At 40.9% G+C, this 72,089-nt stretch overlaps 1 protein-coding gene across 1 annotated transcript; it reads right to left on the bottom strand.

The window, feature by feature from the left end:
• Window positions 1-29,235: 29,235 nt before the first annotated feature.
• LOC147617285 (5-formyltetrahydrofolate cyclo-ligase, mitochondrial-like) lies at window positions 29,236-47,990 on the bottom strand. The gene is made up of 8 exons (XM_086776917.1): window positions 47,734-47,990; window positions 47,454-47,594; window positions 46,712-46,864; window positions 46,560-46,601; window positions 46,392-46,437; window positions 46,201-46,271; window positions 29,598-29,762; window positions 29,236-29,468 (listed from the first exon to the last, which is right to left on the bottom strand). The coding sequence occupies exons 1-7, from the start codon at window positions 47,822-47,824 to the stop codon at window positions 29,629-29,631; spliced, it is 678 nt and encodes a 225-aa protein (XP_086633043.1). The 5' UTR covers window positions 47,825-47,990; the 3' UTR covers window positions 29,236-29,468; window positions 29,598-29,628.
• Window positions 47,991-72,089: the final 24,099 nt, after the last annotated feature.

Genomic DNA, 72,089 nt, shown 5'->3' with positions numbered 1-72,089 from the left:
CAAAATATGATAGTTGAAGAGCACGAGGGCTATAGAAGGCCAACAGAGAACAAAGCATTCAACAGTGTAGAGATAAAGAACTAGCCAAAGCGGCAGCTCCGATATCTCTGTAATCCTAATTGATGGGCCACGTATTGCAAAATATGATAGTTGAAGAGCATGGGGGCTATAGAAGGCCAATAGAGAACAAAGCATTCAACAGTGTAGAGATAAAGAACTAAAGCGGCAGCTCCGATATCTCTGTAATCCTAATTGATGGGCCATGTATTGCACTACATCAGTGAACTAAAGAAGTAATCCCATGTACATGACATTATGTAGGTGCATACGCGATGGAAGGAGTAAAAAGCAAGGAAGAAGAACGATCCTCTACTCCTCAACTTTTTAAAGTTTGGCATGCTTTCGATAGAGGAATAGATGTGTGGGTCTAGTCATAGCCTCTTATCAAGATGCCTCGAATGTTGCTATCCAAGCTTCCATTAAATTCCTCGACATTATCAGATTCATGGTGCATGCACATTTTGTAATACTCGAGTTTTGGTGAGTGTTATGTGGTTGGCAAATCGTTTAGGGATAGATCACCTAATGTTGCCAGTGATATTACCTCTTTTAAGTGTAATAGTGATATTACCTCACAAAACCATTTAAATGTTTTGTGTATTATTGCTTTTTATTAGTTTTGTTAATTATTACGGGATTGATTACTGGTTTCTATGGACAGGTGGGGGGTTTATGGGCGGGGGTTGCTCATCAAAGTATGTCCGGTTACACACGAGAGCACAAGTAAGGGTTGGGATCACTCGAATGCTAGGGTTAGGGTTGAGCGTATCTAGCTGCTCCTTTTAACTGGGTTTGAACACCATTCCTCACATGGGTTGTTTCTTGTCCAGGACGAGGATGAGCAATCGATCATCTGTCTAAATGGCGAACACGCCATGACGACAATCCTACAGATCACCACCCATAGCCTGAGTCCTGATTTGCTTCTCGTGTGGAGTAGGGAACAGTGATGATGTATTTTTTATGGTCTCGTTCGGCTGAAAATTGCTCTTCGGAGCTTTGCTGAAAGCCTAACCATGGCTGAGTTCCCCTTCTCGGCTCCTCCTTTTCTATGCTGATCCTATGCGTAGCCGTAGCTCGGCTCTCCATCTTCTCAGCCGCCCATCCGGTAAGACGCTTTGTGCTACTAGTCACAGTGCTATTTTGGGTTGCAAGTCATGGGAGCCGTCCATGGATGTCTGTAGATCTTTACGGTAGTACTACATTTTATTCCCTTGAAATAGAATTCTTGGGAGCTCTCCCTTTTCTCTGTTAGAAATTTATGGTAGCCTTTCATCAAGGCAATATATTGATGTCGGGCGCTTTCTTTCATTGGGGTTTTTCTATCGCCATTCATGAATGAACGAACACCCTAAGTTTAGTTAGTATATAAGTAACCACATCCAACCAGTGTACAGGGTTTAGTATACGACATTCATTGTTTAGGGTTTAGTATATGAACTCATTGTTTAGGGTTTAGTATATAATGACATTCATTGTTTAGGGTTGTGATATATTTTGTCTTTATTTTTTTGTTTTTTGTACCCGCGGAGAGCTTCATCTTGCTTTTTCCCTGTAACCCACCCTTGCTTTTCTTCAACAATGAAGGCAGGCGTCTCCCTTCCATTTTCACTGCACACCTGGAATTTGAATGTTTGGAACTTAATCTTTACTCGTCATACGTATTGGTCAAGCAAAATTTGGTTAAGTTTCACATTGGAGAGAAGATTCCATGTGTGTTCATCCATATCTATGCCAATATAAACATACACCTTGCCCTTTCATGCAATTAGGCAAGTATGGTAATGCTGTTACAGTTCTCGTAATGAAATGCGGTTGTTCCTGATCGCTACACGTACCTCTCCTTCATCCTTAAGTATGATGGCTAATGTATGCAAGGATTTGGTCTAGTCCATTGGGCGTGCCAGAGAGAACTATACCTACACTTTCCTTGACCCATTGTTCCAAATGCAGCTTTGTCCTAATAGAATCCAGATCTAATTCTATATGCTGATCATGTTACGCGTAAACCCTTGCTTAGACTCCACCCAGTTCCCTAGTGGCTCGTTATTATTTGGTCTTACATAAGAGCCTCACAGGTAGAAATTTCCAGTCGTGACGGAAGTGTAAGTGTTCTCTAGGAGATAAAGGTATTTGCTTGAAGTTTTATTGCTTAACCGTAAGTGAAAGTTGCCAAGAACCTTATGTAAGGTTTGAATCTCGTCATTACTTGCTTAACCTTAAGTGAAAGTTGCCAAGAACCTTACGTTAAGGTTTGAATCTTGTCATTACACCATTGTTTTCCTTGAAATTGTTTAACTTAAAGAAAATTGTGGTAAGTTCAAACTCTTCTCACTACACTACTGTTATGTACCTTATAACAAAATTGTCCACATGAACTTACACTAATTATTCTTCAAATTCTTTTGATTTCATTTTTGTAATGATGGAGAGATTGCACTCTTAATTGAGTACCATCATGCACTCAGAATGAAAGACCAAATGTACTCAAGGGAGTACCACCATAGCATAGAGCTCTAAGAACTATGATTTCATTACTCAAAAAGTGAGTTGCATCATTAGTTACTATATTCACTTCTATTATTTCATTAGTCAAAAAGTGAAAAAGTGATTGTACCTTTAGTTACAATATTCACTTCTACACTTGTGCTGTTTACTGTTTCACTACGGAAGTACATTTGTTGCAACTCTAATATAAGTGTCTCACAAGAGAACTTAACATAGAGCTATGTACTTATTTGACGTATATATGGATTGTTTCCTACGATGGTCATAAGCTCACGGAGTCTTGTTGAGTTTGATGAGAGGTGAAAAGTACACCAATGGCCATGGTTGTCCATATAGTAAATGTGTAGCAATGACATTTTTATGCCATCATTCCATTGCATGTATATAGCTATCCAAAGACACCATACAACTATGCTCATTTCATGGAGACTCAAGCATAAGGGAGACTCAATCATAAGGAAGTACATGACCCATACCAAATCTCTCAATAAGGTTGATCTAGAAATGATCGATTCAAAAGGAAACCCATGTGTCCCAGTGGCAAAGCATAGTATCTACCTGATTATATGGAAATGAATCTACACTAAACAAATTTCCAGGTATAGTGGCATCAAATAGATATAAAATAACATAATTGAAAATGTCATCACAAATCAATGATCGCTTTCAAAGTCCACCCATGAATCATTTTCATAACCCAAAGCATAATCATCATCGTTACCTAGAGCATTTTCTCATAGATGTTATCATATGGATCGTAATCAATCACATTATTGCTTTCATTTATTTACATCATGTGTCACATCTGTATGGTCAGTAACCATAAATTTCTCATGCAATGTAACACTGTGGTGGTCTTTGTAAGAGTTGTCTCCTTCATTAGGAAGAGTCTCATTGCATTCATCTTAATCCATACAATTCTTTCCAAGAAGAGATGTATGCTCATTATCTTTTCCTTGCATCTTTATGGTTGTCCACTTGTTCATTTTTAGCCATGCATACATGCATTGTAGCTAGTTGACATAAATCATTAGCATCGTCTTCATCACCTAAAGTGTTACCATAGCAATGGCTTCCAATTAGGAATGTAGGTTGATGTGACATTCTAGATGAAGCGAAGATATAGATTTTTGAGGCTTGTAGAAGAGCTCCACTGACGACGTGATCTCATTTAGAGCAACGTCATTGTTTATATCCATGATGAATAAGATCACTTGCATGAACTCCATGCATAATTTTTGTACAAATCCACCTATCATTTCCTTCTCCTCAATGTTAGGCACAAAGAAGGAAAAGTACCAATAGTTCTTTGCATACTTAGACAATGAATTTACATGTAATAATGGCATGTATTTTTTCCTAAAGCTTCATTGCTCTTGAGCCGTCTTAAAGTTTTGTATCATTTCTAGGCTACATTTGCCCAATTCCATTTGTTCTCATGCATTACTTGCAACCACCATTGTCTAGCATTACCTTCAAATTTGCATGTCACTTGCTTCACTTTGTCCCCTTCATTGCATAGGATTGCACAAAAGTAGGCATTCCAATTTCGAGCTCATTCCTTGAGTTGTATGCAAGTGACTCTTTTCCATCAAAAGAGAGCAAAGCTTTTACAAATGTTACACCATGCTTGAATCATAAGCTTCCAATAGGAGTAGAAATCATATGATCCACAAATTCATCCTTTGTCAAGGACTTTGGTAACTTAGTGTATGATCTCATGATACAATTGTGCACACCTATCGTTGTCGTCAGCATTAGAAATTATGGCTATTTTTTGTTGTTGTGACTTCATCAAATCTTGCCTATCATTGTCTTCCTTTTCACAAGGCTTTGACATTGGTAATTTAACAACAAAAATATCTTTTGGTTTCTCTTGAAGTGTGGTTTTCGTTTAAAGTTTCCACCTCAATTTCAATGTCGACTAAGCTTACAAGATGATGTATTTGTAAAGAGTTTGTGGTTGTGATCAGTCTCTTGTCCTATCAAGAGAAGTGTCAATCTTTTTTATACACCTTTGTACTTCATTTATTCCATCACCAAGCTTCTTGAAGTTTTCATTAATGGCATTGAACATTTGTTCAATGAGAACATTGGTTTGTTGCATATGCTCATTATTTTGGAAGTAAATATTCCTTTGTGCATCCTTCATAGCTATCAGTGATAGTAACCTTTAACATATTCAAAGTAATGTGTTTTAAAGAAACTTGTGCACTTCCACTTGTGTACCCTCTCATCTTGTCATGTCCTCATTCACCATGTGATCATTCCTCATGTAAAGGTATTTTCTCTTATTCACGATCACCCATGGTACCAAATTAGGGTTTTTGATACTATCTATGTGAAATTGAATGATCCAAGGCTTGCCACGTTCCTCTCGATGAGAGGAACACTTCTATCACCTTGGACCACCACTTTGCACACCCTTATATCTTTGTTTTGACTTTTAGCTTAAAGTCAACTATGAGAGGTTGACCATTCAAACGGCCATGAAATTGGGCACTTGTTGGCTCATTGGAAAGCTCTTTAGTATGTTCTTAAGCTATGTAAACACCTTTACAGTTCACCTTTTTGATTGGATTAGGGTTTTCAGCTTGACAGAGCTGTCCACTTTGCACCTTGAGATGATGTTCGAATAATCAACCACTTGATGGCTAGTTAGGATCGCTTCAAGATATCCTTTTAAGGTTGCACTTGAAGAGATCTTGAAGGTATTGGAACTGAAGTGCACTTTTGTACCCACTACAGAGAGTGTAGGAAAATCACAAAAAATTTACCAAAGTCTTCTCGTAATTTGGTCCAAATCTCAATCACAATCCTTAAGCATTTGTTCAATATCCAATCATAATATGATGTCCCAAATGATCATCAACAAAAGCATATACTTGCTCATGCAACTCTTATGCTTCAACCACTATCAAGTATCCATGGCATGCCCAATCAAATGATAATTGGCTTCCATAGTCTCGGCATGCTTGTAATCTAGTTGAGTGTGTTAAAGAAGCGTTTTATGTTTGCCAATCTTTCGGCCAAGTCTTCCCACCCTCGTATCTAGTCCGATTTGAGGCACAAGTTAGGGCCAAGTCTTCACATCCAAGTACTTAATCCCCCTCCTTGCCGCTTTACCAAAAGCACTACAACAAGAAGAGTTCATGCCATGTTGCCTCCGGTCCGGGTCTCTCCTCTTATGCCCGAGGTGCCCTCACAAGCACACTAGATACTATGAATTGAAGTGGGATACAAGTGAAGTGTATATGGATGTAGCTTCAAAAGAATAAGGTAGGAGTATTTATAATGTTTTTAGCATGACTCATGCTATTTTATTTCATCATTACAAAGAGCATGTGCTCATGCTTTCCCAAATCATCCAAAGTAAATCCGTCACACCAATCACCACACAAAAACAACATCCACATAGCAGCTAACATTATGTGATTCACTAGCACAACTCATTGATTTGCATCACTTCAACCTCTGTCTTTACTTCTCCATAGCCCTCATCACTGAACAAAACAATCAACCAAATGGCAAGTAGACTCCAATTGGTTCAATGAACACTAAAAGAGTGATGCTTGCTTATGCTTAAGTAAAGCAAGAGCTCATGTGATGCATTTCAAAGTCCCTTCAATGGTGGATATATTGGCTATGCAAAAGTTTTCACATGTCATGAGAATGCCACCATTGCAATTAGCATGCAAGTGTTTGAAGCATTGACAATAAAAGACATCAATCCATGGTTTCAAATAGCTTGAAGAGAGGTTTTCAAAAAGCTTGAAACCATACTTATCAAAAGTTGAAAATGCCTTCATGTAATGCTTCTATTAATGGTATTCAAATGAAGAGAGGTTTTCAAAAAGCTTGAAGCCATAGTAATCAAAAAGCTGAAAATGCCTTCATGCGATGCTTCCATCAATGGTGTTTAAAGGCATAAGCAAAATCTTACTTCTTGCATAGTTGTTGAAGATTTGAAGAATTAAGGACTTGAGAAGGCTTGAGATGGTTGAAAGCTTGAAAACTTGAGGAAGATGATTAAAGTCATGCTCATACGCAGCTTGTAGCGTGCGTACCCTTCACAGCATCTCTCACGACCATGCGTAGCTCGAAGTAGAAAACGTAGTCGTTTGAACGCTTGTTGCAAAGCTAAATGGAACCTGGATCGTAGCAAAACGGTTGTCTCAGATCTTCAAAAAATAGTGCGCATCTGTCACAATTTAATAGCTCAATTGAAAGATCTTGCAATGCTTTATCAAAACCCTAAGAAGATGTTGATCAATGGCAACAAGATGAACTCTATTTTTTCTTAGAATCTAGCATGTGGAGAAGAAACATAAACGTTTGGATTAAGGTCACTAATCAAGATGAATTCAATTTTTTTAATAATTTGGTCCTGTCCCTCAAATTTTGGAGCGATTGTCCTAATTTTTGGTCCACAGTGATCCGTAGCCCCTCAAAACATTAATCAAATAAAAAATCCAAGAGAATTTCAGCATCCCACAGATTCCATGTCCCATTTCTTGATTAAGAAATCCATCCAAATCAAGAAATCAAGAAAATTTTCAAGAAAATCAAGAAAATGCAAAAAGTTTGAAAATTTTCAAAAATCTTGGATCAAAGCCAAGACTCTGATACCACTGTAATGATAGTGAGATAAAGAGAGAAAGATTGCACTCATAATAGAGTACCACATGCACTCAGGAGTACCACATGCACTCAAGGGAGTACCACCATAGCCATAGAAGCATGGAGCTCCAAGAAGATTTCATTAGTCTAAAAGTGAGTTATGTTTCTAGTTACAATATTCACTTATATACTTGCCCACCTTTTCACACTCATTAATGTTGGGCCTCCATACTTGCCCTGCCATATCCATGCCCATGGGCTCCCTTTGAGTCTAATTCCAAGTCCCCTTCATTACAATTTCTCTTGCATGCACTTTTTTCTTGCCAATCTCTAGCTACGTGCACTCACTATTCAACGTGCACAAATGCTTCTTCAAACATAGGCAATCATTACTATTGAGCTAACTCCCACCAAGAACCACAGTTTGTAGAGCTCTTAAGTGGGCCTTCATTTGAATCATGTATGTTATTTGTTTATCATTGCAAGTAAAGCTTGTGTGTGTGTGTGTGTGTGTGTGTGTGTGTGTGTGTGTGAGAGAGAGAGAGAGAGAGAGAGAGAGAGAGAGAGAGGCTTCGTGTGTGTGTGTGTGTGTGTGTACATGTGGATTATAACTTTTCTTTTCTCTATTCTTGTTCAAGTTCTTATCTCTCGGCTACCATGTGAACTTTTCTTACACACAAAGCACAGTTGAACCACGTGAACTAAAGTGATTTTGCCCAAATAAAAAATCCATGTGAAGTATGGCCTAAGTATGGTTAGGGCGAGCTCTTTTTTACATGTGAAGTATGGTTAGGACGAGCCCTTTTTTACATGTGCATGCAAAACATAAAGAAGAGATAGAGACAATACAAAGAGATAGCTGTGAGAAGAGAGAGAAATAGAAGTGTATATAGTATATTTATAATAACCTAACAAAGTTACAATGTATGTGGTATTAGGTCTCCTCAAAAGGGGGTGACAAAGGCCTATTGTAGACCTATCCTAAAGTGAGTAGTCAGATGATTGGAAAGCTCCTTGCCCAAAGCCTTAAGTAGACCTATAAGAATTTTCCAACTAGTTGACCTACTGTTTGCCACCAGTACAAGAGACACTTAAATATCCTCTTGTTGACTACCTTGTAGAACCTCTAATACTTGGTTGACTTGTCTTCTAGGATCCTTTCATGTCCTACTCATGTCTTAAGTCTTTTGTTTATGTGTTGTCTTTCAAAGATTAGCATGTCCAAAGATTTTCAGAAGGTGCATTCGAAATAAATTATAATTCGTTCAAAACGTCTTATCCTGGGGGTCCAAATTTTTAAAAAATTTTAAATTAAGGTTTTGAGGGGTCAATCTGATTCATCCAAATGTGTGGAGGAGATAAATTGAAGAAATAAAGAAAATATCTCTAAAAATGAGTAAATACTCACATAAGATGAAGAGTTGACTAAGGACAAGGATATTAGTTAAAAAAGAAGAGATATTTAGTGAAATGATGAATTTTTGACACCTCAAGATGAGAATTCTCCCTCATGAAGGAGGCGCCTACTTCACATGTGTGGTGGAGTTTAAAATTATCAAAAATTGAGATATTTAATCTTTCCTCTCTCCAAATTTAAGTCTAGTTTCAAAAAGTAAGCTAAATTGACCTAAAAATGGTCAAAAATTGACCAAACTGATCTGGAAAATTCTAGAATCAGTTTGCTTGGTTAGAGACTCACTTTTTCCTATAAATAGAAGTCTCCTCCTTTGTTGAAGCTTAATAGTGTTTTTTGTACTGTTATCCTGCTTCTCCCAAGAGTCAAAAACTATGAATTTACTCATAATTCATTAGTTTTTGACCTTCCCTCTTCTAAAGATTGGTGACCACTCTTGTTTCAAACAAGAGTAGATCTCTCAAACCTTCATGCCAAAGGAAAGCTCTCAAATTCCTTCGTAAGTTAGAAATTCTCTCTTTTTTTTGTTCATTTTATGATTTTTATGATTTTTGTCTTCTCTAAAATGAATATGATGTTATGCCTCATTGAAAAAAGGCATTCTCCTCTTCTTTAGTAAATCAAACCATTCTTTATCCTAGATGAATGATAAATGGATAAAATTAAGTTTTTTATAATGTTTCTCTTAAATGAGTAGAAAATGTTTACATTAGAATGATTTAAATACTCTTGGTGAAATTCTAATTAATTTTAGAGAGCTAAGAATTGAAAAATGGTCAGCCATACAAAGGAGGTTATAGCGAAATTTTCTAAAATTGTGTAAAATAAGTTTTACTTTTTTTAATTCAAAAAGAGTAATTCCCATCGTATATGTATTCCTAAAGTGTTATATTTTCATTCTAGGTATAGAAAAATGCATACTGAAAATATTATAGTAAAAAGGTGTTACTTTCTTTAGAATTAAATTCTATGTATAGAAGGAAGCATATTGAAATTGTTATTTTGATTATAAAAGTGTTATTTTCATCATAAATGATTTTCATGCATAAATGGATGCATAAAGAAATTTTGATTTTTATCATAAATAATTTGTATGCATAAAAGATTTTTTATATTAAAAGTTTGATTTTTATAAATAGATTTTATGCATAAAGTAGATGCATAAAAGAAATTATTTTATTATAAAAGTGTGACTTTCATCAAAATTGAATTTATGCATAAATAGATACATAAAAGAAAGTTTTTATTTTAAAAGAGTTATTTTTCATTGGATTTAGTTTTTACGCATGGGAAGATGCATAAGAGAAATTCTTTTATTCTAAAAGTGTAATTCCTACTAAATTAGATTTATGCATAAATAGATGCATAAAGAATTTTATTTTTATTCTAAAAGAGTTATTCTTATCAATTTTGATTTTATCCATAGAAAGATGCATAAAGAATTTTTTTTAAATTCAAAAGAGTTATTTTTATCAATTTTGATTTTATGCATAAATAGATGCATAATGAATTTTACTTAAATGGATGCATAATGAATTTTACTTTTAATCCAAAAGAGTTATTCTCATCAATTTTGATTTTATGCATAGAAAGATGCATAAAGAAATCTATTTTTATTTCAAAAGAGTTTTTTTCATCAATTTTGATTTTATGCATAAATATATGCATAAAGAATTTTATTTTTATTCCAAAAGAGTTATTCTTATCAATTTTGATTTTATGCATAGAAAGATGCATAAAGAATTTTATTTTTAATTCAAAAGAGTTATTTTCATCAATTTTAATTTTATGCATAAATAGATGCATAAAGAATTTTATTTTTATTCCAAAAGAGTTATTCTTATCAATTTTGATTTTATGCATAAAAAGATGCATAAAGAATTTATTTTTAATTCAAAAGAGTTATTTTTATCAATTTTGATTTTATGCATAAATAGATGCATAAAGAATTTTATTTTTATTCCAAAAGAGTTATTCTTATCAATTTTGATTTTATGCATAGAAAGATGCATAAAGAATTTTATTTTTAATTCAAAAGAGTTATTTTTATCAATTTTGATTTTATGCATAAATAGATGCATAATGAATTTTACTTTTAATCCAAAAGAGTTATTCTTATCAATTTTGATTTTATGCATAGAAAGATGCATAAAATATTTATTTTTATTTCGAAAGTATTATTTTCATTGAAATTGAAATTATGCATAGATAAATGCATATAAGATTTATTTTTATTTTGAAAGTGTTATTCTCATTAAAATAAAATTTATGCATAGTAAAATGTATAAAAGGTTTATTTTAATTCGAAAGTGTTATTTTTCTTAAAACTGAATTTATGCCTAAATAGATGCATAAAAGGATTTTTATAAAAGTGTTATTTCTATTAAAGTTGTCTTTATGCCTAATTAGATGCGTAAAAAATCTTTATATCAAAAAAATTAGAATTCTCTTACATTCTATAAATAGATGTGATGAGATGTGATAGGAATCAGATAGATGTAAATGGATGGATGAAAGTGATATGAATCAGATAAATAAAAATAGATGAATGGATGTGATGTTCTGTGAATTAGGATGTGAATGAATGGTATAGGATGTGAAGGAATATGATGGCATGTGAATCGTGATATGAATGAATGATAAGGGATGTGAATGAATGACGGCATGTGAATCAGATGTATGGATGATATGGTTTGATGTGTGAATGATGTGGTTTGATGTGTGAATGATGTAGATTAATGTAGATTGATGTATGAATGATGTGGTTTGATGTGTGAATGATGTAGATTAATGTAGATTGATGTATAGATGATGTGGTTTGATGTGAATGATGTGGATTGATGTAGATGGATGAATGGATGATGTGGTTTGATGTGTGAATGATGTAGATTGATGTATGGATGATGTTGTTTGATGTGTGAATGATGTAGATGTGGATGTGGATGTATGAATGTGGATGTGGATGTATGGATGTGGATATGAATGTGTACGTATGAATGCGGATGTGGAAGTGGATGTATGAATGTGGATGTGAAAATGGATGTGTGGATGTATGAAGGTAGATGTAGATGTGGATGTATGAATGTGAATGTGGATGTGGATATATGAATGTGAATGGGGATGTGGATGTGGATGTGGAAATGGATATATGGATGTGGATGTGGATGTATGAATGTGGATGTGTATGTATGAATGCGGATGTGGAAGTGGATGTATGGATGTGGATGTGTATGTGGAATAATGAATGCGAATGTGTATGTGAAATGATGTGACGTCGATATGAGTGAATGGATGAGATGTGATGACATGTGAATTGGGATGTGAATAAATAATATGTAATGTGAATGGATTTGATGTGATGAGATGAAAAATGATGTGATTGGATGAGAATGAGTACACATATGAATGGAATGTGGAATAAGTACTGTGGACTGATGAGGGATAATGTGAAATGACGAGAGTTCATTATAGAAACTGTATTTGTGACCTGTTTGTAAATGACTGTTTTATGTCAAGAATGTTGGGGAAGCATTTTGACTGTCTTGTGATTAAGGTCGTGGAGACCTAACTGATAAAGTTGCAACAGCTGACAGAGAGTCAATGGAGGATGTCTCGCGTAGCATGGTCGGCCGAGGTCTTGACCAACCTCGGTTCGATTTAAATGGTGAGCTTCCGGTACCGTGGATGAGGGACCAAGGAAGCGGCCTATGAGTGAAGCGCTAGGTGACCTGCGAAAGATCCTAGAGGGTGCTGACCATACGGTGCTCGGGCTCTGGGTCGCTGAAGACACCCACACGTGCGTCGTGAAAGATATTGAAACAAGGAGTAAGAGTTGTTTTCTGAAACTGGGCATGGATCTGGTTGATTGACCTTGCTGGTCCTCAACGGATGAGTCCATGGCTCTTTTATATGGATATGTTGGTTGATCTTGCTGATCTTCAACGGAGATTCCATCTTGATTTTTATAAGTGATTATATTGCCGGGTACTATGAGCTAGGAGCTAGGAACTATTGAAAAAGGCCCCTGAGTGGACAGGTGGTGAGCGTTCTAGTTGCCAATGATGCCATAGATACTCCGATGAACGAATGATTGGAAATAAGGATTCAACCAGAGATTTTGAGGATTGTGATCAGTGATACAATGGTTTCATTATAGGATTGTTTTAAAGATAGCTGATGCTGAAAAAGACAATTTCATATTGGGTGTGTAAGTGGTGTGACTAGTTTTATGTTTGCATGAATATCTGGCTAGGGGGCCTGGGAACTCTTTTCCCTGGTACTCGGGACAAAACCTAACCAAATTCCTAATTGGATCCCATCACTACAGTGGTTGGGCGGTTGGCTAACCCATGGAACTGGATGGGGTTAGGCTTGACTGATGGATCCGTGAATTGAGACTCAATTTCTGTTTAGTTCGATAGATGAAGTAAATCCCGGACAAAAATTGTTCTATGGAAAAGAATCAATGGCTGTGCCTCTCAATGAGGAAAAAAGTGTTGGTCTCTATGATCCAAGTACAGTCTTTTTCCCTGATCTGACTATGGGACTTACGGGTTCGGTCAGATGAGCTCAGTTAGTTAAGACTTTTGACTATGTTAGGGAAAAGTTATCCTGGTGGAATCGCCCGTGCTTTCCGGGAAAAGGAAGTTTTTTCGAGTTTGGTTTTGGAAAAACCGATGGATTAGTCTCTTGTCCGGATATCCGTGGACGAGGCCCCGAGTTTGGGACCCTGCCCCGTGCAAGAAGTGCTACTTCCGCTGCTAGCATCCCTGAATTTGTTGCGCGGTGGGGACATGGATCTTACAAGAGTGCCTTTGATAAGCTGAAGACAGTCTTAGTAACCAACCTTTGATAAGCCGAAGACAGCCTTAGTAACCAACCCTGTCCTAAAGTTGCTAGATCTTACCAAACCCTTTGAGGTAGTTACTGATGCAAGTGGGTTTGCCTTAGGTAGTGCTCTTATGCAGGAAGGTCATGCAGTGGCCTATGAATCCAGAAAACTCAGAACACATGAGAGAAATTATGCCGTCCATGACTTGGAGTTACTCTCAGTAGTTTATGCTCTGAAGTTGTGGAGACATTATCTTTTGGGACAAAGGTTCACCTTGATGTGACAGATCATCAAAGTCTGAAGTGGATCTTCATCCAAACGGATCTTAACATGCGTCAAAGGAGACGGATGCAGACCCTGTAGGAATTCAATTTTGAAATTAAGTATCGACCGGGGAAAGGAAATGTGGTGGTAGATGCGCTCAGCAGAAAAGCCTCCTTGCTTGCAATTACAGTGGTGTCAAATCCATTGATCAATGAAGCAAAGGAGAAAATCATGCAGGATAAATTCTTTGCCCCTATTGCTACCCTTCTAATACAGGAAAGAAAGACTCCTCAGGAAATGAGTCAAGTTCTTGGGTACAAATCGGCGGATGAAGGATGCATGTATTATAATAATCGGATATGTATCCCCAATGATGAGGGAATAAAGGGAAGAATTCTGAGAGAAGCCCATGATAGCCTAATATCTGGACATCCAGGGTTTATAAAAACCTATATGTCTGTGAAGAAAATCTTCTTCTGGTGGCCAGGACTCAAAAAGGATGTACTTGATCATGTGCGGAAATGCTTAATGTGTCAGAGAGTCAAGGTAGAGAGAGTCAAGATGCCAGGGAAACTGCAGCCTCTAGACATTCCACAGATGAAGTGGGAATGTATCCGTGTGGGCCTTGTCACTAGATTACCTTCAATGCAATTAGGTTACAACTCCATTTTTGTGGTAGTTGATAGGCTAACCAAAGTTGCCCATCTGATTCCAGTGAAAGAAACATACACTGCAGTGGATGTTGCCAGAGTTTTCCTTAAAGAGATCTTCAGATTGCATGGCTTACCCAAGAGGATAGTAAGTGACAGAGCTCCCAAATTCACATCGAAATTTTGGATTGCATTCTTCGAAGCAGTAGGAACTTTCCTGGATCGCAGCACAGCCTTTCACCCCAAAACAGATGGCCATACTGAAAGAGTGAATCAGGTAATAGAAGATATCCTTCGGTCATGCTGCGGCAAGGAACCCAAGAAGTGGTTAAGCCATTTACATCTGGTCGAATTTGCTTACAATGCTTCTTATCATCAAAGTATTGCGATGAGTCCTTTCAAAGTTTTGTATGGACAAGATTGCCTTACACTGTTGACTTAGTCTCACCCATTGATCAGAGTCGAGATGTCTAGACAAATGCTTGATGACATGGACCAGCAGATGCAATCATCCGTAAAGATATAAAGGCAGCCCAAGATAGGCAAGAGAAATATGCAGATAAAAAGAGATGAGAGAGAGAGAGTTTGAAGAATCAGATATGGTCTTCATTTCTTCATTTGAGTACGACCAAAAAGAAGTTCCTTATCCTTAGGGAAGTACAAGAAGCTCTCTCCCAGATACTGTGGGCCATATGCTATTATAAAGAAAGTGGGCAATCGATCCTACAAACTTCTTCTGCCTCCCCATCTCAAGGTACATAATGTATTTCATGTCAATTTGCTTAAGAAATATGTACCCACGAGTCACATGCTTGATGATGAACAATTGATCTCTCCTGACTCAAGGCCAGATGGTACTCCAACCTGAGAAAATCCTTGACGTTCGTCGAGAGAAGATTTTCAGGAGCAGAGTCCTCAGAGAATTTTTAGTAAAGTGGAAGTTCTTCCCTCTAGAAGACGCATGGGAGAAAGAAGAAGAGTTGGTGAAAGATTACCCCCACTTTGCGACGAGAGGAGAACATCTCGCGTTTTTCAAGTGGGAGAGGATGTAAGATTCCTCCTAAGCCTGAATAACGAATAGGCTCTACTTCAATCCCTTGTAACTTTACCCTATTTCTGAATACAAGAAAATAAAATTTTTTCCTTGTTTTTGCCTAGTGAGATAAAAAATTCTAGAGAGTGATAATTCAATATTGAGATATTTTTGGATAAACAAATTCTCCTGATATCAAAAATATGTTTCCTTGAACTGAAAATCAAAATAGGTTTTTCAAGGTGCATTAGAAATCAATTAAAAATGATTTAAAAGACCTTAGCCTAAGGGTCAAGATTTTTTGAAAATTTTTTATTATGGTCCAATTAAGGTTCCTATGGATCAATAAGATTAATCCAAGTGTTGGGATGAGATAAATCCAATGAATAAAAAAAAATATCCAAAAATAAATAAATACCCACATAAGATGAAGAGTTGACTGAGTACAAGGTTTATTAGTTAAAAACTATGAGATATTACTAAAAATTTAAGATATTTTGGAGTAATCATACAATTTTGACACCTTGGTAAGGAAAGGGGGAGACTTCAAGGAGGTGCCTATTTCACTCATGGGAATGAGTTTTAAATTCAAAAATATTAAGATATTTTTATCTCTCCTCTCCTAGATCAAACTGGATCAAAAAGGGAGCTAAACTGGTCCAAATCTTGTCCAAATTCAACCAAATTGAAGCTGGAAAATTCTAAAACTTAGTTAGACTCAGTTAGTGGCCTCCCTCACCTATAAAACGACCCTTATTCTTTTGTATTCTCATCTCTGAAGTAGACCATGCCAGTATTACATTAGAATAAGCATATTTTCTACTATCCCCTAAAAATCCTCTACATTTTGGAGAGATTGGAGCTTCTCTCTCTCTTCAACCTTCCTTGGAGCTTTTCTCCCAACATACTAACCAATTGATTGGTTGGGGGCTTCTTCTGAGAATAGAGAAGCAAGCAAAACAAGAGGTAAGATGCGACTTTATGGTTTTTTCTTTAGTATTCTAAATGTTTTTCACTTCTCAAGCTTGAGAAGTATTCAAATGAATGGTTTTTTCAATGCAAATGAAGCTCTCTAATGAATTCTAATGATTAATCATCACAAAAAGTTTACATTTATGCTTAAGTAGGATATTTTTTAAGTATATATCTCTCTCCCCCAAAGAATGGTCATTCCTATGACCAATTCTATATTCAAATGATGCTTCTCATGGAGCAATTCTCAATTCTAAAATCAAACTCTATGCTAGTCAAGCTAGAGGAAAAAAATGGCTTTTTAATGCTTTTATGTTACATAAATTATGATACAATTATGATTTAGATCCATAAATTGGATATAGATCTATTGATAGTTAATCTATCATAAGTGTATTACTAAGTCTTATGCTTTTCAAAATTATTAAAAATTATCAGTAATAGTAGCGGAGCTATGACAAAATTTTTAAAAATTCACACAAATCATTTTTATGCATAATGTGAAAAGAGGACTTCCTACCATATTCTATGATTAGTCATCCTATGTTAAATGAATAATTCTCATCATATCCATGCAAAATCAGTTTTTAATGTTTATACATAAATAATTAATTAGAGAAAAAGAGAAATTTTTATTAATTTTATTTTTATAAAATAAAAGAGGAATTCCCATGATAATGGAGATCCATGTATTCCATTGGAGAAAGAGAAAATTTGGAATACTAAAATAATGGATATTTTATTTAAAATTAAAGAAAAACTTTAGATAAATTATTTTATGCATGAATAAATTTAAATGATGAAAGAGAAATTCAATCATTTAAATGGAAAAAGTGGAATTCTTGTCATATTAGGATTAATGGAGATTTTTATTTAATTTTTAAGAGAAATTTTAGTTAAAATTATTTTATACATGAATAAATTTAAATGATGAAAGAGGAATTCCCATCATATTTGGAATTCAATCATTTAAATGGTAAAAGTGGAATTCTTAGTATATTTGAAATATTGAGAATTTTTATTTAATTTAGAGAGCTATTTAGATAGGTTTATTTTATGATAAAAGAGGAATTCTGATGACATTTGGATTGTACTTATTAAATGAGAAAAAGAGAAATCTTAAGGTTATTTTAAAAAATGGATAATTATATTTAATTAAAATAATAATTTTTATGATATTTATGTAGAGAAAGATTTGAATTGGATAGATAGTATCCCTTACTCGACTGGTCCTTAGCTTAGTTTCATGAAGTTGTTTGGTACTCTTCGACTAAGGCCTAGGCATCTTCGAGCTTTCTTATTTCCTCGTTGGCACTGGGATATTCACCAACCCCCTTAGGAGTTGCTGGTTGTTCTCCTTGCTTTCCCTAGTCTAATCCTCCAAGATTGATCCCTTGACCCCCCTCTTCCTTTGATTGGGTGGATCCGATATCAATTGTATCTGCTTCAGATCTGTCTTGGATTGTAACCCGTGTGTCCCCCTTTCCTACTTTCTTCACTCTTCTCCTGGCGGCCAAATGTGGAAATAGTCACATCTGCTTGGTTTCTTCCTTTTTCTCCCAATTGAGCTTGAGCTCGTGTTAGGAAATTGAGCGGTGTGATATTCCCAGATTGTACACTAATGGTCCGGATGGTGGCCTGATTAGCGGTAGAAGCAGAGCCACTTGCTCGGTAGGGACAATCTTTGATCAAGTGATCAATTCCACATTTAGTGCAGGTGAGCAGCACTGGCATGTCATTGGGCGTAGCCGTCACTTGTTGTGGTTGGTGTGTATGATTCATATTCTTGTTTGGGCACTTGGCTACTCGATGTGGCCCATCGCAGCCATAGCATTGTAAAGTTCCTCTTCTCAAATTTGAGTTTATTTCCTTGCCCTTCCACTATATCGTGGTTTGAAACACATGTACTGGCATGTTATTCTATAGGACGTAGTATTCTGGTGTAACCTCAGCCGTGTCCTTGTAGTATTCCCCGCTAAGTTCTATTTCCCACACCATGTCAACATCTTCTGATGGCTCTTCAATCACTACTTGATTGATCTTCGCCTGTGGTGGTTGTGGCGTTAGAACTGGTGGTGGCAAGGGCGAATTGTCTTGTACCACAAACATCCCCCTAGGTAAGTAGGAAGAGTTGGGTTGTCCAGCAGTGGCAGTGATCTGCATAGGTGGTGCTGGCAAAGCCAATGGGGCTCTAATTGCGGGTAGCTGTGCCACATTTTGAAACCTTGGATATCTACACATTGAAGTGTCATGATTTCCCAATTTTACACAGTGAACACAATAAAGTAATGGCCTTGCTCTTAATTGTGGACATTCCGTGGTGGTATGATTTAATCTGTACATACAACACCACACCAATTCCCTGCGAGGGTAAAGGTAGTTATGCCCATGCCCATATGTCTCTCTTCCCTCCCTGACTTTTAATTTTTCTAAGATGGCATTGTTGAGCTCATCCACAATCATGTTTCCATCTTGCCTACTTCGAGCTCCAATTTCTTGGTGACTTAAGACACGTGAAGTCGTGGTTGCTGCAGATGTTTTAACATCTTCGGGTTGCGGCAATTCTAACATATTATCTTCATATTCGATTGCCAATTTGCAGCATGCATCAAGAGTAGCTAGCCGGGCTAGTACCAGGTAATCATGCATTTTATGGTCTCTCTAAACCCTCTCTGGAAACAAGGCAACAATTGATCATCTGTCAACCTTTCCCGGAGTTTGCACCTTGAATTTAAGTGCTTCTGACGAGAGACATAGTCTCTCATCGACTCATCTTCCTTTTGTTTGATGTTATGTAAGTGTGCCACAGGGCTCCATCTGTTACCACTGCGGGAAAAACTGGGCACAAAAATATTCTTTAACCTTGTGAAGTTAACCTTATTCTCAGGCTTAAGGGTTTGCAACCACTGATGAGCTTTTTCCTCTAAGGTCAGCAAGAAGGCATGTATCATTGTACTGACCAGTCCGCAGGTTTCACATGTGGATTCAAAAATCTCTACATGTTGGATAGGATCCCCATACCCAGAGAACTTTTGGAAAAGTTTTGAAATGATATGGGGTTTCATCTGGGAAGGTCGGGGGTTCTAGAGTAGAGCCTAGTTCCCTGACCATCCCCTGGCCCATCTCTACTACCATATTTAACAAGTCTGCCCTTGTGGCCACATTAAGGTCCATGGTTGGATCATTTCTAGGCCTTTGGGGAATTTCTCCCCCCTTCCTAGACCTTGTCCTCTGCTTGTATTGGTTCTTCTAGGTATCTCGGGTTCATGGAATGGTCCAGTTGTTGTACCTTGGTGGGATTCCCCATTAGTCACCTCTGTGCGTCTTTGTGTAATTAAGAGCTCCATGTCTTGTAAAGAATGTAGGGTTATTGATCATTAGCTCAATACCATTTTTGGTATAGAGTTGGTCCTCTACTTCTACAGCCATGTTAGCTAGGTTACCCTCTTCTTCTCTAGTTGTAAACCCTTCCTCCATTCTATAGTCCTTGATAGGTTCCAAGTTTGGAATTTCTCCCTCACTTCTACCTGTAGCAAATTCAGGTTCTTTTCCTTGTGATTGGAGTGGGTTAACGCTTCCTGTCTCCTTTCTCTTAGCTCTTGTCCTACGAGTATATATCAAGCTCTTGTTTCCTTAAGCTCAATTCTCGGAGTTGTCGTTCTTCCTCACTTCGTTGGAGGTCTAATTCCACTTCCTCGGTGGTGGGAAAGAATATTTGACCCATCCTAGCCGCACTTTCCACATTTTGTCTAATTTGAGGGGTGCCAGTATATTGGACAACCTAGAATTCAACGTTTGGAATGGCACTTCTTGTCTTGGACCAAGTCCAGCGCTAGTTGACAAACCCATGCCCGTAGATTGCGCTTCTTCATCATGACTGGTTTTTGGAGACCAAAAAATCCCCGTGCGATATCAATGATCCCACTAAACTTGGTTGGGGAGTGTGGTTTATCCTCTTCCCCAAACCCAGTGTACCTCAGCCCATCTTCCATGGATTCTTCGCTACTAGTTTCAGGGACGATAAGGTTTCTCAAAACACTCAAGTGTGTGCTTGGCGGAATGTCCTGATCCCACACTTCGTTGGTAGGAAGTTCCTAGATGATCTGATGCACTATCGTCAGGCATAAGATCGTCTCCAATGAGTTTTCCATATCTTAAATGCATGTATGTACGATTTGATAAGCTATTAATCAACCCAATTGATTTCACTTTTGCTTCTATCGCTTTGTTCAAGAGTCGTGTGAAAGAGCAGAGAATGTTTCATGTCGTGAAATTGCAGGATTTGTTTCACGTCGTGAAACTGCAGGAAATGGTTCACGGCATGAACTGTTTTCTTGCACTTTCACGTGCTTAAAAATTTTCCACCTTAGGGTTAAATTCCTTCTTTTAGTTAAAATCACTTTCCTTAATCGACCCTCGCAGCCTTGGTATTGTCTATCCGTTGGTTTGGCCTACACGTGAATCTGAGGAAATTTTTCACGTCGTGAAACTGTAAGTGTCACGCCATGAACTGCTTCAAAATGGTTCACGCCGCGAACGGTTTACTGAACTTTCACGTGCTCAAAATTTTGACGGATTGCACCATGTGTCAGAGGTGTCAGGATAAGGGTTTCTATTTTTGAAGGTAATCTCGTGATTTTTGACGATAATCCCGACAATGATTACGTGAGTGATTCGCGACATGAAATTGTAGAAAAATGGTTCACGACGTGAGAACGACTTTGCTACACTTTCACGTGGAACTTCCCGCGTCGGCAATCTATGTGCATAATACTTATCCAAATGATGACAATTAGATTGTGCCACTCCTAAGGAATGAAATGCAAGTTCCTAGCTCAATCAATGGTACTTTATGTTTTTGATTTTTATGAAAAAAGAAGAAAACAATACACAACCTACTCCTTCTCACGTTGGTGTTTTTGGTGATGCAAAATTCAAAATTATCAAAAATAACCAATGAATCCTTTCCTAAACTACTCCACCATAATATTCATAGCATCAAAACCATATCTTTTTTTTTTCTACCACACATACCTTATCCCTTCATTTTCCACACAATGTACTACCAGAATGCAAAGGCAATAATGAATCCTATGCAATGGGAGCTGAAACTCAAAGAGGATGGAAGAAACAAAGGCGTTTCCTTGGTAGCGGCGCCAAAAATGTTATGGGCTACCACACCTCCAAGAGGGAACTCTACACATTCACCTAATGGATGAGCAATAAATCACAACCGTCGTGGGGTACTTACCAATGCTTCGATCTCGAGTCCCTTGAGGCCTCCACATTTGCTTGTCAAGCTTCAAACTCCAAGCTCCACCTCCACACTATCACCGCGGAGTCGCTCACACCATCACATAGACCAATCACACTCTCTCTCACTCTCTCATACAAGCATAAGTACACAAGCATGAAAGAGGCACAATGCTAGAATGCTCTCACTCCTCACTCTCTCTCATATCACAAGGGGAGAGCTCTCAATAGCACAAAGGGGATTGTGTCTTTTCATTATGAGAAAATGCCTTATATACGATTAGCCCATATTCACACTTGGGCACCCAAAACTTACTTACTAGGCCTTGGGTGGCCAATATCTCATAATGTACAATCTTTATGGTTCCTTTTCATGACACTTATTAATGTCCTCAATTGAGGATCATATTGTTAATCCAAAATGGGATTAACAATAGCTACTTTAGCTATAAATTTCATCTTTAGTGCATCATATGACCTCAGAGGCTGATTATAACACTTCTTGTAGAGATAAGAGGGGTGGAAAACACCATGGTTCTTTCTCTAGAAGAGTCCTTCTTTTATCTTCATTTGTAGCATCTTTGACCTTGATGTAGTTTGCTTGATTCTTTTTATGGTAGCAATCTTCTTCTAAGGTGACCAACTTTTTCACAGAAATCACACACAAGCTTTGGTTTGTGTTTGTTGAAACATTCATTCTTTTTGGGACTAAGTTTTCCACAATGATAGCATCTTAGAAGTGAAGATGTTGATTGATTATTCCTTCATTTTTTCCCACTTTTTGCATAGAGTACTTGTGCACTTGACTGTGAGGCGAATGTTTTTTTGTCCTTTCTTATTTTGTGTCCACCTTTTGGTGTTGTCTTCTTCATTGTGCCTTTGGTGTAGACCTTCCTCTTGATGTCACTTGTGCTTGATGCTTTTGCTTAGTGCTTTGCTTCTTCTTCTCTAAGTGACTTTGCATCTTCATGTGTAAGTGCCATGCTTTGCAATGTGGTCACCTCATGCTTGTGTGTTTTAGGCATACTTGGGAGAATTTTTAATGCATCTTTGCAATGATTTTGATGTGTATGCACATGTGTGTACCCATGCATGTCTACCCAAGGATATACCCCTTCGCCACCATATAATGTCATAAGATGCAAAATCCTTACCACTTGAGAAGTTATTACCAATAATCTTGCGTTTTTCTCTCATACAAGATTGGCAATAAGCTTTGATTTTTCATGTAATTATTTTCAACTTATACAAGTGATTAAGATGCAAACTATGTGCTAAAAATACTGGGATGAAAAGGTACTCAAATTGAGCAATGCGAATGGGTGAGATGGATTTTGATGCAAGAGAGAGCTTCCCATAGTAGATTGTTAATCCAATTGATGCAAGAGAGAGCTTCCCATAGTAGATTGTTAATCCAATTATCCAATTTTAACATTAATTTGTCCCAATTTATGCTAATTAGGCTTTAATGATAATGATTAAAGACTTAATCTTATGATTAACAAGGATAAAAATTAGAGGCTTTAATTGAAAAAATCAAAGGTGTTTTTGATTTGCCTTTTTGCATAGGGTGGATGCTCTTGATAAATACCTTTGGATAGAGCCCTCACACTAGCTCAATAACCTATAGAAATTCAACATAGATGCGATTGGTTTTTTTACTCTTTGCACCTACAATGCATCGAACCTATTGATATTTGTAATGTAGACCCCTTGTATGATGTCTAAAAAGATCCTAAGAGGGCTTAGCTTGATTGTAATCATAGTTCAAAAAGACCAGTCGACGCAGGGCATTGTGAAGCGCGTGCTATTGGTGGCAAAATTAAGCACCTCCCCCATGTTGTGTGGCCTAAATTGGGGTGAGGAAGATCCCCCTAGAGTTTTTTGGAGAATTTTTGCAAGGATAGACAAGGCTCTGCAATCTCAACCTCTCTCTTGGTGGGTGGAAGATAAGGTTAGGGTTAAGTGAATGATAATGGCTAATGAGATGAGATTAATGCAATGTGAGCTAAAGGAGATGAATGCTAAGCTATAGGGAGTAAGAGATTGGATCTGATACCATGTTACAACTTGAGGATCCAAGCTCCCATGGAGATGGTGATGGTGAGAGTGAATTAATCCTATACTAATTACAATATGATTAATGCTAAGCTGAGCTAAGGTGGATGATATCTAAGCATAAACATGATGATTAACAGCTAAACTAATTAAGGAGAAGACTCAAGCACGATTAGATTATAAGATTAAGGCTTATACTCATAAAGAGGATTGAGAGCTTGCTTCATTTCATTGCTTGAAAGTGACCCCTTTTATATGAGGTAGGTACAACAAGGCTTGAGAGCTTACTTCATTTCATTACTTGAAAGTGACCCCTTTTATATGAGGTAGGTACAACAAGGCTTGCTTTGAGCTTATGGCTAGGTGATGTGGCACTCTAGCATCACGTATTTCAACAAGGTAGTGGGTTTATTGTTAGACCTTCATCAAGAAGGTTAAGGCAGAATGCCAAGAACCTTGACACATCATTTAGTGGTATTATAGATACTAAAAATTCAACAAATTCACATGTATCACGAAAGGGAAAAGAGAAGGTGGATCAACCTTTCATAATGCCTGATGTTTCAATAGGTCATTCATTTATTGATAGGGATCGTAACTCAAAATAGATCCTTGATGGGGATGACAACTACTTTTGGTACTCCAGGTGTCATCAGTGGATAGGTTGAGATATGATGCGTATACAACCCATCATTATATTTGTATGGTTAAATCAATTCAAGAGATAGAACTCACATATTTTGAGGAGGTACTAGGACATAAACATTGGGAAAATATCATGGATGAAGAGATGGCTACATTGGATGCAAATGAGATGTTGGAGTAGGGCAACGAGGGGGGGGGGGGGGAGAGAGAGAGAGAGAGAGAGAGAGAGAGAGAGAGAGAGAGAGAGAGAGAGAGAGAGAGAGAGAGAGAGAGCAATCGAGCACTGTGTGGCGGCACGGCGGTGGCGAGGCGGTAGGGCGGCAGCGGCTCCTTCTTCACTGCGACGCGAGAATCCTTCACGACGGCAGTCTGAGCGGTGAGTGACACACCTTTGCTTCCTGTTTGAGCTTGCTAGTTTCTGGTTGTATGCTTGCAGCCATTCGTGGCTCGCATACAGTGTTGGGCAAGTCCCCAGCTCCGACTCGTGCGGCAAAAGCGCACATTTCTCATAGTTGCACCATGCATTCATATTCTAAACTCTAATATCCTACCTTTCCAATGTTTGGATAAATCACTTGTTTCTCTTAGCTTCACTTTGAAAGAGCCTCGAGTGTTTGGTTGCATTAAGACCCAAGTGAATTTATTGTATTGTTCAAGACTGCATTTTCCCTCTTGATCTCTGTGATTAAGACATCTATAGTAAGGAAAACAATTTATAAAATAGATAAATATTAATAAAATGATACCTCAATGTAAGCCATTGGATTAACCAACATGTCAAAATTAATAATTTTGCACTCATAAACTAAACTAGCAAGAGACTGAACTTGATTATTACCTTTTTGCCAGAGTCCCAAGCAATCTCCAAACCAACAAAACTCAGAGGTTCAAAACCTTCAAATAGCAAAGAGACAAATTTCAGATATTATCAATATATTACATTATCAAGATTACCAATAAAACATAAAATCAAAAACTTACCATTTAAAGATTAGCAAAATTTGAATAAAAGAGAAAGAAAATTTCTTATTACCTTTTCCTTTCCCAAACTTAAAATATTGCAGACCAACACCAAAGCTTCAAAAACTTTAAACTAAAGATTTTGAATTAGTCTCCATAGCAGAAGAACAACATATGAGAGAGGATGCAACTTGTAAATTTTTACCCTAAAAAACAAGAGAAGAAGGAGTAACTTTATGAATACCGTGAGAAATTAGCATTATCTTATTGAGCTTCTATTCAAAGGAGAAAAAAGTTTACAAGAACATGAACATACTAAGAGAAACCTATCGCTAATTTTTTTCCTAAAAGAACAGAGAAGAAAGACTACCTTCAAGAATGCAATGAGAAATCAACAATATCTCAAAGAGATTATGTCCAAATGAGATGAAAATTTACCATAAGATAGACATATTAGAGAGGAGGCTTACAAAATTTTTTATGAGAAACAAAGCAAGGAAGCGTGAAATATGATAAAATCGAATTCCGCAAAAAAGAAAAGGAAGGAAAGTGTTTTAAAAGGGGGGAAAATCAAAGCGTGAAAAGTGAAAGAGGGAAAAAAATTCGTGATTGAGATGGGACATTCACTATTATAACACTATAATATTTTATTGTGTGAGGACCACAAGACACATTTGACTTTTCTTTAGTTTTTAAATATTTGGTCCCAATGTTATATTCCACTAGCTTGATCTTGTAAGATTTGGTGGAGGAAGATTCAAAAAGATCCATGTTACATGGATCTGGAATCCCAACTCTCTCATTGGCTAGCCCATTCTTTTTTTAATATTTTCTTAGAGGGCCCTTTTGTGAGTCCAAATTTTGCCTAATGTCACACTATGGGCTGACCTTTGTATGTTATAGTAGGAGAGTACTTTCCCTTATAGTATGTACTCTTATCTTTGTGTTATGGTTGTAGAGAAGAGAAGAGAATAGAAGAAAATTCAGCCATCCATCATTCTTGTGTGCTTATCTCTCCTGTGCGTATGTTTGCTTGCAACAAGGAGCTCAAGTTCATCCTCTTTCTCGCATTCATCTCATATCATGGCCATTATCTTGGATGGAAATAACATCATCATTTTGTGACCCCTTGGGCCCATTGCACCTCTATTGGGGATGCCTTGATTCTTGCCCACATTGACTTATACCTTTGCATAGGTTACCCCGTGAGCCACCTTGCATCATCATTTTCTCAAATGATAAGTCCATTGAGCCCCTTGCTTTTCTAGGCCTTAACTTTTCAAAAGCACCATGTCATCCCATGTCTATATTAATTGTATGGGCAATTGCATCAAACAATACATGTGCATGCATAATCATGGATTATGTGGAAATAGTGCAAGCTTTAGATTTGGATTTGCTATACCTTGGATGGTGTACATGTGCATGCATAATCGTGGATTATCTACATATTTGTAATCTTCATCACCAAAACTAGGTAGTGACACTTGCAATGTGATCACACACCCTAAGCAAGCATTGGTCTTGCATCAAAATAATGAGTCTCCATTGTCTAACACATCTTTGCCAATCCCTAAATGGTCCTTTGCTCTTTCCTTATTTGATCCACATGTGCAATGTCTAATTATCATAGCCCTTATGCAATTAGCAACTCTTTTGCTAGCAATCTGATTGCACATTTCTTTGGCTCTAGATGTCACATGGATTACCTTGCCTTCTTAGGTTACCACCCACTAAAAACTACTTCTTTGGTCCGGTCTCCTTTTGATAAGTACGCATAGATTCCCTCTTACAATCTTTGTCGTAGTCCTTGACTCGATCCTTTCTCTTTGAAAAATGTACAGCTTAGTGTTTAAGTTCTTTCCTAGCCCTTGACTAGCCTTTTTCACCTCCCCTTAGTCTTAATGAGTTTCTTTTAATTATTGGCCTCCATTGGGTTTTTACTTTGTCCCATATGAACACCTTTGTGTAGGACCTTGAACCTTATCCTTTATTTGGTTCCATGTGAAAGATTGCTTGTCTCTTGGGTTTGTTTTTCTCCACACGAGCTACTTTTCCCATGTGAAAGATTGTTTATGCCTCTTAAATTTGGTTTTCTCCACACGAGCTGCTTTGCCCATGCACACAACCCTTAGTAAATTCTATTTCTTTGTACCAAAGTGCTTTGTCCACTCACAACTACAACCCTCTAAGTTGACTTTGATGCACTCTTTTCCATCTTAGGATTTCACACGACTATGTTTCTAACCTTTACAAGCAATATAAAATTATGCATCATAAGCGAAAAAAGAATTATTTTTAAGAAAGGTAAAGAAGAGACCAAAGTCACATAAACACAAGCAAGCAAGGGAAAACTATGCAGGATGAGCATAATGAGAGTTAATTAAAAAAATGTATACATGGAGAGAGAGAGAGAGAGAGAGAGAGAGAGAGAAAGCATGCTTTTCAAGCTTCCAAGCTGCGTTTTCTAAGGAAAAAAGCAAGCAGCATTGTTTACAAGGCTATGTTGTAAAAACTCTCCAAGCAAAATTTTCAAGCTGCTTGGGTATTTTTTAAAGTGCGTTCATAAAAACTTTCTAAGCTGCTTTTTCCAAAAGCAAGCATTCAATATTTGCGTTAAAAAAGGATTATAGAAGTGTAAATTGCATTATGGTTGGGTACAATGAAGAAAGTAAGGAGTATAGGTTGTACAATCTTGAAACTATAAAGCTTTTTACTAGCTTTTTATAGGTGATATATCTGATTCGATGGGAGATTCCTCACATGATCCTTTTCCGAAACAGGTATAAGCCACAACCATCACATGAAGTTCAAGTAACTCTTAAGAGTTACACAAGCTTCAAAGAAAGGTAGAACCATAATATAATACAAGATAACAAACTTTAGAAACCATGGCTCTAAAATGTGTGTATCTTTTGATATTATGCCCTCTGTGCTTGCTTTAGACCATGAAAAGCTTTGCATAGCTTGCAATCTTTGGTCTCTTGACCAAGTACTACTCAATGTAAACCTCGCCCATAAGGTCCCCATTAAAGAAAGTTGTCTTAGCTTCCATTTGATGCACTTTCCACCCAAACAAACATGTTAGTCAAAGTAACAATGAACCAAATAGTGGCTTTCTAGCTACAAGGACAAAGGCACTTTCAAAATCAATATCCCTTGGCTACTAATTTGTCAATTAAACCATGTGATTTGTATATATTGTCTTGAAATTCCATTTTGTAGAGGCTTGTCAACAACAAGATCCCACGCATGACTCTTCATAGTAGAATCTATCTCTAAATGCATGGCTTTCACAGTGTGTTCTTAATATTTAGCATCACCATAAGAGACTGGTTCCATAGAATCAATATTTGTGTTCATCAAGGCACAATATGCTTCTTCAACCTGGTGTGTGCACTATGGTGAGCATGTGAATACACGTACGGTCTCCAAGTTCATACGGAAAGGAGGGCATGATATCATCCTCATCCTTCCAAATTATCGAACATGTGCGTGTGAGTGTGAGTGTGTGTGTGAGAGAGAGAGGCAAAGGCAAAGGAGAGCATCCACACGACACACGTGGGGGAGGGCTCGTGTTGGGCGTGATATCATTCTCATCCTTCCAAATTATCTAACATGTGTGTGTGAGTGTGTGTGTGTGTGAGAGAGAGACACACACACAGGCAGAGGCAGAGGCAGAGGCAGAGGTAGAGGCAGAGGCAGAGGCAGAGGAGAGGATCCACACGACACACGTGGGATTTGGTTGTAGAATAATACAAGCCCTCATAAAAACCTCATGAAATAAGATTTTTACACACACACAATTATTTAATGCAACACAAAAGAAAAAAAGATTTCGGTGCCCTATATATTTAGGGCAATTTGAAAAATTCAAAGCCACCTCACAAAGGATTTAATGAACACAATGAACACTAAGCTTAAAAAATGTAGTAAGATATAGAGAGCCTGAGATCCTTATCAGGCCTTGGAGTTGAAACAAGCCCTTCATTAGAGTGTCATGAATGGAATTTATGGAATTCAATTTTCACGCTCATCCACTTTAGGTTAAACATATATTGTCACACTTGTTTTTTGCAGGGGGTAAACCACGCCAATTTTTATTGCTATGTGCTACTGATGATTAGCTAGCACGCCAATGTTCCACCAATGGATGACAAAACAACCAAGCTCTTTATTAAATTTTTGAGGCCGCAGTCCCTGGAGGTGACATTCCAAAAATCGGTTCATAAGAACAAGGAGTACTCAGGAACTCACCCGAGTTATGGAAGGCCTGACTACCATTACACATTATCGACCATCCTTGGGAAAAAAAATGTGATCACTCACTGTTGTGTTTTGCAACGTGCAACTTCTGGCTTCATTTCTCATTCAAATGAACATGATTTGATATAGGCAGCACTCCAAATGAGGAGACCAGAGCATCAATTGGTATATCTGTAGCATCAGTGGGCACCACCTCATCTAGTACCTGCAACGTGTAAGCCAATCCCACTGTACAAGTACACCAGATGTGTGAGAAAGTTCCCATTACAAAAATAGGCACTCACAGATGCAGTAGTGTGTTGTCTTTATATACCTTGTATAATCTCTCTCTCTCTCTCTCTCTCTCTCAGAGGAAATGCGACGGCAATCCTGGGCACATGTGCAGGTCACCATCCGAAAGAAGACGGAGAGACACGATGCAAACAAATGGGCAACGTCGGGATTCCCTTCGTGGATGCTTAGCAGGCAGGAACCATGGAAACCTGCTCCACCTTCCTATCCAAGAGGGTGACCCTTCGCTCCACCAAGATCTACGTGAACAATGACCTCACCCCCTTGCAGGTGTGGAACCCAGGAAAATTGGGATGGGTCAAGTCATGGAAGCAAGGAAGGCCGGGAAATGGGTTGCCTACGCCATGTCATCATTACAGAGAGACGCTTCACATGACAGAGCATCTCTCTGCATGACATGTCATCATTACAGGCCCCACTCTGCATGACGTGTCAGCATTACCGACCCCACTCCGCATGACGGAGTGGTGTCTGTAAGACCATAGACATGCTTCACATGGCCGTATGTAACTGCAATGGGACGCTATGGTCCGACCCTGGTGGCTTTGCCGAGACCTACAGGCTACATAGGTAGAGATATCGTCTGTACATGGAAACTCACCATAAGTCCAGGGAGAGGGCTACCCAAGGTGTCGGGATATGTATGGGAAGGAAGGGGGTTGGGGGTGTGGGTGTACGTGGCTCCGGAGGTGTGGCATGCCTATTTAAGCCTCATTTACATAGAGCACTCACAGTGGTCAAACAGGATGAGAGGTCCATTTTATGTGGATGTGCCTGGCCAAGCCTGGCTCACAGAGTTTGTATATTGCAATATGTTACTTCCCACCCAAGACATCTACACGATGTGTTGCAAGACAGGGAGTCCCCATATGCCCTCTTGTTTGCAGACATAGTGGAGTTCTCCCAGCAGAGAGACGTCCTCTTGTTGGGGGACCCGACAGCCAGTAGGCAGGTGTATATGTATGATTTCCATGCAGATTTAGTCATGATTTTAGAGAGAGACTTTAGAGAGATGGGGACACAGTGGTCATCATGAGAACACAGGGTCCATCATCACATATGGCAAATGCTTTTTGGATTTAGGAGCCACGCATGAGCTACTTATCTATAACAGATGGCCCGCATCAGACAGTCTCACCTGCTTCCATATTGGGGGGGTCAAGCACAGTGGATTACTTGATAGGGTCTCTTGCTCTCATGCCACAGATACATGATAGCTCGGAATCCCAATGCATGGTGTCTCTTCAAAGAAAAGAATCCACCTAGGTCCCACACCCATCACCGATCCGTTAAAGTGGGAAGCTTATGCCCGACATCTCTATGATGTGCCAAACCAGCCCATACCACAGCCACACACCCAACGCCCCATTTCAGCCCATCTTTTCAACACTATTAATGTCACTAGAGCTCTATTGCAGAGTTGTGGGAAACTGGGAAACCGGAACGGATTTTTCCAAGGGAGGGAAACGGAAACGCCACATCAGCAAGGAAAGAAAGGGGGGGAAGAGAGTCATATAACAAAAAATTGAAACATGCCATAAAATCAAACTCCACACACAAAACAAAAAGATACAAGAGTGTAGACTCTACACTCATGTAGACTCTACAGTCTAGACTCTAGAGTGTTATAACAAGTCCGAGTGTTTGGCTTCAACATTGGTATGAGAGCTCGGTTGGTGTATTGTTCTTCAGGCGCAGAACTTTCCAGCAACATCCCGAAAAAAGGTCGGGGTATTCGGGCACTCAGACGGCCCACGTGCCACAGCAGCGCATCAGTCCGCAGAAAGCCTACGGCACAAGGCCCAAGGAGTGACAGACGCGTACAGCAGCAGAGCCACACCGGCAAGAGGGCCGCTGACGGTCAGCACACAGCTGTGCAACAGAGCAATCCACAGCCGCCAACGGACGACATCTGCCAGGCGATGGAACCGTCGTACAACGACGGAATAGGAAAGAGCTCTCTCTCTTCAGCTTCCTCACAAGGTTATTTTTAAGATTTCACATCAAGGTAATTTTTTGAACTTTTTTACAAACAAAATTTTTGTACAAGTGTGTGTACAAGGATATACTCCAACAATCCTCTTCAAACGTCTCTCATCTACCCTATAAGCTGCTTCTTTAACCTTTCACTTCGAAAAACCCTCTACATCTCCACATTCTATCCATACATCATGGCGAAAGTACAAATTAACACCATTGAAAAGCTTGAAAAGAACAACTGTCATGTGCATGACATGTACATGCTAATCTCTGAGCTAATCCTGCCTTTCCTGCTGTCCCATGTGACTAGCCTTCAACAAGGTGCTGCTGGTAGGGCTCCTGCTGGCTGCCGACAAGGTGTCTACAGGTAGCCGACAGGGGTCCCATGCACTCCATGCTAATGGTGGTGGTGATGATGATGATGATGCTACTTCAGATGATACTAATGCTAACACTAATGGTAATGAAGATGATGATGCTATTGATGATGACCTAACTGTTGTCCTAACTAATGGATTTAATCACGGAAGCCTTGTTGTACTGATCCACAGCATAGTTTTTTTCATACTCGTATGGAAAATATTCCATACCCGTACATGTATGGAAAAACTTTTCATACTCTAACCAAAAAAGAAAATCTTTTGCATCTTTTCTAGACAGAGAGATTAATTGTCAATGTGTGAAAGTCATGATGGATGAAACAAGGTCAATTTGTGAAAAGCATGATAGACCATCTATCATGGCTTTCACATATTTTAAGTCTCTCATGGTTCACTTCTTTGAAAATGGCATGTCTACCCTTTAATTTAAGAATCAAGTATGAAATCCGACGTATGGAATTTCTCCAAGGTTTGAACCATATTTATTTCATATTTCCAAACTCATACACGTATATTGTATGGTTGCCGTATGAAAAAACTATGCCTACAGGTGACAGGTTTTGGCATTTGCCCACTCCACACTCCCTAGTCCCTACTTATGTAACATGTTACATGATACATCATTGATCATACATGTATGATGTAAACAAGTTACAGTAATATAAAGTCCGGAGTTTGGATTCTAGCTCTACATCATTTATGTTTTTTCTAATCCCAAAATCTTTGTAGTTTCAAGTTTCTTTGGTTTTTTGTCATATGTAGCATGTTTTTCCTTAAATTTAGGGTGCCGTATGGTATCCAACGTATGGAATTCCTTGGGGGTGTGAACCGTACTTTTTTCATACTTCCATACCCATATGCGTTTGCCGTATAGTTGCAGTATGGAAAAACTATGACCACAGCCCTAAGCCTGATTAAGAACAAGATGTTGATTAAAACATGATTAAGACAGAGGAGAGAAGAAGAGAGAGATTGGTGTCAAGGTTTTCTATATTTCATATGGTACAAAAAGGGGACTTTAATGCTTGTACATGACTGAGCCCTTGGTCAGCCCCAAAGGGGTTGACCTCTGGCCCCCTACATATGCTTAACTAATGTCTACAATGATGTATGAATGAACGAACTTATGGTGTCTACAGGTAGCTGACAGGGATCCCATGCACTCCATGCTAATGGTGATGATGATGATGATGTGGAGGCTGATGATGATGATGCTAATGTTGCTACTGTTACTAATGCTAATGCTATTTCAAATGATATTGATGCTAACACTAATGGTAATGAAGACGATGATGCTATTGATGATGACCTAACTGTTGTCCTAACTAATGGATTAAATCAGAGATTAGGCTATTCATCATATTTCATGAATACCATGTCCAAGGCTGGCTAACAGCATCTGTATAGCTGGCCGACCAGCAACACTAACATATATAAGCATAAAGGCATAAATCAATTCATTCATTCAGCAAGTTTAGTTATCGGTCACCCCTATGGGACTGACCAAGGCCCAAGCATGTACAAGCATTCAAGCCACCTTCTTGTACCATATTAATACAAAAACCTGACACCAATCTCTCTCTCTAAAACCTGACACCAATCTCTCTCTCTCTCTCTCTCTCTCTCTCTCTCTCTCTCTCTCTCTCTTTTTCGTGAAATGGTGTTTTATATTATATGTAAAAATGTACATCAGCCACATGGCTCACACAGAACCTATGGCCCCAAAAAACCCCCACAAAAGATCCTCTAAAGGATCATGACCATGCAAACCTGTACACTAATAAGAAAGCCTCCTAGCCAAATAAGCATCCCAGATAAAAGCATCAAAGATGAGCCAGCCGAGCCGCCGTAGACCATAACGAAATAACATCTGCATCCGGTAGCTGAGCTGAGAGAAGAGAAGAAAACTGCCAAAGCAGCAAACCGCGGATACGTAGAATGTGCCCATGTATTCCAGACAAGGAATCAAAGATGAACCCATTCCGTGTAGTCCAAATATGCCAAAGTCCTGTCCATCTAAGGAAATAGAATATCACAAGGTGACTGTCCGAAGAGGACAAATCCCAAATATCCACTGATGAGCCAAAACAGTAGACCTCTCTACTGCCTCCCAAACGCGAGAGACAAAAGACTAAATCTGATGGGCCACTGGACAACTCATGAACAAATGCATAACTGTTTCAGTGCATGTCGTGCAGAAGAAGCAAGAGGCCAATGTAATTTTATGACGGCTGAGCTGATCCCGTGTAGGTAACCCTCCCACCAACATCCTCCAAATGAAAACCTTACCTTGGTAAGGGAGTTTAGACTGCCAACCACGCATAAGAGTTTTCTGCCACCATGATTTAGACTTGTGCAATCCCCACACCTTATTGGCCTTGGCTGAAACCCAATCTTTCTCTGATACGAGCTTATGATAGACCTGGTTAGCTGAAAGTGATATCAAGTCACTAGATTTACATAGTGCCCAATCAAGCCAAGGCTGATTTGCAGATGGCCGAGACAATGGAGTAAAAGGCTCAACTGCATGCATGATGTCAACAATGCTCTATCATAAATAGAAACACATATAGCTAAGCGTGCCCGTAGTTACTGGCATGCATCGAGAGTTGCCAATGCATGTTGGCTCCCAATGCATGACGGGTGCTACCGAAGCATGCCCGTAGCTACTGGCATGCATTGGGAGCTCCCAATGCATGCCGATAGCAACCGGCACGCATTGATAGCTCCCGGTGCATGCCAATAGCTCCCGATAAATGTTGCTGCCAAATACTACCTAAGCATGTTGGTACAACCTAATCATCCATCAAAAGCTCCCAATGCATATATCAGGTGCTACCTGCACTAGTATCTCCCTCATTGCTTAATAGCTGGTAACTAGCTACTTTCCACACACTGAGATAAATGCTTACTAGTCTTGAACTCGCTGACATCTGCTTAATAGCTAGTAGCTAGCTTGTATGTACTTCTCAATAGCTAAGATTAATGCTTACTAGTCCTTAACTACTTGGCACTTTCTCAATAGTAAATAGAAACACATATACCCAAGCATGCCGGTAGTTACTGGCATGCACCGAGTTCTCAATGCATGTCGATAGCAACCGGCACTCATTGGAAGCTCCCCATCCATACCGGTAGCTCCCGATGAATGATGCTACCTAAACATGCTAGTACAACCTAAGCATCCATCGGGAGCTCCCAATGCATACCGGGTGTTACCTAGGCTGAAATGTCCGAGAAACCCTAAAGTGCTGCCGAATACGACGAAACGAATATGGCCTGTCACGACCAGGTATCACAGCATCTCGGATTCTAACCAAGCCTAACCTGACCATGCGGTTGAGTCGTATGCGTGAAGCATCTCTATCTGGCCAAACAATGACACGCGACTCCACAAATGTTTCGAACTGCAAAGAGTTCAAAAGTAGTCTTTCATGACCAGGATCCCACCAAGCCAATAGTAGAACTTCATGCCAAGAAAGGAGAATATGCGATAAAATGTGAGATGAGCGAATATGGACAGGATGAGCCGCATTCACAATGTCCCACCATGAAGCCTGCACACATTTCCGTTCATGTGACAATCCCTCCAACTCAATCAAGTCACAAGCCATGAATACATATCCTGCAAACACATATCCTGAAAAAGCGCCCACCTACGCGCCACTGATAAGTTGCATCAAAAACATATGCGTGAGAATATTGTTAGGCTGATGGATGTCCAAGGCAACCTTGTTACTCAACCTTTTGAAGTTATTCAGCATTACATCAGGTTTTATGAAGATTTGCTTGCCCCTCGAGAGGATGTCTCGCCGGCTGTCCTGGCTGCAAGGGAGTCATTGTTTGCTGAAGTACGATATCAAGTTGACCCTGATGTGGCGGTTCAGCTTGATGCTCCTGTTACTCAAGGGGAAGTGGAAGTTGTTCTCTCCAAACTTCCCATGGGAAAGAGCCCTGGTTGGGATGGTTTGACAAATGAGTTTTTCCGAAAATATGCTGATCAGCTTGCAGAGCCTTTGACGCTTATTTGTCAAAGGGTTTGGGATGAGGGATATATGCTTGCCGATTGGAAGTTGGGCATACTTCGTTTGTTGCCCAAAGTCCCTTCGCCTACTTCTTTGGCTCAATGGCGCCCGATCTCACTTATGGGTATTATGTATAAAATCTTTACAAAGATTTTTACCAATCGCTTGTAGAAGGTGCTTCCTACTCTTATTCATCCATATCAATATGGATTTGTGCATGGCAGGAATATTTTGCATAATATTCTTAATGTTCAAATTGGAGTGGATTATGCCAAGGCAAAGAAGCAAGAGATTGTGATGGTGCAGCTGGATCTTGAAAAAGCTTTTGATCATGTCAGCTGGTCTTTCCTTTCTCAGTTAATGACAGCCATGGGCTTTGGTCCCAAAATGGCTGATTTGGTGCATTTACTTGGCTCTGGCTCTATCACGCGGATTATGCTCAATGGAGGACTTTCGGATGGTATTTCTCTCACCCGTTCTCTCCGGCAGGGCTGTTCTCTTAGCCCTCTTTTCTTTGCCATTGCCACTCATCCTATGTTATCTCGCCTAGATGCTATGGCATCGCATGGTGAAGTGGTTGGTTTGCATCTCCCTCATGGCAAGCAATTGGTTGCTCAAGCCCTTGCGGATGACACTTTTATGTTTCTCAGGGCCGAAAAAGCCAATATAGATCGAGCAATGGAAGCTTGGAATAATTTTGCATTGGCTTCTGGACTGAAAATAAATTCAACAAAATCAGCCCTCATTGTATGCACGGAATTTGATCTTGAGGCATTAGGGTGGCAAGGCCGTGTGGTGCATACAAGAGACATTGTTCGTCATCTTGGGTATCCGGTGGGTGTGGATGTGGACCCCCAAGCGCTTCTTGCTTGGATTTCTGCTCGGATCTTGGATAAATTTGTGTATTGGAAAGCTCAAGGGTGGCCTATGCACGTGAGGGTTAAGGTAGCTCAGATTATTATGCTTAGCATAATTTCCTATTTTTTGCCTTTGCTACCTTGGACACACAAATCTCTTCTCCGTTTGGTTGCTCCCATTCGGTTTATGCTGTGGAAGAGGCAAGGAAATATTATGGGTCAAACATGGATAGCTTGGAATCACATTACGACGCCCAAAAGAATGGGTGGGACTGCTTTACTGGATGTCCGCTTGCATATGTAGAAGCGATGAGATTGACAGTTAGCATCCCGCAAAGCATCAAGACGTGCAAGTAGTTTAAAGTGAACATATTGTGCTTCTTGCACCCTAGATAGCTCCTTTTTCAGCCATTCTATGGCATCCACAACTTCAGCATCCATAGAGTCAGTAAACATGAACGCCTGCAAGCCCTTTAAAAGCGACTCAAGAAGAGCCACATGCTGTTTTTGTATAGTGGCATTAGCAAGACCATAATGCCGCGCTAATTTCCGAGTGTTGGTAAGGAACACTGGCCAAGCATGATAATCAGCCATGGACACTCTTGTGGAGAAATGTCGTATCAAATCAACTGACGCATATAAACATCAAAAACTTCATGCTCCAAAAAAGTGTGATTTAAGCGCAAAGGCAAGCGTCCCGACAAGCCTTTATATGCATCCACAGGATGATAGACCATTTCAAACACAAGCGGCCAATGATCCGAGAAAACCTGTTGCTGATCAACCATCATAGTAAGAACCTCTGGCAAAAAGAGATCTTGATGTAAAATATACATCCTATCCAATCTAGCATAAGTGCCCGGAAACTGTTGTGAGGCATAAGTGTAACCCCTTTCATCTGGATGCAACCAAGACCACATGTCTTGTTTTAGCGACCTTGCTGCAAAAGCTTCCCACGCCATTCTCTCCGGGCCATCCATTACAGAATGAGGCGACGTGGCTTGCTCCCTGGAGACACACATATTAAAGTCTCCCATCACAAAGCCAGGATGAGAGATTGAAAGAGCACACAAGTCATTCCACAGCAAACGGCGTGCACGAGCATTATTTGGAGCATACACCCCTAACAACCATAAAGGCGTATCATCCCAAACAATCTGTATCACTAGAAATCTTCCATGAACATCTTGAATCACAAGAGAAGGCTGAAACTGCGAACGAACAACAAACATAACACCTTACTGCGAAGCAAGATGTCCGCTGTAGAAAACATGAAACCCCTTATATACATAGGCTTTGCCAGCCAACTTATGCTGCTTATGTTCAACTACACACAAAACATCCCAACCATGACAAAAAGTTGTACGCCAAAGCTTGAACTGCTTTTGGCGCGAAGAAATACCCTTTACATTCCATTGTACAATTTTCATAAGCCTTCCCAGAAAAGGAATCAACAAGGCCGTGTACTAGGCCCAGGACAATCTGCCAAATCACGAACCTTTTGAGGCATTGCATTTTTAGACATGGTATTTGTGATCTCGGACTGCCCTTGGAGTTCCCGAGCACGTGCCGAAGGGTAATGACCATCCCATGTGGCGAGATGACCTCACCCTTCGAACCAAACACAAGAGGCAATTGTTGTTGTGCTTCTTTTGTTAGGCGACTTCTAATAGGATAGCGTTCTACTCTATCCACCCCAAGAGCCCCTGTACCCTGAGAAAGTTGGCCTCCCGGCCTCTCAATCCTGGTCTGTTGCTGGGCACCTGAACCCAAAGAGCGACGAGCATATGTATGTAAGGGCCCCTGATGAGTATGCAAAGGCCCCCGCCAAACAGCATCTGAGAAATCCCCCCGCGGGGCAACAAATCGTGTCTTTTTACCACGTACTTCCACCCATGGCTGCTCAACCTCATTCTGAACATCCACATGTACATCCATGTGCTGGGCATCATGTAAAGGAGCATCATGCTCATCTTCCATGGGCAACTGCCCATCAACGATATCCTTGGTAGCAACAACTTGTTCTTTCTTAGGACATTCGGAGACAAAGTGGCCCATCTCACCACATTTGAAACAGTGGCCAGCAAATGTATCCCACCTCAATTCATACATTAAAGGTTGCAGCCCAACCATATTGAGACGCAAATGTGTCAGCCTAGGTCTCCCAGTATTCCACAACATGCATAGACGATTTCGGATTCTAGATGTCATTCGAGGCACCACCAAGACATCACCGATACCTCGCATGAGACCTGGTAAAACACGCCAAAACATTGGTGGGAATTGTTTCACTTCAACCCAAACTGGGCAAGCCTGGCGCAACATATCTTGGTACTCTGCCATAGGCTTCCACGAAACCACATGAACCAACTGCCCATCCAAAAAGAGTGGCACCTGCTCCAAGACTGCCCTATGGGCTTCCGAAGTACGAAAAAGTATTTCATAAAAGCCTCTCGGACCATCATAAATCTCCTCAAGTGCCTCAGGCGACACCAAGCGGTCCAACCATGCTCTAAGACGAGGCAACAACGGAATACGCCCAGTAAAGAAGAAGATATAGCAGCACGATCATGAAAATCTGCTAGCTGTTGTAGCAACAAAGGAGTCTCCATGCATACATCAGCCACACCACCATTATCTACTTCAGCCATTTGCACGCTATTTGCCTTCACATATTCTTGCAGAAGCTCACCAGTGATCTGCAGCAAACGTGCAAACTCCGGAGAAGGTACCTGAGAACTTTCCTCTGCATTCTCTCCAACATTCACCGGAGTGTAGCTTGCATCAACATCAAGCCTTTGACGTTTTTGTTGCTCCGAGGCATCAGAAGCATAACCCACATCCTTCTCAATCATCTCCTCAATAAGATCCATGTTAAGGCTATTGGCAGCCATGCCACCAACAGTAGCAGCCGGGTCATCCAAATCCATGTACAAAAGCAAAGAAAACCCGTTCTCTCAAACCCTAATTCAGCACCTGAATGTCAGAATATGCAGCGGAAATGATAACCAAACTTGGGTAGACAAGAGCAAGTAGACTGCAGAAAATAAACAGCACAAGAAACACAGAGAGATAGGTGTGTAAACTCTTCTCTATACACAAGATCCCGGAAAAACTGAATGAGGAAGTGGTGGGGGCTGAGGGGCTATATATACATCTCCTAGAGGGCAGTCGGCCAGCAACAAGAGTGCCCACGACTGGAGAAAATAATCCCACGACCGAATAAATGCAATCGGCCAGCATTCTGATGCCCACGACCGATCAAAACAAGTCGGCCAACAGCCCTGAAGCCCACGACTGATGTAGATCTAGTCGGCCAGCAATGGGGTGCTCCTGGCATCATCTGGCAACCCTCCCACCACTAGGAAAAATGGGAAAAAATAGGAAAAAATACGAGGAGTGTGGAAAAATGATATACGGGCGGGCATACCCACAACAGAGGCCCTGGTGTATACAAATAGACAGGAGATGACTTCTAACACCCCCTCTCAGCTCCTGGCTGTGAAACCAACCCAAGGGAGCTGGAGTACCGCCTGAGCGTGGCCTGAGGTAGAGACTTCGTAAAGAGGTCCGCCGCATTGTCCTCCGTCGAACAATAAAGTAGCAAGATGTCACCCGCCAAGATCTTCTCACGTACAAAGTGATACTGTATCTCTATATGCTTGGTCCGGGCATGGAAAACCGGGTTCCGAGCAATAGCTATACAACTCTGGTTATCGCACTGGATGACTGTGGGCTCCCTCTGTGGAAACCCAATCTCGCCTAGCAGCCTCCGCAGCCATACAACCTGTCAAGCAGCACCACAAGCAGCCCGATACTCTGCCTCTGTCGAAGAAAGGGCAATAGTTGGCTGCCTCTTGCTGCTCCAAGAAACTGCTCCTGAGCCGAGGGTAAAAGTGTATCCTGAAGTAGATCTCCTCGTGTCTGGATCTCCTCCCCAATTTGAGTCACTCCAACCTTGGAGCTTGACTCCATTCCCTCCTGTGTAAAAGAGTCCCAGATCCTTCGTACTTTGCAGATACCGCAAGATCCGCAATCCTGCGTCCCAATGAGTCTTCAATGGCGTCTGCATGAAAGAGCTCAACAGCCCCACGGAGAAGCTCAAGTCCAATCTGGTGTTCAGCAACCAGATCAATGAACCAACCAACTTCCGGTACTGCGAGGCATCAACTGGCTCACAAGGATAACGGTTAACTTTGTGTTCGGGTCCATCGGCGAAGTAATAGGCTTGCAGTTCTCCATCCCAAAGGCCTCAAGCAACTCATGAACATACCGCTGCTGAGAGACGAAAAACCCCCTTTGGGTCTGCCAGATCTCCAATCCCAAGAAGAAGTGGAGTAAGCCTAAGTCGGTCATCTCAAACTCCTTGGACAAGGCAACCTTCGTCACTCCAATGTGCTCCACATGACCGCCGGTGAGAATGAGATCATCCACATAAAGGATGATAAGTGTGACCATGCCACGTTCCCGAAAGAGATACAGGTTCGGATCTGCAACCGATCTCTGAAATCCAGTCCGAATAAAGAAGGAATCAATCTTCTGATTCCAAGCCCTGGGAGCCTGCTTAAGACCATACAAGGCCTTACGTAACCTGTAAACCATCCCTTCCGATCCTGGAACAATAAAGCCTGGAGGCTGCTCAACGTACACCTCCTCCTGCAGGTCACCATTAAGGAACGCAGATTTTACATCCATCTGGTACACGGGCCACCTTTAAGAAGAAGCAAGGGCAAGAACGGTCCGAATCGTGGTCATCTGCGCTGTCGGTGCAAAGGTATCCTCGTAGTCGATGCCTGGCCGCTGAGCATAACCTTTAGCCACAAGCCTGGCTTTATGTTTGTCCACCGACCCATCAGACGCGTACTTGGTCTTAAAGACCCATTTGACACCAATGACTGACCGCTTCGACGACCTCGGTACCAACTCCCAAGTGTTGTTCTTCTCGATGGCATCAAGTTCCACCTGCATGGCTTTCCTCCAAGTATCCTGTGAACGGGCTTCCTTTACGGAAGTGGGCTCTTTATCCCGCATGATACGAGACATCAGAGCATAGTTCACCTGAAGAAGCTCCACCGTGTTGCTTTTATCTCGGACTCGATGTGATCTTCGAGGGCCGTCCTCTGTGGTCCACTCGGAGGATAGCTCCGTGACACCTGACTCCCGAAGGGTGTCTAACAACCACCTAGGTACTCGAACAGATCGTGGAGCCTCCTGTGATCGCGGGGGCTCAACTCCAGCTGCGGGCTCAACCTCCTGTGATCACTGAGGTGGATCAACTGGAGTGATAGAATGGGAATCATCATCAGACTCCTCTGGATCTCCAAGAAGTGGCGGCTCCTCGACAGTGGATGCTGGAACATGCTCGTCAAAGACCACATCCCGGCTGACAACAATCTCGTTCCTCTCTGGATCATACAACCTGTATCCCTTGGAAAGAGAGTTATACCCCACAAATACCAGCTTGCGGGACTTGGAGTCAAGCTTCCCCCTCTGCTTCTTCGGAATATGTACATACGCGTCACTCCCAAAGACACGGAAGTGCGAGACATCGGGTTTCCTGCCAAAATATGCCTCAAATGGAGTCATATGGGGTACAGAAGTCGTCGGAGAGCCGTTAATGGTATGGACAGCTGTTGCCACAGCCTCACCCCAAAGTGGACGAGGAAGATCACGATGCTCCAGCATGGTCCTCGCCATCTCCACCACAGTCCTGTTCTTACGTTCAACAACTCCATTCTCCGAAGGCGATCCGGTATTGGCCAATTCCCTCTTGATGCCATGATCTGCATAAAACCGGAAAAATATAGTCGAGGAGAATTCACCTCCTTTGTCAGCCCTGAGAGTCTTGACCTGAAATCCAGACTCTTTCTCCACCATCACGTGCCAATCCTTGAACCGAGCAAAAGCCTGGTCCTTCTGGGAAAGAAAGTAGACCCACGTGAATCTGGTACAATCATCAATAAGCAGCATGAAGTAGAGAGATCCTCCCAAGGATGGTATCTGCTGTGGTCCACACAAGTCAGTGTGAATCAACTCCAATGGTTTCGAAGCCCGCCTGGAAGCCTGCTTCGGAAAGGATTCCCTGTGCTGCTTACCACGTATGCAAGAACTGCAGCGTCCTTGCCTATTACCAACATTTGGCAAGCCAACCACCATTTGGTCCCGGAAGGCGCGCCGCAAAGCATCCACATTTAAACGAAAGTGCCACAAATCTCCGACCTGAGAGCCTGTCAATGAGGAGAGTGCAGAGAGCTTGTAGATGCCATTCTCCACACCGCCTTCCCAAACAACTTTGCCTGTCTCACGGTCCCTTAGAGCAACTGAATGCTCCTCAAATTCCACCCGAAAGCCAGTCTTGTATACCTCATGCACTGACAGAAGATGAAAACCCAGAGCAGGGACATAAAGAACACGGGAAGCATGCTTGCCCCCCTTGCCGTCAGGAATAATCTCCATCCGGCCCTCACTATGAATCGGAATAGTGGAGTTATCGCCAATAAAGATACGACCTGACTGCCGTTTCAGATCCAGAAAGAAGTCACGAGATGGAGTCATATGCCTGGAAGCACCACTGTCGAGAATCCATTCCCGGGTATCCTTCGCGGTGAAGCCAACTGCCTCCTCGCTCGAAGATGATGAAGCATCGGAGTCCACCATCTCTAAGTGCACAAATGCCGGGGTCTTCGTAGCTGAGGCTGAGGAATCAGCGCTCTTCCCTGTCCGCTTAGGGCACTTCCTCCAGTAGTGGCCTTTCTCGCCACAATCATTACAAGATCTTTCGGCCTTCAGCTTCTCTCGTTCTGGATCAGGCTTCTTCTCAGAAGACTTCTCCGGTGAAGCCTTCCCTTTGCCCTTGTTGGTATTACGGCCTTTCGACCGTTGGCCAGTTAAGGCCTCCGAACCTCCGCCGTGAGGAGGGTTCGTGAAACGTTCCTCCTGGTCCAAGACCATTGGCACAAGCTCCTCCCAAGTAATGGTGCTGAGCCTACCACTCATGATCAACGAGGAATAGAAAGCAGAATACTAACCAGGCAAGTGGGAAAGTAACGTGATGGCCATATCTTCGGATGATATCTCTTTCCCAGCTTGAAGGACTTCCTGCTGAAGGGCCTGCAGCTTGTTAATGTGTTCCCGCATCGTCGAAGACTTTGCAGGGTTCATAACCTGCATCTGCACTTCCAAGGATATCCGCTTCATGGGTGGCACCCTGTTATACAAAGAAGCCAAGTGCTCCCATATGCCTCTCGCCAGCGTCATGTGCTTTACATGGTTGATCACCTGTGGTGTGCAATTGAGGAAAATAAACGACCGGACCCTGGCGTTGACACGATCCCACATGTGTGCCTGTGCCTCTCGGTCCTTCCTCCTCGATAATAACTCCCCTTCCTCAGCTTCCGGCCATGGCACCCCTATGATAATAAAATCAGCAAGGTCATATGACTCCAGAACTGACTCCATCATGACCTTCCAGATGCCGTAATTGGACCCGTCCAACTGACGATCCACTGGGAACGTGGGGAGAGTCGGAATCTTCACGTGCTTCTCAGCCATCTCTAGTAAATCTGCCATCGCAGAGAGTAACCTGAAAGGGTGGGTGGGTGGGAAAAAATCTGAAAATCTGCAAGTGGCTGTCCAGCACCTTTGCCCGCCTTCCTCTTGCACCTTCTCTTCCCGTTCAGCCCGAAACAGTCCACCAATCAGCAACCTGTTGCTCCCCCTCTTGCTCAGAAAACCGCCCAAGATCTCCTAGAGCCTAGGGCTCTGATACCATGTCAGAATATGCAGCGGAAATGATAACCAAACTTGGGTAGACAAGAGCAAGTAGACTGCAGAAAATAAACAGCACAAGAAACACAGAGAGATAGGTGTGTAAACTCTTCTCTATACACAAGATCCCGGAAAAACTGAATGAGAAAGTGGTGGGGGCTGAGGGGCTATATATACATCTCCTAGAGGGCAGTCGGCCAGCAACAAGAGTGCCCACGACTGGAGAAAATAATCCCACGACTGAATAAATGCAGTCGGCCAGCATTCTGATGCCCACGACTGATCAAAACAAGTCGGCCAGCAGCCCTGAAGCCCACGACTAATGTAGATCCAGTCCGCCAGCAATGGGGTGCTCCTGGCATCATCTGGCAGCCCTCCCACCACTAGGAAAAATGGGAAAAAATAGGAAAAAATACGGGGAGTGTGGAAAAATGATATACGGGCGGGCACACCCACAACAGAGGCCCTGGTGTATACAAATAGACAGGAGATGACTTCTAACACTGAAAACCCTAATTCAGCACCTGCAAACCCTAATTTAGCAGCTGCAAACCCTAAATCAGTAGCTGCAAACCCTAAATCAGCACCGTGCCGCCGGGGCCACCGAACTGGTGTTGCCGAACTGGTGGACGTTATCTGATGCCATAGCAAATTCGCTGAAATCTCCCAACAGCAACACACAGAAACTGGCGATGGCGAGAGCGAGCAAGCAGCCTGCACTAACTCTCTCTCTCTCTCTCTCATAATCATGTTTAATCAGCATCTTGTTCTTAATCAAGCTTAGGGATGTGGATCAGTACAGCAAAGGCTTCCGCGCATGCAACAACGGGCGCGTGGTGTGGGGGAGGGGGGGGGAGGAGAGAGAGAGAGAGAGAGAGAGAGACTTCTTGTTTGTATGCTTATGTCTTTTGTTTGTTGCTGTGACTAACTATAGCAGCAGGTTGAGCTGAGCCCCTTCATAAGACACGAATTGGGGTAGTTACTAGCATCTTGGGCAACTTAGGCAGCATGCGCAAACAAGCCTGCATACAAGTTTGCCACCTGGGGGCCAGCGGCAGCAGCTTCATGGCTGGAAGGAGTGCAGCTGGGGTCTGGTGGTGACAGCGTATAGCACCAGAAGCTGATAACTGGGCTAGCAGAACAGGCTATTGACAGAATCAGCATTGAGCACAAAGAGAGTTGCAGCACATAGACCTTTAAAATTTAATAGGAGAAAAAAAGAGGGGGACAGGATATTATGAGCAGCACTTGAGAAAAGGCAGCATTACATTCACATTTATTACTCTTGCATCAGCTCAACAAGAGGCACAATAACGACATCATGAACTTGAACAAGAGCAGCAGCGATGAGGCAAGGGCTAATTACCCAGTAATGGAGGCTTCCAGCCTTTCTCTTCAGCATGGAGCAGGTACCGCTTAAGAAAAACATCATAGTACCTATCAAGTCCAGATAAGTAGAAGCAGGAGCTTGTTTCACAAAATACACATAAAGGAAAAGCTTCTCTTGACATACAAAAATGCAAGCTATAAGTCTGCCAGACAACACTAAAAACTTACCCACCACCCCTACCAAGCCGCCGCCCAGCCCGATCAAAAGCCAGCCCTACAGATGATAGCATCGAAATGCAGGGATGTGAAGTGTTTGGAAAGTCCTTAGAGACATGATCCCCCCAATATCACAAAGTTCGGGAAAGAGGAGGCGTAGAAGGAAGAAAGACTTCATACCAGGCAGCAGTATTAGATCTACTGGCTCATTAGATTGTGTTACTGCAATCACATTGTGAGAAAAAATTGATCAATGAACTTTTATGCTACACCCACGGAAGCTTTCGCATCGGGTATGGAATTCAAAAATCCCATAGAAATGCAACTAATACCATCTTCACGAGGAATCCCATTGCTATCAACTGGGTTTGGCTCCAGGATCCCCATTGAGTTTGCAATCAAATCCTGATTGGAGGTGATGTGAAAAAACTTCATGTGACCTTGCTTGTCTTCAATCCACGGAACATAGAGCGCCTTTGGATGCTCTACAACCCAGTCATTGCAAAATTCAACACACAAAATGGTTAATTATCGTCAATAACCAAATGATAGATAATTGTCGTGCGTTACAATTAATCAATTGTCACATGCATCACGACATCCCATTAGATGCATGCAGACATTAGGCTAGGGATAGCCAGGCTGAGATGGCCATGCCCTAAAGTGAGCCCTTCAAAGGAAGCAATCCAGGGACTTGGCTTGGCATCTTTTAAGGCTTGTCTCCATCGCATGGTTCTCTACAGCTGTGCAAAGTGTTCACTCCAATGGGCTGACCACAACATATTTGCAGGGAATGTCCTGATGGCTTGCCCAGTGCCTTACACTGGAAAATATTTGGATGGTACTCGTGTGTGTGTGTGTGTGTGTGTGCACGCGTGCGCACACGTGTGTGCATGTGCATGTGTCACGCACTTTGAAAAAACAAGCCAAAGCTGCATTATGAGCTCAACAGAATCCTTGTATTGAGGGTATTTACAACACCATGGGTGTATTAGTTTTATACACCCATGGTGATAGCTGTAGAGAATTATATCCAAAGGAAGAATTGGATTAACTGGTGGGTTGAGCACTCACCTGAATGGCCTGTCTGAAAGATGTCAGAGATGATCTGCGAGGTGCCAACTTCTCTAATAGATGGGCAGGTGATGTAAGCGCAGATCCGACGGCTACTTTGGTACCAGGGGGCCTCCAAGATGTGGTTCTGGATCAAAAGATCTGCCAAAAACGTTTACCTTTAAAAAAACACAAAAGGGTTTTCAGATGCAGATGCACATAGCGTGTTGCACGTACTGCACGTACATCTTCTACATTATAGATAAGTAGACTGGCTAGATAAAGAGCTGGATATGCTTACCCTCTGTGTGGGTGAGAGAAGGGTAGTGGAGGCGCAGCTCGCGCCTCACTCGGGACCGGAGAGCTCGCTTCCGTTCGACAACCGAGGCCATGATGGTCGAGAAGGCTGCTGCGCTTTGTTGTTGTGGGTGCGTGCCGCAAGACGAAGGTGGGAGACGCAACCCCGGCAGTTGGAAGACCCGTTGGCGAGCCAGAGCGGGCCTCACCACGATCCCGCCATTTTTCGCGGAGCCCTTGGGGAGGGGTTGTTAATTGAGAGACCAATAAGAACCCACTTTGCACGTATATATAATTAGTAGGTTGACCCGTGCTTGCCACGTATATATAATTGGCTTTCAAGTGCAATTGTTGGAACTCGAAGCAGGATTCTCAGCTTCATATTTTTCAAATCTTAAAATAATAAGAGCTTATCCTACTCTCTCTCTCTAGTGTCGTAACACAAAAAAACAAAGCGTTCGCTCCCTAGCTTACACATGACTGCACACAGTGCTCTCTTCCCTTGTCCTACCATGTGTCTCTCCTCTCATCTTTGCTTAATAGATAGTATAGAAAAAGATATAAATAGAAATCATGGACTTGCACATTGCTACAACACATACAATGAATGTTCCTGCACGTATATGTATCTGTCGATGTGTTATATACACATGTGTGTGCGTACATTTCTCTCTCTATGTTACATACATGTACATACATCTCTCTCTCTCTCTCTCTCTCTCTCTCTCTCTCTCTCTCTCTCTCTCTCTCTATGAAAAATAAGCGATGAAAAAGATCAATATAAAAAAACAAAAATAGAAAAAACATTGGGAAGAATCAATTGATCGATCTAGTGATTAGTAGAAAAGCGAAGCTTTCGCTTCTTAGAGCCATCAACCACACCGGTAAAGCATGACGTCGTCACCCAACATGATATCCAATCAACACATCTCAACTACACTGACCATTACATGTGGATGTCTTCCTCTTTTGTGGACCTACACAGAAAAGAGAGAATTATTGATAAAACATCAATTTAAAAATACTGAAAATCTTATAGTGATAGTAATCTTGACAGACACAAACAAAGATTGAAGTAAAGCTATGCCAAGAGGTGTCACATTGGTCTCATAGGCAATATCTTGAAGAAATACCTCAACAGCATTCAATGATCGCACACGTGAGAAAGCGCCCATAACGAAACACTGGACTTGCCAAGTATAATCCTAAAAGAGACATTATTTGGCCTTGTGATTTATTTGTTGTCATTTCAAATGTAAGTCAAGCAGGGAATTGCCTCCATCTCATATCGAATGAGAGCTGCAATGTACTTGGAATAAAAGTTATCCTCAGAATGAAGACCATGTCTCTATTGTTAGTGCCAATAATAATTTCCACCTTTAACACCTTTGTGTGGAATTCCTTGCATATTAATCAAGTACCATTACACAATCCCTTTCAGGGATTTAGGTTACACAATAAAATTATTAAAGCATTCCTTTTCAAAATCAACCAAAAAGTTGGATAACCACCACCAAGATTAAGACTGTTTAGGTACTCTATTGCATACAAAAAAGAACCTTCACTAGTATTACTGACCAAATCTACACTCAAGTACTCCTTGCTCTCTCTAGGCATGGCATTCAGTGCACTGCTATTGATTGCATCAACCTCAAGGTTTCGAGGTGCAAGAATAGCATGCTCTCTAAAATATGATGCATAATCTACAACACTTGGAAGCCCCCTATACACCCATTCAATCAAGTCTTCCATAGACCCTCTCTCTAAAAGAATTTTTTGGAGGAATTGACATGATACCTTCTTTTATCCCCTCTATCTATTCCATTGCCAATGTCTAGAACCCACTATATAAATTCATGCTATGTTAAGTTATTTCCACTTTGAAGCACCCATATGTTTTGTGTAAGCTTCAATACTTTAGTGTCTCTCCATATTTGTGAGTGACATAATGCGACATTAACAATGTCCTCTTAACCTCCCTTTGGAATAACCAACAAGATCTATCTAAAATCTCTACCAAGCAATATGACCTTTCCACCAAAAAGCAGATCACTACCCATGATGTTTCTCAACGTCCTGTCTAATGCTTCAAAGGCATATCAATGGGTCATGGGCACCCCATCCCATATTATTAGCTTAGCTAGCTTCACACCATCCCCCCCCATGATGTCTCTCAATGTCCTTTCTAATACTTCAAAGGCATATCGATGGGTCATGGGTGCCTCATCCCATATTATTAGCTTAGCTAGCTTCACTACATTTGCAAGCTAACTGTTAACCTTTATATTACATGTTCTAGCTGCATGTATGTCCAATGGTATTTTAAACTGTGAATGAGTTACGCAACAATTGCCTAGTAGTAAGGCTATGATGCTAGAAAATGCACACGTCAAAGTAACGTGCCTCTCTCCACGCAACCAAGAAAGCAAAAAAAATAGAGAAAGGTCTTGCCAAACCCTCCTGGATCATCAAGAAAAAACACTTCACCAACATCTACATATACTGCCTCCAAAATCTGATTAAAGGTAGCTAGTTGAAAACCCTTTAGAGTTGTTTTCATCCAATTAGTAATTTGTGCCTTTTGCTGCTCAGTATTAAAAATTCTCTCTTCTTGTAATAATCCATTTGTAACTACGGGCACAATTGATATGGCCATAGGAGGCATTCCCTCAGACTCAGCCAAACCTTCAGCCATGTTGTTAAAGAATGTGCTCTAAATGCAATAGAGCCTCATTCTTTGCCACTACTTGGCGATCATTTAAATTCTTTATAGTCAATTCTAATGTATGAAATAGAAAGAGGCTGAAATCTCACCACATCTAGATCTCCATCATTAATTACTCTTCCCTAATGTTCATGATTGCACAAACAAAAAAATGCAGGCTATTGCTTAAGAGTTAGACTATTGTTGCCTGTTGTTGTTGTTATTCCTTCCACCACCAATCTGGATGCATTGGGCATTTTGGTTGAGAAATGTGGTGCCAAAGTGCACAAGCAAGAGGTTGGGAGTGAGTAAGGTACAAGGTCATCTAGCAAGTTGTCACATCATCAAAGCTAATTTATCCCACATGATCTCTCAAGCAACTTAGTAGCCACCTCATATAAAAGGGGCACCTTCAAGCAATGTAAGAACAATCAAATCATCTCAAGCAATAGTAAGTAAGTCCATTTGGTTGCATGTCTTGTCCATCTCTTGTAAGTTACTCTTTACTCTTGTTCATGTTTTAATCATGTTTAGCTTTGCTTTAATTTACCCTACCTTAAGCCTAGCCTTGGTCCATGATTCTCAACATGGTATCAGAGCTGGGCCGCCGGCTAGACTTGGCAAGGTGAATATATTAAACTTCTATAGTCTAGGCTGATAGGTTGTAATAGATCTCTCTTCTCCACTTGCTAAGTGGTCTCGAAAAGAAGGACTGCTACACAAGAAAGGAGATGGATGTTCATGAAAACATGAGAGGTTTTGCACTTGCATTTTAAGCATTAGGGTAATCAAGAGAAAAAGAGAGAGAGTAAGTAAAGGGATCTTGCTGCTCATTATCAACATCTCAAAAGAAAGGGCAACGACTCTAGCTTATAGTAGCTAGTTGAACACAAGACTGCACATAACGAAACTTCACAGAGAGAAGAAATGGCAACGAGTCCAGCATAGCAGCATCTCCATCGTCATTTGCCAGCAAAGGTAGCAGCAGCAGTAGCCGTCCGCATCGCCTAATCATTGGAACACTACAAGCTTCCTTAGCTGGTCGCTCCCAGCAGTGCGGCAGTGAAGCGTAGCAAGACATCAACACTGCGCAACAAGAGATCAGCAGCGCAGCAAGACATCAACAGTGAAGAGCTCACGGAAGTCAGCTTCGTCTCCAGCAATGCACAGCAAACGACTTCAAGCTTCCAACAAACAACGATTTGCAGGCCGCCACGTTGTCCACACAATAGAAAGATAAAGTTTGTTTTTCTTTTATTTAAAACGAAAAACAATACATTTTTCAAGAAGCTGTTCACATGGTGTGATGGTACATATACGGGCTTCTCACATGGACATCCTGAGCACCAGCACTAGTATTAGTGCTGTTCGAGTTATAGGCATCATCTTAAAAAAACTATGTTTGATTTTACCATGGACATCATTGATGAAAGTTCGTGAACGTACTTTAAAATTTTTTCTTAAACACGATGAACAAGATGTCACGGCTTGGAAAAGAAGAAGGAAGAGGATGGCTCACTTTGGTGCCCGTGCACTTAATTTGTAATCACACATTTTTTTTGCATTAAAAATAAGTGTGATCCGCATGCATATTGCACCCTAGTGACGTATATTTTATTTTTATATTTTGCATTGGGATTAGACACTGGCCATACAGGCTAAGACCTTCCCGTAAAAATATTTCATTCGTGTTCGCATTTTTGGGGTCTTAGACACTACCATAGAGACTCAAGAAGCTCATGGTAAGACCACCCGCCGCCCTGCATGACATAATGTCGCATCACTGTGTAAGAAAAAGAACCAAAGGCACAATGAAGAGGAAGATATCAAAATTCAAGAAGAAAAAGCGAAAGAGATACAGAACAGAACGAAGCAACAAAGAAGAGGCAAAGAAGCTACCAATCACTACTCATTTTTTAAACAAAAATAAAAATAAAAATAAAAAATTTCTTGTAAGAAACTCTACTTCCTACAAAAAGTGCTTGTAACTAGCCTCTGGGACCAATGATGTACCCAAGCTAGAAATTCACCCCTCTTGCCTCTACAAAAAGTGTGATGTAATCAGCCTCTGAGGCCATATGATGCACTCAAGCCGAAATTCATAGCCACAATAGCATAAAGGCGAAAGTAGCCTAGCACAAGGGGAGAGAGAGGAAGAGTGAAAGCCTAACAACTGTACCCAATGCATCATTAAGGGGGGGAAGTGCCAAAGTATCACATGAGCCAAAGTTGCTCATAACACATAGGGGAATGTAGAAAGTAAAAAGTCAAATAAGACTTTATAACCGACATCCAACCAACTTGAGTAGCCCAAAAATTTGGCACAAAAGGGGGGTGTTGATAAATGTGGTGCCAAAGTGCACAAGCAAGAGGTTGGGAGTGAGTAAGGTACAAGGTCATCTAGCAAGTTGCCACATCATCAAAGCTAACTTATCCCACATGAGCTCTCAAGAAACTTAGTAGCTACCTCATATAAAAGGGGCACCTTCAAGCAATGTAAACATAATCAACTCATCTCAAGCAGTATCAAGTAAGCCCATTTGGTTGCATTTCTTGTCCATCTCTTATAAGTTACTCTTTACTCTTGTTCATGTTTTAATCATGTTTAGCATTTGCTTTAATCCACCTTAGCTTAAGCCTAGCCTTGGTCCATGTTTCTCAAAAATTTTGTAACATTACTCCTTGTCCATGATTAGTATATTGGATTTGATTGAATACTAAGCCACATGTTCACGAGCTCAGTGAACACAACGATCATACTTGCTTCATAATTATCCGAAATTTTAGATGAAAATCTTACCCACAAAAGGTTGAGAGAGGCATACTCACAAAACACCAAAATTGTGACAAATAGGTGTCTCAATTGCGATCCGGTTTTATCAAATGTGGCATCTTATATACACAAAAATCATTCTTCATCACTTTCTAATAAACCTCTAGCTATGCATGGTCCCTTAAAATTAGGATAAAGTTGCCCATCAAAAGTGTGCAAATCATTTAAAGACTTACAACCTTTGCAAACAATAAGCAACATACGTAAGAAATATTGGTCACTAGTAGAAGGAGAAACATTGTACATGCAACCAATGCTATTGCCTAACTTCCTTCTAGTCCACTTCTTAATACTTGTGTTCCAAACCCATCGGCATGGAAAGTTGTTGTAAAGCAAATCTTTTACATCATCGTGCAACTCATTGCACATTGCACGATGATGAGTAAAGCAAATCTTTTACATCATCGTGCAACTCATTCATGTGAACCACTCTGTAAGGGTAGTTTTTTTGTTGCTTTCTCTATCTATTATACTCTGTAAATCATCGTCATCTCGAAACATGACATTATTGTACAGGGGAAGATGAACTTGTAATCTTTGGCCATCATGCTTTTCATCATGCATATCATATTCATAAATTCGCTAGTATCCAAGTACTTGCTGATCTCATCCACCACACCATCAATTGAATGTTGTAGTTCTCCTTGCCCTTCTGCATGATTTACCGTTTGCATCCACCACACCATCAATTGAATGTTGTAGTTCTCCTTGCCTTTCTGCATGATTTACCATTGCATCTTGACTATTGCTCTACCATGACCCTTGTACACATATTTATACAAATACTTAACTGCTATGATTATGGAGCATACTTCAACATTGATGTGTGCCTTGTATTTCATGGAAAGGAAAGGATTAAATGGCACTATCCCAACTATTGTCTACCACAGCCCTTTTCACTTGTATGTTCTTGCCATCATCTCGACTCATCTAAATAAGATAGCCATCACTATCCACCACATAGTAGATTGAGAGAAGGCACACGGATAACAATGACTACATTTCCCATCAATCATGCAAGGAGTAACAGGATTTAGTGCACCACATGGGCCATAAACATTACACCGTTTAATAATCTCACGCAACTCGAAAAACATTTCCCTATCAGGAAGCTCTACGCATACTAATTGATCGACTAATCTCAGTCACCTTAAATTCATCTGCCAAAATCAATAACATGTGTGAGTGCGGCAAATCTCTCTTTGGAACTCAATCACACAAACATAACCAGCCACTTTTTCAAAAACATTATCCTTCATAATTGACCTCATCATATCCTTATATTTTTTTATAAAACACGTGGGTTGCTAGATCCAGTTTATCATGCGCACTATGTCCTAGAAGCAACGCTTCAGATATTTCAGACCATTTTGGATTGTAGTGAATGTAATGAATAGATCTAGCTTACCCTTCTTCCTTAAAATTTCCATTGCATCATGGTATAACTGATACATATATTGTGGCCCTCCTGTAAAAGAAGATGGTAACACAACTCTCTACCCTACAGTGTTGCCCAATACAATCCTTGCACCATTAGTTGCACCATGTCCAATAATTCTTGATACACTTCTGCATGCAAAGTTGTTTGATTATTGCATATCCATACCAGCCTCAATTCCTCCATGCTAGTATATGCATCAACATTGTACTGTTGTAATAATCTGCCCCCACCACGTAGAAGGTAAGCATCAACAATGTACTATTGTAATAATCTACCCCCACCACGTAGAAGGTAAGGATTGGTATTAGGTCTGATTTGTAATTAGTATACATAATCGAGATGTATATATGCCAATTGTCCCCTCCCCTTGTGGAAATAAAAGAACATATAAGAGTGGCATGTATGATTGATGAGCAAATTAGATATTCTTCTCACAAACCCATTGCGCGAAAAGATTTGGCTGTCTTTGCTAGCCGCGGGCCGGGCAATTGCCGAGCCGAGCGACGCCACTGGAATGTCAGAGCCGATGCACTTGAACACTAGTTAATAGGTCATTACGTCAGTAAACCAGCTATACTCAAAGCATGGTGGTATCTTTGTACTACCTTATGACTGCGACGATGAGTAAGCAATATAAAAGGATGTAATTAGAACTCTGTAAAGGTTGTTGTTTCTATATTATCTCTTTTTGGAATAAAGGAAGATCATTTTTTGTATCATCTCTGTATATTCATCGAGTTTGTCTGTCTTTCTATTTAATCATCTTGTCTATTATCATAACCAGTGAACCTGTCTGTTAAGTCTTCAGTATTCCATGCAATGATTGGGATCATCCACACGAGTTAATCAGTCTTAGTAGCCGATAGGTTATGTCTGTGTCGTTTCGTGCTGAATCCGTATTCGTGTATGATGCACATATAACCAGAGTCACTCAGCAAGTTTCTCGGGACAATGATCGGTCCCCGACAACACTTTGGTGAACGATACGCCTTGTTGCCTCTTTCTTGTGGTGTTTTGCTTGCTGCTTAATTGTTTTTATATTCGAATTTATTTCCCTTGTGTTCGAATCCATCCTTCATGTCAGCACGTGAACTGCGCTACTTGGGGTGGCACCAAGCTCGGGAACTCCAATTCACCAGACACTCGAAGAAGCCCCCATAGCACCTGAACTAGAAGAATCAGAATCCGAATATGAAGAAGAACTGATAACCCCACCCCCACCACTATTCATACCACCACCTCCACCACCACAACCCCATCTTCTAAATTACAACATGCTTTCGTGAGACCAGCCATCATCGTGAAGTATCCCAAGTTCTCTGGGAAATCCTCGAAGGATGCGGATACTCACATCCTTCTTTTCAATAGTGCTTGGCATGTGAATGTCCCCAGCCCGGTTGACCATAACCTCAAAAAAGCATCTTTTGTCCTGACCTTACAGAAAAGTGCCGCTCTCTGGGTCGCTCAGTACGAGTACGCCCATTTTCCCACCTATGATGCAATCAGAGATGCATTCCTTCAAAGATTCAAGGAAGACAAGACCTCCATGCATGTGCTTGATAAGCTGTGCCAGATGAACCAGAAAAGCTTGACGGTGGAAGACTATACTACTAAATTTCGAAAGCTTCTCTCCATAGATTGGATGCAGCCAATCGGCCCACGGAGGAGATCCTCAATTCTTATTTCATGAAGGGCCTCAAAAACAGCTTAAAAGGACAGTAGCCAGTGTCGATCTTGCCACCATGACTCTGGAGTAGTTTGTTGGATCAGCTTTGGAGTGCAGAGTGTATGCTGCTAGGATTTGTCAAGAGCAAGGGCAAGACCAAGAGTAAGAGGAAGTCCAAACGGTTTGCTTTCGATTCTTCGGAAGAGGAGGATAATTCTGATAACTCCACTGTAAGTGAGGAATCAGAGGAAGATCGTAAGGCACAGTCCAAGAACAAGAAGGTAGGAAAGACAGCCAAGGAGCTGGATGCAGCCATGGCTTAGTTGACTAGTAAACGTGCGAAGTCCCCTCCAACAATCGAGTCAAGCACTTGGTGTTCAAGGTGTCAGTCGAAGCTTTTTATGAAGCTTTGGCCGATGATGGCAGTACCTCGACTCTATAGCAGATCTTTGTAGTGGAGAAAGCCTTTGACCGGGACCTCAAGCAATCCAAAAGGGTCAAGGAAGATGAATCTGGGAATAGATGATGACCTGAAGATGGTCAGAGTTAGTGCCAAGCTGGATGCTCCATTTCAGGAAGACGTTCGGGTGTTGCATGGAGCTACACCAAAATGAAAGGGATTGGCCCCCACTTCTACCATCATCGGATCAACTTACATCCTTCAAGGATGTTTTTGCATGGAGCTACACCAAAATGAAAGGGATTGGCCCCCACTTCTACCATCATCGGATCAACTTGAGGGAAGATGTAATCCCTATCCCTATCCAGAAATAGAGGTATCGGATGAATGTCAACTTGAGGGAAGATGTAATCCCTATCCAGAAATAGAGGTATCGGATGAATGTCAACTATGCCAAAAGGGTCAAGGAGGAATTGAATAAATTGCTGCACGTCGGATTCACATATCCGATTGATCGGGTGACATGGTTGTCTCCCATTGTGATTATTCCTAAGAAAAATCAGATGTTGAGGCTCTGTGTGGATTACAGAAAGCTGAATGTCGCCACAATCTCAGATCTTTTCCCTTTACCGTTCTTCACGGATTCCTTGCTAGGTGTTGTAACCAACCATGAAATGTACTCCTGCTTGGATGGATTCAGTGGCTACAACCAAGTTCCAATGGCACCAGAAGATTGGGAGAAGACGGCCCTCACTGAATGGGGAGCCTTTGCATCCAATGTCATGACCTTCGGGCTCAAGAATGCTCCTACCACATTATTCCAACGGATGGTTCAGGAGATTTTTACCAAATTTTTGACCAACTTCATGCGGTTGTTCATTGATGATTTCAGTGTCTTTATTGGGAAATCATCTAAACATGTGACGCACCTGCAGTTGTGCTTGGCCAAATGCCGAGTTTTCAAACTGAGCCGCCTGAATCCCGCTAATGTGCCTTTGTCGTCCAAAGCGGTATGCTTCTTGGCCACATTGTATCTTATGAAGGCATTGCAGTAGACCCGAAGAAGGTGGAAGTAATCTTGAAAGCTTCGATTCCGACTAGTGTGAAGGAGCTGAGAAGATTTTTGGGGCAAGTCAGATGGCATAGTTGAATGCTTTGGTATCTTGCTCATGTAGCAGTCCCATTAAACTAGCAAATGACCTAGGTTAAAATGCCATTGATCCATAGTAGTTGCAGAAAGCCAACCTTGACTGGACGGAGGAATGCAACATCGCATTCTGGCGCCTCAAGCTGATGTTGTCCGAAGTACCTGTAGTTTAAGCCCCCAATTGGGAATTGTCATTTCACATCTGTGTGGATGCCTCAGATGTGGCAATAGGAAGTGTAATGTTGTAGAAGGCCAATAAAAAGTGGTTTCGGCGACCCGTTTACTATGCTAGCTGCCCGCGGTGACTATCAGATGCTGAGCGAAATTACTTAACAACACATAGGGAAGTGCTTGGCATGATCTATTCAATTGGCAAGTTTTGCCAGGCAACAAGTTTACCTTCCATGTGGATCATTCCACTTTGCTTTATCTTGTGGATAAGCAGAGCTTGGTAGGCAAGATGGCAAGGTGGATGCTGATCCTATAGGAATTTGAGTTTAGCATAGTGCACACCTCGAGTGGAAACCATACAGTGCACACCTCGAGTGCAAACCATATAGTGGCAAATTACTTGTCTCGACTAGAATCTGGTGAAGCCCCGATCGGAGTAGTGAATGATCTACCTGACGCGGAGCTATTCATAGAGCAGAAGTAGTCATCTCGATTCCCCATACATGGTATGATGAAATGTTGGCCTTTGTGGCCACACGTTTGATGGAGAATAGCCTTTCTCGCGATTAAAGGAAGCGGATAGCTATCCAAAGCTGGTCTTTCCAAGTCATAGCCGGCCAGCTATATAAAAAAGGCATTAATCAGATCCTCCGAAGGTGCATTTCACCTCATCAGAGCAAAAAGAAGTCGTCCTTAGAGAAGCCCATCAAGGAATCAGCAGAGGTCACTTTGTAGGAGAAGTAATAGGAAGAAAGATCCTCCAAGCTAGTCTCTAGTGGCTGTCGATAATCGGTGATTCCTACAAGTGGGCCAAACAGTGTGATGTTTGCCAACATCATGGCCAGTCAACTGACAGAGGCCGAATGCCGCATAATCCAATCCTTCCCCTAGAACCATTCCAAAAATGGGGCCTTGACTTCGTGGGGCCGTTCAAGCCACCAGCTTGCTTCACCGGCAATCACAAGTATATCCTAATGGTGGTAATCGACTATAGCACTAAGTGCGTGGAAGCCCGAGCTCTCTGGGATAATTTGGCCAAGTCAACTGCCAAATTCCTCTACGAGATGGTCATCAACCATTTTGGTTGCCCAATCAACCTAATCAGTGATCAGGGCAAACACTTCGTCAATGATGTAATCTGGAAGCTGGTCACACATCATCTCATCATTCATAAAAGATCCACAGTGTACTATCCACAGGCTAATGGTCAGGTAGAGTCCACCAACAAAATACTCAAGTGGATCTTGACAAAATTGGTCAATGAAAATCACATTGATTGGGATGAAAAGTTGTACTCAATGTTATGGGCATTCCGCATAGCCTACAAGGTCTCTAGAGGAATGACTCCATTCAAACTGGTATATGGCTCAGAAGTAGTTGTGCCAATAGAGTTCTTGGTGTGCCCAACTTTTGGATCGCCATGGCCAAGAAGTTAAGCCTCAAAAAATCCCTTCAACATCTTTTGGATCAGCTCCTCAAGGCTACCGACTCAAGAGATTCTTCGTCACTATAGTGATCCAGAAGCGGAGGAAGAAATGAGTCGACCGCCACTCCAAGTTTCGACTGTTCAAGGAAGAAGATTTGGTCCTATTGTTGCAATCATGGATGGGTCCGCATCTAGGGAAGCTAAAGCTCAAGTGGACTGGACGTTTATGGATCATGGAAAATTTCTACGATGAAACATTCCTCCTTGGCACGCTCTCCGGAGAGAGCTTCCAGAAGCCAATCACAACGGCTATCGTCTAACGACTATACAACGGGCCGATGCCACCTGATCCGTTCATTTATGTGGTGACACCACTAACCCACTACCTTAGAATCCATCACATTAATACGGGCGCACCTCTCCGAACAATCATCGTACATTTGCCTGGGAAGTCAAGCGATGTGATACCCCTCCATCATGATTATTCAATGGCTACGCGGCAATCATGCACAACACGAATCATAGTAACTATTTTTGGATTACCACAAACTGTAGTTAACTCTCTTGTATCTATCTGTTTGTAGGCAACCCCTCTTCTTGCTCCTCACAACTCCAACACTACGCCTATGCAAACCTTTTCTTCGCGTTCGTGTAACCTTCTTCTCTCTTCTCTCTCACACACCGCTTGCGTCGCTCATATAGCTATGGTGACCTTTGAGCTGTTCAATAGCATCGTCAAAAGAGAGCTGCGAGCTGGTATGTCAGTCACCTTGTGCGGCAATGAAACCACACTCAAGGAAGCTTTGGTGGCTATGTGCCTAAAGCTGCCCCTCATTGACCTCACAAAAGTTTCCCCGACCAAGAATGATTACATTGTGAGACACTTTGGCGAGATTGTGTGAGTGGTGAGCACAAGCTCGGAAGTCACAAGAACCCCACCTCCATTCTATGTTGTAGAATGTTCTTGGAAACCATTTGGCTGTGTAGAACACGATACATCATATCTCACAGCACCTATGGGTTGGATCCGCAAGGCTGAGAAGGGAGAAGACATCAGTTGGGCAACCCTCTCCTTCGCTAAACTGTAAAAAGAAGCCATCCGCCTTCATAAGAGCAACACGCACACCAAGATGGGCCAATTGCTCACACTATTGTGATAAAAGACAGATAGTGAGAGAGAACACATAGAGCAAACCCTAATTGTTTGATGTAAACACTAACCATAGAGGGAAGTCATATCCACACTCACATAATGCATAATAGAAGAAAACTACACAACTACACATAATAGAAGAAAACTACACAACTACACACTACATGTGTTGTGTTCACACACCAAATAACCCTAACTAATGTCCACACACTATGGCCAGTTGGACGCGGCCATTTATTTGCAACACACATGCTACTGTCTACTGTGTCAACACATATCGTGCCTAGCTCTAGCTGTCATCGAGTTTGTAATCTCAGTAGCCCCTCACAATCTGATGATGTACAGCCATAGATGAAGATGAGCTTGGGCTATCAACACTCCTTCTCAAGCTCATCGCATGTACTCCCAACATGGTACGGAAGTACTCAAAGTTCTCTCTCCCAAGTGGCTTCGTAAATATGCTGGCAACCTACTCTTCAATCTTCACATACTTCAAATCCAGTGTACCATCTAACACTTTCTCCCTGACAAAGTGATAATGGACCTCTATATGCTTGGTTCGTGCATGAAAAACTAGACTATTGGCCAACAGTATGCTGCTCATGTCATCACAATGTATGACAACCTTGCCCTTAATAGGCTCAGCCAAATCAACCCAAGAGTTTCTTTAACCATACTCCTTCACATGCAGCTATGGCTGCTTCTGTGTACTTAGCCTCTGTATTGGATAAATAAACAGTGAGTTTCTTTAACCATACTCCTTCACATGCAGCTATGGCTGCTTCTGTGTACTTAGCCTCTGTATTGGATAAATAAACAGTGGGTTGCTTCTTGCTGCTCCAACTCACCACTGCACTCCCAAATGTAAAGGCATAATTTCTAGTAGATCTCTTGTCAAAAGAGCTACCTACCCAATCTGCATCTATGAAGCCATATACATTTAAGCCCTTACCATGCTCATAAAGAAGACCATAATGTGTAGTAGTCTTTACATAACACATGATCCATCTCATTGCATCCAAATGAGGCTTCCTAGGGCTTTACATAAATTGACTCACTAGCTCCATAACATAACTCAAGTCTGGCCATGTAATAGTCATGTAAATGAGGCTGCCAACCATTTTCATGTACATAGATGGATCTTCTAACTCTTCAACAAAATTAGCCCTCAACTTCACATTTTGCTCCAAGGTTTTACTCATGGGTTTACACCCAGTCATCCCATATCTAGCCAACATATCCAGTGCATACTGACGCTCGACTTATTCCTGCATGATCTTTGACCACTTCAATGCCAAGAAAATATCTCAAATCACCCAAGGCTTTCATATCAAACTGCCCACTCAATATCTTCCTTGATGTATGTATAATATCTGTAGCATGATCACTTGTCAGAATCAAGTCCTCCACATAGATGACAACCACAACAATCCCATGATTTGTCTTCTTCACATATAGTGAAGAATCTACCATAGAAACCTGAAAACCAATAGAGATCAGATATCGTCTTATCTTATCACTCCAAGCATGAGGTGCTTGTTTCAGCCCATAAAGTGCTTTCTTCAACCTGCATATATGAGTGGGGTACCTTGGGCGTACATAGCCCTCTGGCTACTCCATAAAAACTTCCTCTTGCAAATCACCATTTAGAAATGCATTCTTGAAGTCCATTTGATATATTTCCCAACCATTTGCCGTAGCCATGGCAATAACTGACCTCACAGGTCCCATCTTTGCTACAAGACTAAACGTCTCACCATAATCCAAGTCTTGGGTCTATGCATAACCCTTAGCAACCAGCCGTGATTTACGACACTCAACTAGCTGTGATTTATGACACTCAATCAAGCCATCTGACTTGCATTTCACCTTATAAACCCATTTACAACCAATCGCATTCTTGCCTTGTGGTAAGGCAACCAAATCCCAAGTATCATTTATGAACCAATGCATCCATCTCCTCATCCATTGCCTTTTCCTATACATGCTTTCCAATAGCTTCTTCATAGCATGTAGGTTCCACATGCTTTACTAAAGAGGTCATATATGCATAGTACATATAGCAAAACCATGGTATGCAACCTATCAACTGGATACGTGACTCTCTATATACACTTGTCACTCTAGCATGTGGAGGGACATATCTCTCTTGCTTCACACCTTTACGACACTCAATCGAGCCATCTGACTTGCATTTCACCTTATAAACCCATTTACAGCCAATGGCATTCTTGCCTTGTGGTAAGGCAACCAAATCCCAAGTATCATTTATGAACCAATGCATCCATCTCCTCATCCATTGCCTTTTCCTATACATGCTTTCCAATAGCTTCTTCATAGCATGTAGGTTCCACATGCTTTACTAAAGAGGTCATATATGCATAGTGCATAGCAAAACCATGGTATGCAACCTATCAACTGGATACGTGACTCTCTGTATACACTTGTCACTCTAGCATGTGGAGGGACATATCTCTCTTGTACACCTAGTGTGCGTAAGACTGGTATGCCAAGTTCCTCATCCAAACTCTTTGAACTAGATGACTTATATCCTATAATGCCAATACCTTCAACTTTCTTCTTTCCTTTGTCCACAGCACTACTACACGTGCTACCACTATCATGCCTCAAACGCCTTAACCATGGACGTACTCTACTACCACTTGACTCTTGTGGCCCAGACATAGAAGTAGAACTTGCTTATGGCAAGTCCACATGCACATCATCATCACTGGAATCACTAGGATCCTTATATTTTTCTTTGTACCAACTAGAAAGCTCATCAAACACCACATCTCATGAAATGAGCACTTGCCTAGTATTTGGATTGTAACATTTGTATGCTTTGCGATCCTGTACATACCCAACAAATATGCACTTTTCTGCCTTTGGATCAAGCTTCTTCCTCTTCTTATCTGGCACATGCATATAAGCAATGCTACCAAACACTTTGAGATGCCCAATGTCTGACCGATATCTAGTAAGATGCATCTCTGGCGCACTTTCATGTATGGTAGCTGAAGGTGCCTTGTTAAGCAAATACACCACTGTGGCGCATGCTTCTGCTCAATAAAAGTTTGGCATGCTATTCTCATTTAGCATTGCCCTAGCCACATCACCAACAATGACCCTATTTTTCCTCTCAGAAACATCATTTTGCTGAGGTGTGTACCTGCATGAAAGTTGCCTTTTAATGCCATTCTTCCTCAAGAAGTCCTCAAATGCATGTGAGGTGTATTCACAACCTCCATCTATCTTCAAGCACTTGATCCAACAACCATATTTCTTTTCTGAAAATGCTTTAAAATCCATAAACTTTACTAACACGTTGCTCTTCTCTTTGAGAAAATAGATTCAGGTCATCATGCTCTAATCATCAATGAAGGTTACATAGAACCTGATGCCACTAATGGATGGGTTTTGTGCAGGCCCCCATACATCACTGTGAATGTTATGGCTCACCCTACCCCCCCTTGAAACACAGCTAACAAGAGATTACCTGGTGAACCGCAATTGTCGTTAGAATCTTTCCAATGGCTGAGCTTGTAACCCTTGAGATCTCCAAGCTCTACGACTCCTAAGCAGAAATTTCACTTCATCTCCCATGAGCGTTGTCACACTGCCGCGTTGCACTACGGGTACTCATCCCTCCTCTCATCACTCACACACACTCACTAGTATGCATTAGAGAGAGAGATTAGCAAGAGCAAGACTCAATTGCACAATGGGAGAGTCTATTGTATTATGAGAGAAATTCACTTATATACATGGCCATAAGTATTCACACTCACTTAAACTGTGGCCGGCCAGGTAATTTAGGCTCATACGAGACCTAATGCTATTACAATGACTACTCTCATAATATATCCATGAAGTACATCACTTGGGACTTTATCCTAACTTACTACCACACGCTCTTGAAGTGGGAATCGCCTTAAGTATTCCATCACACCATTACGGGCGCCCGTCCAAGTTGTAGCTTTGGACACCATTGCTTCATATCTTAAATGTATGATCCTTTGGTGTATCTAAATTGACTCCTTGATGTAAGATAATGGTGGTAGCTCTTATTAATCCTAGGAATGGGTTAACACTCCCCCCTTCCTGATGACGATCACGTCCTTGTGATCACGTTGAAGACCGTTGTGTGGGGAGAATTGACATGCCTTGTTGATGGCTTTGATGTTGAAGACATTCAATGGTTTTTTCCCTCTAGAAGGAATAAAAAAATCTAGTTAGTGAATGAAAAGGTTAGTGATTTATTGGGAATTCCTAACGGGTTGGGAGGGGTGGGGTTTTTTTTTGCGAATGATTGTAATTTTGAAGGAAAATTCTAGGCGATAGGTTGTACCATTGACCAAGCGTTCGCCCACCATGGCTCCCCTATCCAGAGATGTACCTGGAAGTTGTCGATGGTGAGGCTTTGGTACAAATGTCCTCTAGTGCATGAGTATGGATATGTACTCATGGAGAAGTTGCTACATTAACTTAGCCAAAAGAATAGTAAGCTATAAGCTTAACAAAAATGGAATGGCTATTTAAGATCCTTGGGAGTTGCCATATGCGTGACTCCCTTATTAAAAAAAAAACCGCCTTGCGGGCAGCAAGTTCTTGTGGCTACTCTCCTTTTTGAGAGAATAGGTTCTTATGTTTGCCGTGTAGCTTCTACACGTACGCTTTACATCTAGAGGGGTGAAAAGAGCATTGTGAGTTTGTCTTTGATGCGCTCATAAGTCTCCGTTATAGACGTGGGAATTGATTCTTAAATTTTTGGCTCAAATGTTATCGAGGCGGTAGGTAAGACTTCTAGTTGGTTACCATTGGGGTTGCTTGAACACACAAGCTCTTGTGTAGGTTCTGAATGCACGAGAGTGGTTGAGTGACTTGCTTAGTGTTGCTTGGGCCTCCATTCTTGTCGAACTTGAGGTGAAGCTGTTGGGGTTGAAGTTGGTGGTGGTGAGGCTTTCTTCACGTTGTTCGATTTTGGCAACCATATGATGGGATTACCATCATAGTATCCTTGTTGTTGAAGCACATGCATAGGCACCCATCTTTGATGTACATTATAAACTAGTGGCTGATGCGTTTGGTGCTGAGGTTTCCTTCTTTGTGCAAGCTTAGGGGACTTTATGATGTGCTTGGAAATCAAAGCATTGGTATTTCCTTGGTAGTATCCTTGTGCTTACAATAAATTTTTGGGTACCCACACTTGTTAACTTGGACTTCTTTGAGGAACGCGTATAGGCTTTTGTGGATGGTGTTGTGGAGTAATTTTTTTTTCCTTGGCCCTTGAGTGCTACGTTGAGAGGAAGAGGCTGTGATTGTCGAGGCACCCAAATTTTCTTGGCACCTTCGTAGTAGCCTTGAGCAACAAGTAGCTTCTTCTCCACCCACATTTTGATACCATTAAGATACCTTGATTTTGGTTGTCTTGGTGGATTTTTTTTTTGTGGAGGTGGAAGGTTTTGGGCCCTCCTTCACATCAGTTGTTGGTACTGAGGCTACAAGTTTGAGACTCATGGGTGTTGTTGACGATGAGCTTTGAGTCTCTTGCAGAGTGGCATTCGATGATGAGGATTTCGAGCATGTGGTTGTCTCCTTTGGTGAGGTTTGTTGATGAAGAGGCATAGGCTCTGGGGCTTTTCCTTTGAGTTTCTTGTTAGAGATAGATGGTTGCACGGGGGGGACTTCTTCAGGAATAGATGTTAATTGCGAGGTTTTGGCATCAAACTTCATTGGTGAGGATGGGGTTGAAGGAGTAGATGCTTTATTAGAGTCGGTCGTTGATGCAGATATTAGGTCATTATGTAGAGGGGCTTTTGTGGAAGAGGCTTGTAACTTTTTGCGCTCAGCATCATGGAAATCCATTAGGGTTGGATCCTCTTCCTTACAATATGGTACTGTCAACTTTGTGTCGTTGACCATCATGATGACTCTATCGCTAGCAAAACACAGTGGTGCTTGGGCAACAATAGTCCATTTATGCCCCAAGATCAAATCTGCTTCCAACACATACTCAACTACAAAAAATGTCCTCTTTTTGGCTCTCAGCTTTTTCAAGAGTACCCAATGTGTACAATGGCACACTTAGTCCTCTGACAATTCTAACTGATTTCTATTTGGAAACTTGTGAATCCTTACAGTCATGTTCTATGGAGCTCTTTATGTCTTGGTATGGCTCATGTTGACCCCTTAAAGGTGCAAGCACTGATGTTATGCTGGCTTACCACCATGAGAGAAGAGCATTCCTCCAAATGAGGTTTTGAGAGATTGCTTTAATTTCGTAAGGGATTCATCAAATTCCTCACGTGCTTTCTGAACTGCATAATTCGTGCAATCTGTCTCTAATGACTCTTTTGTAGAGAGTATGTCTTTCTCTTGGAAGGGGAAGCAGTACTCCTTTGGGTTTTGTATTTTGGTTGCTTTTTCAAATGAGGTTTTGAGAGATTGCTTTAATTTCGTAAGGGATTCATTGAATTCCTCACATGCTTTCTCAACCGCATCATTCGTATCTATCTCTAATGACTCTTTTGTAGAGAGTATGTCTTTCTCTTGGAAGGGGAAGCGGTACTCCTCCGGGTTTTGTATTTTGGTTGCTTTTTTAGGATTGGCATTATGAGGTTTAATCACAATCAGTGATCCTATAGAACACTCAACCATGCTAAGCATGCTCTCATGAGCTTGCTTTTTGCATTCCACATATGTCATATAATCATGATTTTCAATTTGGGGTGGTTGGGTGGGTTCTAGTTTTTGGATTGGTCTGGGAAGTGCACTGAGTGAAGAGTGAGAGCTTGTTTCATCCTCACTTAGCGATGTACTAGAACATGTTTCATATTTTGACTTTCTTTGGATCATCAGGTTTTCATTATGTTTGCCCATGTGATGAGATCAAATTTTCTTTTGGGACTTTATATCATGTGTCGCACATATGGGTTTTGTGGTTTGTGTGGTGGCCTTTGAGGTGGATGCTTCTTCATCATGTGTAGCTTTTGGCTCTTTTGGGGTTTTGTTCTCCACATGCTTCTTTTCCTTGTCCTCTTTTTCAGCTTTGGTTTGGATAGTTTGTTGCCCCTTATTTTTCTTGAGTTTAGAAGGTTTTGTTTTCTCTTTTGTTTTTTGCTTTAAGGCATGTTCTTCTACCCATTTTGAAGTGTTATATTTTGTATTCTTTTTTACACTCTCTCGTGCCTTGGCTTGTAAGCGTGTGAGCATATTCAAGGGTACCATGTACACTTAAGATGTTTAGAGTTGTATTTTGTGAACATGTGATCAATGCCACATCGTGCACACATGGGTTACAAAGTGTCAGTGACTATGGGCATGTAAGTATTCCAAACTGTGTAGTCAGCCACCTTGTGCGGTCTATGACAATAGAAACACTGAACTATTCGATTAACTGCTTCCTGTGTGAGCAGTTTCTACCCTTTGGACTATTTCTATTTGGTGAATGGGAGATGGGGATTTTGAGTCAATTATTGATGAATTGGGACACTTTGATCAAAGGATTTACAATATATGCAGTATAGAAAAACAGGTACCTTGTATGCACAATAGGGATTGGGATGGTCATAGTGATTGCACTTAACACAAGGTAAATTGCTCCTCACTTGTAGAGGCATTAAGGATGTTTGGCTTTGAAGTATTTCATCCTCTCTTAGAGATGTCAATTGGAAGCTTTTAAGTAAGGCTACATAGAATTTGGGGAATGACAATTCTGAGATCGATCCTTCTTTTGCCATGATTGCTTCACTTGGTTTAGTTGAGGAATATCTCATAGCATGATCATCTTCTAACATGTCATCTAAACGTATTACTTCTTTACACTTCTTTACAACATTGATCGAATGTTTCCGGATTGGATACAATGATCAAGTTGTGTAAGCTGTTATTCTTTAAGCCCATCATGAAACATCTCTTCAATTGAGAATCGTTTAATTTTTTTGATGACTCACATCGTGAGTCCAAGAGTTTTATCCGTAGGATAAAGTCTCTAATGGTTTTGTTTGGTTGACACTCAATTGAATAGAGTTCTTTTGCTGCACTCCACCGATCACCTTGTTTGGAAAAGCCATGGATAAAGGCTATTTTCAAGGTTCTGAAGTTGGTCTTGATAGCCGGCATCAATGTGATGAACCATCGACTAGCCTTTCCCTCTAAGCATAGGTTTAATGCATGTACCTTGGTGGGGCAGTTGGGATTTCCAAAGGCTTCGTAGCATCGTTATTTAAACATTTGTATGAATTGAATAGGATCAGTTGTTCCATCATATTTGCCCATAATTTTGGAGATTTGTATGGCCGTATTTTTGTATGTCATTGAGGCCGTATGTGAGTGCTCTTGATGGTAGGGACTCACTCAGTCCTTAGGCAACCCCCCTTCCTAGACTAGTCAATATATCTAAGGTGTGGGCATCTAGGGGTTGAAAAGGGTTGGTACCTAAGATTGGTGAGAATGTTAGGTAAAGGACCTAAGCTCGGTGGGATTGAAGTGACATGAGGTGTAAAACCCGATGACACGCTTGTTTTAGGCATGGCCAATGGTATTAGGAGGTGCATTTGGGACATAGATCTCAATGGCTCGAAGATGTCAGCCATTGGGTTCAGTGAGGGTGTCGGCCCACGTAGTCCCTCTATCATTGCCATGTCTGATTGCCTAATTGCTCCTTAATGAGCAAGCACACGTTTTTTTTTTGCTTTTTATATTTTCTCATAGCCTGTTTACAGCCTCAAGAAGCCTGGCGTATTCTTTTTTGGGTCAAACGAGTGTCCGTTTGCCTAATTAGCGTAGATGTTACACACACGTGAACCTTAGGGATATTTTTTCGAAAAAAGTGCATGCTAGTAACTTCCCAGATGGAACTCGACCAAGACCTCTCCAGTCAAGTCAAGCAAGTCCTAAAACCTATTTTCCATCATTGTCTCAATATAAAAATTTTAAAAGGAATTTTCCTTGTTTCGCGCAACACGTTTTTGAGGATGTTCCAGTAGAAAATTAGAAAAACTTTGTATGAGAGTTGTAGTATTTTTAGAGTACTACAACTTTGTCTCCCTGAGTCGTTTGTGATTTTGTTGTTTAGACTCTCAAAAAGTAGCTCGAATATAGTTCGAAATCATTTTTTGCGTTGTTTTTTTACAATTTTTAGTGTTTTTCGGGCTGTTTTTTGCCTCGATTTTTGGGTCGAATTTTGATGCTGCTGGTTAGAGGCTAAAACGATTGATTTTGACTTCGGACGGTGAAGACCAAACTTGAAGGTTTAGGAGATACAAGCCTCCAAATAGGGGTTCTTTCCAGAGTCTTTTTTTTTGGGAGCCGATGGACCTCCTTTCACGTCATGAACTAGCAGGGTGCAGTTCAGCGTGTGAAGCAGACTTTACGGATTTTATCAATTTAAAAAAAAACTGTTTCAAGCTGTGATATATTTAGTGTTTCACGCCATGAAATGCATAGGGTTTCACATCGTGAATTGAACTTCATGGAAAAATTAAATTTGATTTTTTTTTGTGTGCACGGGGACTGTTTCACGATGTGAAACACTTACTAGTTCACGTTGTGATTCACTTAGGACACGTGAACCGATTATCATTTTTTTTATTTTTTTTGGCGTGAACCTTTAGGGGCCGTGAGAGACATGGGAGTGCATAAAATGGTTCATGCGTGAACCATTTTTTTGATTTTTTTTTTTGGCCGTAAAACTTTAGGTGTGTGAGTGCAGAAAATGGTTCATGCGTGAACCGTTTTTTGATTTTTTTTTTTTGGCCATAAAGCTTTAGGCATGAGAGTCTAGTGGAAAATACAAATTTCCTTGTTTGGGGGGATATTTTTTGAATTTAAAATTAAGGAGATATGAGCATTTTTCCAAAAAGGTAAGTGGGAATCAAAAAGTCAACTTTTTTATGACACCCCCTTACACCCTTTATAAATGACCCCCAAAATGGATAATTTGACAACTCATGGGCATCTACTCATTGAATGCTCATTAGCCTTAATGAGTTATGTAAAAAGGTGATTAAGAATTAATTAAGGATTAATCCTTTCACTAATCTTTTGCTCTTTTTTGCTAATCAAGGGCTCTAATTAACCACTAATTCTTAATTAATTCACAATTGAGCACATCATTAGATAGAGCAAGGGAATGCTAAGCTATGTGCATCAACAAATGTGTAAATTAATCTAAAATATGAGATTAATTAGACTCTTAATTTTGGTCACTTCTTTTAAGACAAAATTAAACAAAGAGAGTTAAATTCCTCCAATTGATGTAATTAGGTGTTTTGATGCATCTAGATGCTCTCAAAATACTCAAAAACACTAATTTAGACTACTCACATGATCAATTTAGACTCCTAAATAACACATTTTCTAAATTTTTGTCCCTTGAAGTGGATTAATTACTCTTAATGACAAAAACCAGTCCATTAAGAGAAATTAGTTGAATTCAAGGGCTTTTTGAGATGGTTTTGAGATTTTTTTTGAAGGATTAAGCTACTCCTAATGCTTTCTAACACTCTAATGTAAACAATTTCAATAAAAAACACACAAATTAAGCTAAAATTAATGATTTTAGTTCTATGTTTAACACTAAAGAGAGCTAACATTCACTAAAAAATGCATTCTATATTTGCATTGTTTGATGTAATAGATGCGAAATAAATCTAACACACTCTATGTGCAAGTCCTAAGAACATTAAAAACCACATTAATAATAATAAAAACAACAAATTAAGCTAAAATTGAGGCAAAAAGCATTCTTTACAAAAACAAAAAAGAGAGCTATTCTACACCAAATCACCATCAAATCTACATCTTTTTCATGGGAAACCATTAATCAAGATAATGGGCAATGGGTAATGCGTAGATTAGAGGAAAAATGATGGAAAAAGCCAAGGGATGGCTCCGCGGTAGTGGCACCAAAAATGTTATAGCTCACCCTAATCCCCCTTAAAAACACATCCCACAAGATTACCTGGTTAACCGCGTAACTATCGTGAGGATCTTTCCAATGGGGCTGAGCTTGTAACCCTTGAGGTCTCCAAGATCTACAACTCCTTGAGAAGCAATTCCACCACACCTCGCGGGCGTTGTCACACTGCCGCGTTGCACTATGGGTACTCGTTCCTTCTCTCACCTCACATCACTCACACACACTCACTAGCATGAATTAGAGAGAGAGATTAGTAAGAGGATTAGCAAGAGCAAGACTCAATTGCACAATGGGAGAGTCTATTGTATTATGAGAGAAATTCACTTATATACATGGCCATAAGTGTTCACACTCACTTAAAGTGTGGCCAACCGGGCACTTTAGGCTCATAAGAGGTGAAAGATCCCTGTCCCCACCGTGCAACGAATTTTGGGGTGCTAGCAAAGGGAGTAGCACTTCTTGCGCGGGGCAAGGTCCCTCACTCGGGGCCTCGCC

The sequence above is a fragment of the Cibotium barometz genome, chromosome 37 (assembly GCF_041138505.1).
Source record: "Cibotium barometz isolate CiBa-2024 chromosome 37, ASM4113850v1, whole genome shotgun sequence".
In the NCBI taxonomy this organism is placed as follows: Eukaryota; Viridiplantae; Streptophyta; class Polypodiopsida; order Cyatheales; family Cibotiaceae; genus Cibotium; species Cibotium barometz.
The sequence above is the reverse complement of the archived record's forward strand: the minus strand, read 5'-3'. Positions and strand labels throughout refer to the sequence as shown.

What these genes read in the sequence shown, in the direction of transcription:
- LOC147617285 (XM_086776917.1), bottom strand. Translation starts at nt 47,824, where the DNA reads ATGGCCTCGGTTGTCGAACGGAAGCGAGCTCTCCGGTCCCGAGTGAGG. An exon ending in TTCTCTCACCCACACAGAGG is followed by an intron (nt 47,595 to 47,733) that starts GTAAGCATATCC and finishes CGTTTTTGGCAG; the next exon opens with ATCTTTTGATCCAGAACCAC. An exon ending in CGGCTTGGTAGGGGTGGTGG is followed by an intron (nt 46,272 to 46,391) that starts GTAAGTTTTTAG and finishes TGGACTTGATAG; the next exon opens with GTACTATGATGTTTTTCTTA.